We start from the raw sequence: 72,089 nt of genomic DNA, 5'->3' as shown, positions 1-72,089 counted from the left end.
GACAATCGGTCTGCCAGGCGGGGGAAGGCGTGCCTTGTGGGTTTTCGGGAGGGAGTAGAAGTAGGGTATCCTTGGAGTTTTTGTTTCTAGGAACTCTCCTTCATTTTTTAAAATCCAATTGTTGGTTGTGGCCTCCTCAACCATTAATGAGATTGTTCGTTGTAACCTAGGCGTGGGATCGACTGTTATGATTTCATAAAACTTGCGGTCCGAAAGGAGATCTTGACATTGCTTGTTGTAGCCCTCTTTGCTAAGGAGGACTACTCCGCCCCCTTTGTCTGCTTGTTTGATTATAATATTGTCATCATTTTTCAATGCATAGAGGGCCTTTTGTTCCGACTTATTATGTTCTGGAAAGATTTTGCCGTTTGATCAGTTAATTCGTCCAATTCTTTCATCACAGCTTGTTCAAAGGTGCCGATTTCCATCGGTACTTGAGAGTTCAGCAGGCAGAATTTTGATTTATGTCTTGGGTTACTACCTCCAGGCGGAGGCGGCATACCTACTAACCCTATGATTATGCAGACATGAGAGTAATATAGCGGAGAATCAAGATATACTGCTACTAGAAAAACATCTACTCACGTGCATGAGGGTTTTTTACCAAGGGACATACCACCTACCTGTAAAATTCAGGTTCGCAGGATAAGTGATCCTTCCCCCCTCATAACTGATTTATAAGATACAATGGCAATGCCATCTGGCACACATCAACAGTGCACAGTGGCCACATGGTCAATGGCACATCATTGTGCACACAATGCCAATGTTCCATTTACTACACTGGTGACTAAACATGCCATGTTTGTGTATGTGATTATGTAGATTGGCCTGTACTCCCTGACATGTCACTTATGAATTTGATGGTTGATGAGAGAGGACAGTGTTGTTCTGGACTCTACAATGTGTACACATGTCAATGTGTTGAGGTACAGTGACAATCACAGCAATGCTCATCTCAATGAATGATGTCATTTTTTGCATGGCCTCTTATGTTTGCTCATGCACACAATCGTCATTTCTGCACCAACTGTGGTCATTGTGTTGTGGATGTGTGCCAGGTTGAATTGACACATTTAGATGTGACAGGTCCAGCAGCTAGGTATGAGACAGTGGGGTTGATTTGTTACACATTTGCTGGAGGCTGTACTCCAAAGCGTGCCCATGTGTAATGTGGACATATGCCTATGTGCATTCACATTGACCAAGATGTTGTTTGAGGTACTTGTTTTGTGTAATTTGACAGATGTGCCCTTTGTGTAGATGAAGGTGTCCCTTCATGTAAGCTGGTCTATAACTCAATTTTGATGGCAGTCATTGTTGACGTTGTGTCATCCAGAATATGAGATGCTGTGCCCATCTCATGATGTACTGCAGTGACATGTGTCTACTTTCATCTTAACTAGGAGGAGGCCAAATCTGCTTCATACCTTGACAGTGCTGGAGGATATGGAGGATGTGGCGATCATCCGGAAATTCCGTCTGGATAGAGCCACCCTAAAAACCCTTTGTGATATGTTTGAGCCCCACTTGCAGCCTCGCCGGATATATGCAATAGCTTTCCCCCCAACTTATACGGTGATGACAGCCCTGCATTTTTTTGCCACTGGATCGCTCCAGCAGACAGAAGCCAGCGCTGGTGGGATGTCACAACCGATGTTCAGCACTGTGGTGCGTGATGTTCTGTCCAACATGATGATATACAAGGACAGATATATCCATTTCCCCAGGGGTGCGGAATTGCCAGCTGTGAAGGGAGACTTCTAGCACCTTGGACACATTCCCATGTTGTTGGTGCCATAGATTGCACCCATGTTGGTCTTGTGCCACCACAAGCAAGTGAGCACATTTACAGGAATCGCAAACATTACCACTCCATAAATGTACAAGTGGTGTGCCTTGCAGATATGATCATCTCCCACACGTGTGCCAGATTCCCAGGTTCAGCCCATGACTCCTACATCCTGCGTAACAGCATTGTGCTCCAGCTGATGGCTAATCTGCTTCCCATGCATGCATGGATTATGGGTGAGTATGCCTGGTCATATGGCGTGCTGGGTGTGTGACCTGCTGCCCTCTGCCTCAGGGACATTGCGATGTCTATTTGAGTTTGTCATGCCTAGGTGACTCTGCATATCCCAACCGTCCCTGGTTGCAGAGCCCACTGCGGAATCCCAGGACCCCTGCTGAAGTCCGCTACAATGATGCCCATGGGAGGACACGTCGTGTGGTGGAGCTTACTTTTGGTCTGCTCAAGTTACGTTTCCGCTGCTGGACAAGACCGGAGGTGCACTGGCATACTCACCCGGGAAGGTGTGTCAGATTGTAGTGGCATGCTGCATGCTTAACAATCTAGCCATTCGCAAGGAGATTCCCCTGCTCCTGGATGATGATGAGGACCCAAGGCCTCCTCCTGCAAACCAACCTGTGTCCAGTGATGAGGACAGTGGAGAGGAGAAAGGTGTTGACCTGCATCAACAGTTCAACAACTGCTACTTTACTTGACGGTGGGTGACAATGTACAACATACCCATTGTCTGATGATATTGCGAAGGGGTATGTGAGAATTGTAACAGCAGACAGTTGTAGACTCAGCAGTAAGCATGGGCGAATTTTGCGAATCTCGCGTTCGCGAATTTTGCGGATTTGCGAAGTCGCAATCCGCAAAATCCGCGAATTCTCGCGAATTTGCGGATTTTTTTTTGTGTTCGCGCGGGTTTCTGCCAGTTCGCGAGGCTTTTGTACATTTTCACAAACGCGAACTTACCTGTCGGGTCGCAAGTTTTGCGAACTTGTTGTTTCTACATGTCCAGCCTGTTTGGGACACTCTTCTTCATCACTGCCACTCTCTGTCACCACTGCCACTTTCTGACTACTCATGCCACCCTCTGGCCCACCCATGCCACCCTCTGTTTCATCACAGCACCCTCTGGTTGTCCAGTGTACATTATTGTGGCAAAGCAAAGCACACCTTCCCTGCCTCAAGTGACCTGAATTAATTTGGGGCTGATTAATGTGTCACAGAATATTTTTTTAGCTGGCACCTGCTTCCTTAGTGCTTCCTGATTAGTGAACTTTTGCACTTGCTAAGTGCTTTCATTGTTGCAAAATTAGTTACAACACCTGCCCTGCCCCAACTGACAATAATGAATTAGGGGCTGATTAATGTGTCACTGGATTTGAACTTCCAGCCTGGCTCCTGCTTGTCTCCCTTAGCTGTAATTCAGGACCTTAGTGGCATATGTGTAACTATTCTGAGGGTCAGAGCAGGGTCACATACTAGTTGCAAGTAGGCAAATGAACTCTGGAGGGGCCCCTCAGGAAGCACTACAGGAAATGGCTACTAATGATGAGCTTGAACTTTTGAACCTGGTAAGTAGTTTCAGTTTTGCTAAGATCGTATTTCTGCAATTTAGCGCTTATTCGCGGGGCGCGAAGTTGAACTGGGAAGCCGCGAACTCACGCGAACAGTGCGAGCAAGCCATAAAATCCGCTGCTCGCAGATTTGCGGATTTTGCGGGAAATTCACGAATCTCGCGGATTGCGAATTTACCGAAAATCCGCAAAATCCGCGAGCGGAACGGATTTTCCGCCCATGCTTACTCAGCAGTGCTTAGTAATCTTTCCTGGACAGGTTATTTGGGGACATCTATAGGACGTGTATGTTGACACTTATTGCCCATTGTGACGTGTGCATGTTGGCTTATCTTGATGGTGGGTGTTGTGAGTTGTCTGTGATGCCACACTCGACCGGCTCGTTTGTCCCTGGGCCTGTTCATAAGCACCAAGGACTCTGGTGATGTGGTCCAGGGATTGGATCCCAGCCTTCTGGTGTCTGTGGGTGACCCTTGCCCCTCCCACCTACCCTGCTGCCACGGACCTGTTGCCACACCACTGTGTGCACTGGTATCCTCTCCTTGCCATCCTCAGTTGGTGATGTGGGGTGTTCATTCTCTGGGACTGGGAGGGTGTTGCAGGCAGCACTGATGGTGGTGGTGGTAGCAGTGGACGCACCGGCTGTAACAGCAGGGGTCTGCAGTGCAGTTGTTAGTGCAGCAGATGTGGTGGGGGGACGATGGGGTCCTGGCACATCAGATGGGCTGGCTTCGAGCTCATCGTCCATGGGATCCTGGGAGTCAACATCTGAGAGTCCACGTACCCTGAGGGGACAGGAGACTGGCTCTGCAGGTTGCTGGTGTTGTCCTCTGCGGTGAGTTCTTGGTCACCTGTGGATCAGATGGGAAATGGTAATTATGCTCTTGTTAGCTCTGTGTCATTCACTGTTTGTATATTATACAATTGACTGATCACCACATTGTTTTTTATGTGCTCTACTGTGCCTCCTGAGATGAAGCAGTGGTACATGCATTACTTGTCCATGGTGTGAGGTGTCAATGCATACTATGCTACCTGTGCATGATTAATGATGAAAGAGACCTGTTGCCATCTTGGTACTGGCACAATATGTTTTTCATTGAGGACTCTTTGTTGATTTGTCTGACCTGACAGACGTTTACATCTGGGCATGGACTGGCCATTGTCATCTCCGGCATAACTTTGTCATGTCATGTGCATATCTTGATTTGTACCACCACACATGCTTTCTTATTTTTTAAATGGTCCTTGTTGCTCTGGCCCCATGAAAATGCACATGTCAATAGGTGATGTGCATGTTTGTGCCCAGACTTTATTCTACATCTGCATTGGTGTGTAACACTTTAGTAACTGTGACTGTTTCCTTTGCTTAGCTGTGTGCACACTGTGTGTGGCGATGGGCTCGGTGTGCATAGTTGTTCAGTGAGAGGGCTGGTGTGGTCATATGGCACAATTTTGTTTATGACAAATGTGTGGGTGCACGTACTGGCTACTTACCTGTTATGTGCTCACATTTGGCTTTGTAATGTGACACATCTGTCTGTGTGTGGTGGGGGCTTACATCCTGCTCAGTGGTGTAATAAAACAGAATAATGAGTCTACCTACCTGTTATTTTGCTTGAGGTGGGCCATTATATGCAACATGCATCTTGGTGGTATGAAGAGCTCCCTCCTGCTGGGCTGTGGGACAAGGGTACATGGTGGTAGTAGTAGTGCAGGCCTCCATCACACAAACACCCTCCCAGGGAAGATGGCTACCTACCTGTTAGTTTGTTTGGTGAACTGCAATGGATTCCAACATCTTCTGGATCGCGTGGGGGTGGTGCTCCTTCCTGCTCATGTGTGGGCCAGGGGGCATGGTGGGAGTGATAGTACAGGCCTCCCACCCACAAACACCCTCCAAGGGAAGATGGCTACCTACCTGTTAGTTTGTTTGGTGTACTGCAATAGCTTCCAACTGCTTCTGGATGGGGTGGGCGGAGTGCTCCATTCTGCTGTGGTTGTGGGCCAAAGGGCATGGTGGGAGTAGTGGTTCCGGCCTCCCACCTCCAAACAGCCCTCCCAGGGAAGATGGCTACCTACCAGTGAGTTTGATGTGGACATTGTAGTAGCTGACACATGCTTCAGGGATGGGTGGGGGGAGGGCTCCATCTTGCTGATGCTGTGGGACAAGGCTGCCTGGTGAGAGTTGTGTTCTTGACTGCATGTACACATGCCCCCATGGTGATGTTGCTGGCTATGTTTGGGGAGAATGGGAGTGGGATAGTGAATGTCGGATCTGTGAGAGATGTTTTTGGGAGTGTGTGGTGCAGGTGAATGGGATTTGTCCTAGGTTGTGTAGCTTTGTAGTTGTGCAAGACAGTACATATCAATGTGGTGGTAGTCATTTGTTTGTACTTACCAGCCTCCACTCCCCGGATACTCCTGTGAGACTCTCGATGCAGTATGGCAAGCACCTTCTCCTCCCCTGCTGTGAATGGTTTTGGTGGAATGGGAGGGCCACCGCCGGTCTTGTCAGCCAGCTCACGGTTCTTGCTTCTTCTCTCTTTGACAACCCTCTTCAGATCATGCCATTGCTTCATGATCTCCTTTTGGGATCGCAGGGTGGTCCCTACTGCATTGACCCTTTAGACTATCCTGGCCTACATTTGTGTCCCTGTGGCTAAAGGTGTCTGTTGGACCAGGCTACCAAACAGTTGTGGTTCCACTCTGACTATCTCATTTACCATGACTGTCAACTCTCTCTTGGTGAATTTGGGCATTTTATGTGTTGACCTGGTGTATGGTGTGCAAAGTGTTTGTAGGTGTGGGGGTTTGAGTGGTGGGTGTGGTAGTAATGTGTTTAGGTGTGTAATGTGCAGAGGGGTTGGTGGTGCAGGTATGGAAGTGGTAGTGGTTATGTATGTGGTGTGAGTAGTGCTGGTGTGTTGCTTTGCCTATCCTTTGTTGTGAGGGTTGGTGGCCTACAGTCTTGGAAAGTTGCAAAGGATTGTGGTCAGGGAAGGGGCTGGTTTTATACTCAGCTATGTGGGTGTGTCCAAATAGGGTATTGCTATCAGGTGTGTTGTGTGTGTTGTCCTGGGAATTGTATTTTTCTTTTTGCCATGTGTTAGTGTCATTGGGATGTGTTTTGTGTATTTGGGGGGCATGGCTAGTTTGCTGTGTGCACTGTTTGGCCTTATTGTGGGTTTTTTGCTTCATCCGCCATATTTTCCATGGATTGTCCTCAGTGGTGGCTATGCTGCAGCTCTTCCGCCGGCTCTCCCATTCATTCCAGTGTGCGACCGCTGTGGTCGGAAACAGCGGAACGTACCGCTGGACCATCAGGAATATCCTAATTTACTTTGCAGAGTCTCCGCTATGCTTGCGGTGGGTTGGTGTTTTCCGCAGCGTATCCGACTGCCGTGGACAGATTTTGGACATCACCGACCGCTACAGGCTTTTTTTTTTCTTGGACCTGTTTCGCCACGGTCAGTGTTTTTTGGGGGATGATCCTCATTTGTTCGCCGGTTTTTACACAGTACCTGCAGGCAGTGGTTTTTCCGCTTCCATGGCGGTGGCAGTGGTTTTCCGACCGCCATCCTAATTAGCCCCCAAGTCTTAATATACATATGTACTATCCACAACTAGATTAAAGTTCAATGAGAATTAGCATTCGAAGATCTTGGCAGATGACTGAAAAGGAGTGAACTGTTGAGATTATGGGAGATATTTACTCATATAAAAAGATGGCAGGCTGTGCTTTTTCGAGTGGCAGTCGGGAAAGAGTGTTTCTTCGGAAAAGCCGCGTGTAGTGGCGACGGGGACGGTGACGGAGGTAGCAAAGGACGCATATCGGACTTCAGGGTTATGCGCCTGGATCCTTGGAAGTGCTACACCCGAACCCTTCACTCGGCGTAGGCCCGTTTGACTCCCCCTCCGTCATCACAACCTGGGAATATCCTACGAGAGGGAGCTGGGGTAGGAAACGAGCCAAGATCAGCGCGTCGGCATCGAGCATCAAGAGAGCAGCGTGGGCGTAGAAACATTGTATCAGCTTCCCGGCTTTTCTCGGATACAATGGCTCCAAAGAACCCGACAGGAACCTTACGGCAGCAGAAGCCAAAAACAAGAGCTGACACGGCAGCAGTCCAGGATGCAAATCAGTCTGTGGCTGGGACAGTCGGTAATGCTCAGCCTGCCACGAATGTGAGTACAAACTCGAATTTAACTGCAATTAATGAAACTACATTATCTGCCTTAACTATGGCTGAGGGGGTACAGCAAGTTACTCAGCAGACAAATAACGTTAATGCAATTACACCAAACGTTAATGTTGAAACTGCAATGGCTTCTGGGAGTTGTAGGACAGGAGCAATTCCGAAAATCCCTGGCATGTTTAGGAGGAAATCTGTTAATCCTGATATAATTCAGAAGTCCTTAGATAAACAAGTAGATGCTGAGGAACCAGCCAATGCTGTGTCTAATGGTGGAAAAAAACGTGACTTAATTCAAAAGGCAGTGACCTCCGGTGACACTCGAGCTGATGATACTGAGTCCCTGGATTCAGCGGGCAATTTCTACTCTATGACTGACTTAACTCAAGCTTTGGACGCTGATAATATAGATGATCTGGCTCAAAATAATGGGTTATTGCAGGAGTGTTTAGATCAAGAAGATCTCAGTGTCTCTGAGGGCTCAGTCTCAGACCCAGAGGAGTCCCCGAATAGGCTTGAGTGGGGGAGAGAGGAAGAAGCTGAGAACCTTGGTGGTAACTTTAATCCACAGAGTCTAAATAGACCTAATTCGCCTCAAAGACATTTAATCTCTGGGTCTCATAATTCCTCTGATGACCCACCCGAAATAACGTTGGAAGTGCTCTATAGAGTAATGCTGCATCACAGAGAGGAGACTAAAACTGAAAATCTTCGAACCCAGGGAGCAGTAAAAAAGCTACAAAACAATTTGAGAAAAGTAGTGAAAATTTCGAACGACACAGTTATAAGAGTCACAGAGACGGAGAGCAGGATCTCACAAATGGAAGACTCTATGGCACAACAGAAAACACAGTTGGAGTCAATGGTGGGCTTGAAAGAGGAGATTAATTGGAAACTTGTGGATTTGGAAAATAGAGCTCGCCGTAATAATCTTCGAGTCCTGGGTATACAGGAAGGGAAAGAAAATACAAACCCACGGCAATTTATGATTGATCTTTTCTCCGCTGCTTTTCCTGAGTTAAGTCAATGGAAGTGGGAGACCGAAATTCAAAGGGCGCATAGATTTCCATTCCAAGCAAAGCATGATACAGCTTCAGCCTCACCCTCTAAACCAAGAGCTATTCTTATCTCATTGAATAATTTTCTTGCAAGAGAAGCTCTTTATGATTTAGCAAGACCAAATAAAAAGCGCAAGGTTCGGGACATTGAGTTCTTTGTTCGACCAGACTACTGTCACACTACGGTCCAAATAAGATGGCAACTAAGACAACTGATTACACCATTTCAGGCAAAGGGAGCTCAAGCATTTCTTTTAAACCCAGCCAAGCTCAAGGTGATACATAAGGATCGATCTACTTTCTTTACATCCGAGGCAGCGGCCAAAGAATTTTTGATGTCTCTTTGAGAAGCTTTCTGGAAGTTTACTTTTTGAACTTTGACTAAGACACAAGGAAAACATGAATTATGAGCAAATTTAAAAAGGAAAAAAAAAGGGGGGAAAAAAAAAAAAAAAAAAAATTCGAAGAAAAGGAAGGGGAAAAAAAAAGATAAATGACAATTGACATATTATATGAACGAGAAAATCTGTTTTGAAAGAATCAGTTATAAGTGAGCTAATTATGGCCTTAATGATTATGAATGTAGTATAATAATCATGAGTTGAGCCGCACGATGAGAATCACTTAGCACTCATCACATCATCAATATAAGGGACACTATGTCCCTTTGCCCTGACAGTACTGAGGGGTGGGGGGGGTGGGGGGGGCTCAGGGGGAGCTCAGAGTGGGGTGTGGGGTGGGTGAGGGAAAAAAATGAAGTTGCAGGCAGAGACAGATTCTATATTATGATTGTGGTTGTGTTAGCTTTTGTAGTTACATCTTTATGTTTGGATAGGTGGCCTGTCGGAGAGAAAAAATTGAAATTCTTTAAGGTCATACATCTATACTTTCTGATCAAGGTGATAGCTCATGTCTTGCCCTATGTGTTAAATTTACATTGTTATAAATACTGTTATAGATGGGAAAGTTACGAGTGTGTTCTTGGAACATATGCGGGTTAAATAATGGAAAGAAGAGGGGAATAGCGGCAGCAATTATACAATCTATGAAAATTGATTTGTTATGTGTTCAGGAATCACATATAACTTGGAAGGACAGACATTTATATAAAGATCTAGGTATGCTGCTAGCGGTTTGTACATCTCAAGGCTCTACAACAAAGGGTGTTGCCATTCTATTTAGAAAGGGTTTAGGTATACTAACTCGACATAAAGCAGACAAATATGGTAGATGGGCAATAGCAGAGTTTAAAATTAATAATGTACTATGGACTATCTGTGCTGTATACGCTCCAAATGTAGATGATCCTGGTATTATAGACAGTATAAATCTTGAACTATCTAATTGGTCTCCACTGATGATACTTTGTGGCGACTTTAATATACATCTAGAGTTGAACAGAGATATATCTGATGTATCTTGTTATCAGGGAGTTAAAAAAAAATCTTTTTTGGCATTACGTTCGTTGGTATTAGATCATGGCTTAGCTAATGTAGCTTATGAAAAAAAATCTTTACCCTCTATGTATACGTTCTTCTCCCATCCTCATAAAAAATTTGTACGCATAGATTATTTCTTTCTAAAAAAATCACTTATTTATGATACAAACTTTGAGTTATTTCCACGCATAATATCTGACCATAATCCAATATTGATTGAAACTAAAACTGATGAAATAATTACTCAACCAAGCTCCTGGACTTTTGATCGCAAATTATTACTTGACCCTGACTATATAAATACATTGGCTTTATGGATGAAAGAATTTTTTGATATTAATAGAGGTACAGCATCAATGCAGATTGTCTGGGACACGTTTAAATCAGGGATAAGGGGAGAGACTCTTTCATATACAATTAAAAAACAGAAAATTATGCGTGAAAAGAATGAGAAGCTGTTTCAGAAAATATTATTTTGGGAGAAAGAATTAATCACAGCAATAACACATCAACGACCAACCGGGGACATAGAATCAAGATTGGCAATTAGTAAATCTATCTGTTATGAATTTTTTGCAGAAAGATCAGCAAAACTGATGGCAAGTTATAGAACTCAGATATATGAGATAGGGGAAAATACAGGGAAAATCTTGGCAAATAGAATCAGACAAAAAGAAGTATATAATACTATTAATACAATTCAGGATGAAACAGGTCAAGCTTATCACAAACAAGAGGAAATTTTGGAAGTTTTTCGTAAGTTTTATTGTAAACTATATACACAAGAGGACGATAACTACTCATCTGATATGTGTCTGAATTTTGCCATGGGAAATCTTCTGCCATCCCTCTCTCATGACCAAAATTCAGTGTTAGAGGCTGCAATTACATGGGAAGAAATCGAACTCGCCATAAAGTCATTAGCAATGGGCAAAGCAACCGGCCCGGACTTTATTCCGCTTGAGTTTTATAGGTCCTTTAGTAAATATATAAAGAATGATATGCTGCTTGTATTCTTGGAGGCACAGAAAGGTTTACCTCCAGACTCGTGGGCTGAATCAATAATTATGACGTTTTTAAAAAAGGATAAGGATCCACTTAACCCAGCCTCCTACAGGCCAATATCTTTGATTAATACTGACAGTAAAGTTTATTCAAAAATACTCGCCACAAGATTGTCAAGAATTATACCAACAATTGTTTCTCGTTGGCAGCATGGTTTTATTCCCAATAGAGATACGGCGGACCATGTACGCAGAATTATAGCAATGATGGACTGGTCACAAGCCTCTAATATACCAATAGGAATCATTCTCCTAGATGCTGAAAAAGCATTTGATAGAGTAGCATGGCCCTATCTATGGGACGTGCTATCTATGAAAGGCTTTGGGCCAGGAACAATAAATGCATTTAAGACATTATATAAAAATCCAGTTTCAGTAATAAAAATAGGTCATAACAAATCTGCATCATTTCCCATCCAAAGAGGAACGCGTCAAGGATGCCCGTCTTCTCCTCTTCTTTTTGCTATATATATAGATATTTTTCTTAACCAGTTAAATAGGGAGGAAAGTATAGCTCCAGTACAGCTAGGAGGTACGATATATAGAGCCCTTGCATATGCTGATGATTTAGTAGTGGTCACTAAAGATACTGAAAGAACGTTTTTGAGGATTGAAGAATTAGCGGGCATATTTGGATTTTTTTCCGGGTATAAATTAAATTTATCTAAAACACAAATTTTGTTTACAGGATTAAACCCACCTCCTATTACAAATATAGTCACAGAAGCAGTTTATTTAGGCATTAGATTAACTATACCTATTTCTAAGATACCTAGTATTAATTACATTCCGATTCTTAAAAAGGCTAAATCAACTTTGGAAAGAATAAACCATTTACATTTATCTCTTCATGGTAGAAACAATGTTTTAAAGATGCTTATTTTGCCGAAATTTATTTACTTATTTAGAACAATCCCCTTGGAATTTCCTTTAAGTTTTTTCCAAGAAATTGAAAGAACCGCAATAAGATTCTTGTGGGGCTATAAAGGCATTAGAAGAGCATATAAGAAGTTGATTATACCGAAAGATAAGGGGGGATGGGCCGCACCGCATTTTTTATTTTATTATTTAGCTGCCGCACTTCAATATATGTTTCCCTTAATTGTGGGCAATAAAATACCTATTATTTGGGCACAATATCCAAATATCTATGAAATGGTAGTAGGTATTGATGCGAACTATCATCTGTTAAAGTTCATTGAGCCAAGCTATTATAAAAAAACAAAATTTAAGATAGTGCTGGCAGCATATAAAGCTTGGCGAATTATTAAAAAACTGGTGGGAATTAGGAAAATTACTAGATATACGCCACTAAACTCAAGTCATTGTTTTCCCACTATATTTAGAGATCAGGTGATGAAAAATTGGAACAATAAGGGGATTACTGCTCTTTCTGATCTCTATAATAATTCTGAAATTTTATTTTCTTTCAGTGAACTACAAAGTAACTTTAAAATTCCTTCTTGTGATTATTTCAAATTCTTACAGATTCATAGTTTTTTAAATTCACCTTCCAATATAGAAAGACAAGATTTATCCCCAATCTTACTTATAGATACTCTAAATAATAAAAGAAGAATTGGGTTCTACTATAATACTTTAATGACTTACTTGGAGGATGATCTTAATAAGTTGAGGGACAAATGGGAAAACAAATTAGGTACAAAGGATATATTCTTGGAAGAATCAATTAAAATGGCCACCTCTATTTTATTTTCTGGGCGTAATCGCACTCAACACTATATGATCTTGTGTGATTTATATTACACGCCGGCAAAAGTTTTGAAATGGGGGAGCATCACGGGAATTAATTGCAATCGCTGTAATTTAAGAGGGGCCGATACTTTACATATGTTTTTCTCGTGTGTAAAACTTAATGCATTAATTTGTGATGTTCAGAAATTTATAGAACACATTCTTTGTAAAAATATTGTCTTATCACCTGAACTTATATTATTTGGTGTTTCTAAAGAGTCAAAAGATTTGGAACAAACGAATTTATTATTCATTATGATGGCTGAATTCCGTGCATGTATTTCTCAGGACTGGATTAGTATAGACTCTCCATCTTTCTACACATGGAAGGGACGTCTCCTTGCTAGATATAAACTTGAATCAGCAATATATGCTACCAAGGGGAAAAATAAGAAACAACGTGGGTTAAAAATTTGGTCACCAATTCAGAAATGGATTGATGAACTAATGATATAATGAACTGTCTATACTGTCTAGTCATGTATTATCTGTTTTTTTTTGATATTCTGAATGGTTTTGCTTTATCCTCTTTTGAATTATCTGTATTATATGTATCTTGTCTTAATCTCAGGAAGGAATTATGTTATGGTCTGTTTAAGCTTGCAACTCAAATTTCAATAAAAAAAAAAAAAAAAAAAAAGAGAATTAGCATTCGATGATCTTGGCAGATGACTGAAAAGGAGTGAACTGTTGAGATTATGGGAGATATTTACTCATATAAAAAGATTTGGCTTCCTGTTTAAAAGTGGAAGCGTAAGAAATTCTCCTAATGTTTAGGGGGAAGCGTTCCAAATTCTAGGGGCTGCACCCGTGAAAGTTTAGTCATAAGTTCTTTTCTAACGGAAATGAGACAGTTTCAATACTATGCCTTCCTGACACTGGGAGGGATGGCATCCCCGTGATAGTGGGATTTTTTTGGCTAGGTACACTGGTGTGTTGTAATGTATCGCTTTGTGAGTGATACATGCTATTTTTAGATTTATTCTTGCTTTATAAGGCAGCCAGTTAGGTTATACAAACAACGCTCAAAACAGGTCATATTATAACGATCAAAAATATCTTGAAAACGTTATGACCAGTAGGGAGCTCATATATTGGCACCAACCAGGCTAACGGGGATGATAGTGTAACTTAACCGCACCCCCTTAATCAGGCTGTTTCCGATAAATTGGACAGAGTTAACAGATAATTTTATAGTCAGGAGGCCTGTTATGATATTAGGGATCGGCAAATAAATCGGGTGACCATATAATAAGAATTACAAAATATCATAATGAGGATTACTGTAAGTTTACTTTATATCGGTAATAATCAGATATGGGGTCCTATTAGAAACTATACAGTAACCTAAATCTCAGTACCATCCAGGATTAGAATGAGGCTGGAGGGGGCTTGACTAGAAAGTTTACGATAATTTGCTAGGTGAGAACTTCAGTCGCTGAAAATGCTCACACAACATTCACGCGAGTTTCGGGAAATGGTAGCGGGGCTAATCCGAACAGGTGAACACTATCAGTGATTAAGCGGGCACTATTTAAACCCCAGTGGCCTATGGGGGTTTATTCTGCCGCGACTCAGGTGACACGTTACTCTCATTTCCGCCCGTAAAAAAGGTATGTTGCAACGCTACTATAATCACGAATGTGGGAGCCGCGAAGAAGAAAGTGTTATGAGTAAAAGGGACACTTATTGTCCGGATAACACGACTACCTACATAAAACTGGGACCTGACTGGGTTCACTTTTGTATTTAAGGTTTGCCGTATCTGGAAACTGAAATACTGAGCGCAATTTGTACGGCGGCACACAGCGAGTTCCCGCATATTTAACAGCACAGTACTGTGAGACTGCATACGGGCTGAATTAATACTTATTCAGGTACAAACCATTTTCTTTGCTACTGCAGGATAGTGGTTAGATTAATAAACAAGAATTCAGGCTTTTAGAATAAGGAGTTGTTCTAAATATTAAATCTTATGTCATTTTAGACTAGCTATACAGAAAATAAGATGAATTACCTAATAATAGGATCACTAACGCGGAGAATGGGCGTTCGCAGTTGGAGGATAGCACCCAAACTGTGGGACGAACAGATTGAGGAAGCGTAAGTTACGTACAGGATTACAATCAGGTAAATACCTCCTATATGTACTAAGCTCCTAGGAATGAATAAGAATCAGGCTGGGCTGACTATACATGTTCTTATATCTAACTATATTTTAGAAGGACACAGTGTAGCTATTTGGAAGGTTCACATGCAGTATTGGGTCCTTAAGGTGAAACCTTGGAGGTATGTAGTTGATTACCCCAAAATATAATAGTATGAATGACAGGAATATTTGAAAATATATTTTCTCTCCACTAAGGAGGGTTCCTCTGTTTTGGGGGCCAATCAGTGTGGCAACCAGCTCACTGAAGTATGAAAGTTGGTCAAGCAGCCAGTAAGATATGTGTGATGTCGGGTGCCAAATGGGAGGGTTCCTGAAATGGCTGTGAATACAAATACTGTTTTTTCTTGAAAAAAGTTGTAATGGTGAGCTTTATTAAGGGGTTGTGCTTTGGATAAATATGTCTAAAAAAGGCAAATAGTAGATGACATAAAGTTGGAATTTCTGTTAATTGCAAGAAAATGTCAATGCTGTGTTGTATGATAACACACTGATATGTATTTTTGTGTTTCTCATTTAGATATAACTGAATGTTTAATATTGTGAGAGAAAAAAGAGACATTTGTCTTGAAAAAGGTGGTGCACATCAGGCAGCACACAGAAACACGTCAACGCTATTGTTTTTAATTAAATTCGAGGAACTATTGAGTTGTGAATTGCTGATACTAGCCTGACGCTGTTAATAGATTCAAACGAAATAATAACCTAGGATGATTTTGAAATGAATCACCTAATTATTTCTCTTTTTTGCAATGTGTTTTAATATTTTATAATTGCTTTGGGATTGTGAATATGATTTTTATCATTGTGTTTTTAACATTTTTTATTGATTAAGAAATACATTTAAATATATTCTTATAAATTAGGAGTTTCAATTGCAATGTGTTTGTGCTTATAACTGCGGGGATCCCTTATTTTGGCACGGGTGTGGATGAAACATTGAATGGGTAAAATTAAGTGTGATTGTCAGTCACATCAGTTTCAAGTGACATTTCTATTTTTCACTGCTAGTGTTGGCACCCTGTCCCTTGGGAAGTTGGGCCACTTCCTCTATTTTTTTAAGACTGTGAGTATAGCTTGTAAGCTGGACGGTATTGAGATGGTTAGGATTCCTAACCTCTTATCAATATTTTAGTCTGGATGAGAGTTTATTTTTTACCTACAGACAATATGGACTCCATTAAATCATATGGAGTCAGTGAGGAACAATTCAACAAAATTATTAACATGAACACTAATAAAGGTAACAAAGTGACCATATTATCAGGGAACAATAAGAAATGGGGAAAAATCTTAAATCTAAAGAAAAAACTTAATTCGGACTGAAATGTACGCCGAATTTTTAATTGAATATGTGAAATCAGGCCTGAACCCAGTGGGTTTACAGGTTATAGTGAGCCTGCCCTTTTTATCGAGAATAGGAAGTTCCTTGAGACCTGGTCCCATATTTCGAATAGGTGCAGTCGTGACTGGATCTTGCTCATTATTGAGAAGGCCCAAGAGATTATTATACTAGAGAAGGAAGAGATTGAAAAACTTGAGGCTGGATTGAAAAACAATACAGCCTTCGAGGATGCCTAGAAGAAATTAGAGGAACTTAATATAGAGGTAGATGGTTATAGAGATTACTTACAGAACAAAAAGACAAAAAAAACTACAGAAAGATGTAAGTAAATACACAATAGAATTAAATTACCCTTCTTTAAGTCAGGTATTTACCAACAACAGAGACAATAAACCAACTGGGAAAGAGTTCCCCTCCATAGACCTACTTATAAGAGGGGTGGACGTAAACGTATTACGTTTTCAGAAACTTCGGGCTCGAGTAGCAAAGATAAATGTATAGGGAGACAAAATGGGGGGACATATCTCCATAAACCTGACCATAACGGAGAGACCTCTACATCTTCCTCTGCGGCTTTTTTAGATCAATGCCCCAGAGGGACCAGGAGGCAGAACAGGAACAATGGCAGAGGACAATACACGAGGAATCCCCAAAAGGAGGGATACCTCGAAACCAGGAACCAGCGATATTGGCGGTGAGTAAAATGTCAATAATTAATCTCTCAAATAGGGCAGCAAACAAAACAGAGATAGAGGTCTTGGAGAAAGGGTTTACATTTGCACCAACACCCTACAATAATAAAATTAACCTAGAAAAAGATTTAAAATCTTTTGTTCGTAAAATCTGTTTAAATCTGTTTATTCAAAACAGAGAGTACACCCCAGAAGAGAGTGTCTCAGGTCTAAAACCAAAGTCCACTTTCACTCCCAACTTAAATATGGTTAATAAGAATGTTGAGGCCTTTGAACGCATAGTGGAATCCAAAATAAGAAACATTTGGGACAACCCTCCACTCAGTAACAACAGTATGAACAGACAGCAGAGAGAGGATATTTTGGCTCTTTAAAATGACCTCCAGATTACGATAAAACTTGCGGATAAAGTAGGAGTGGTTGTCAGTTTTTGATACGCAGAATTATGAACAGAGGGTTCCAAATCTCCTTAATGTTTCAGAACATTACACAAAGGTCCCGATGAGACATTGGACTAATTTGAAAGACAAAGTATTAAATCTCGTCACTGCAGCCAAACAAAGGGAGGTTATCACTGAGAGTGAATATAGGTTTTTATTGCAGAATAGTGCCAAAATTCCAGCATTATACAGGCTTCCTAGGATTCATAAAAGTGAGGACAACACTCCTCTGTCCCGATCGAAAGCTGTATAGGTTCCCCACTTGAACCATTGAGCAAGTATATAGACAGATGTTTAAAACCAGTGAAACAGAAACAACGATCATACATAAAGGACTCCACCCACATGATAAGCATAGTGGAGGGACTGTGTTTTAATGAAATATCACAATTATTGGTGACTATAGACCAGAGGTCTTCAAACTTTTGTAGGTTGAGCCCCCCCAGCTGAATTTTTTTAGACATTGGCCCCCTCCCACCACCTGACAGACCTCCACGCCCACATTCCGGGCATATTCAGCAAATAACATTCAATACAATAAGTGTTTAGTAAACTGCAGGTTTGTGAGTGGGTGTGGTGAAATGACTTGTGTACAGGGGTGAGTAAGGCGACAATATGAATTTTGGGTGCGCTTGTTAGTGCAGAGTGGAACGAATGAATGTATGGTTAGTGGTGGGCTTATTGGAGTGAGATTGAAAAGTGAGGGAGACAGGCGATTGAAGTGTCACAAGTGCAGGTTGATTAGTGTGCTAGTGTGACTGCAGGGTTAGGTACAGGGTGAACAGCGCAAATGCATTGTGAGTACAGAGTAATCACTGTGAGTGGAGGGTAAGTGGGTAAAAGGTGTGAGAATATGGTGATCAGTGTGAGTGCAGGGTGAGCAGGTGAATGGTGTGAGTGCATGGTGATCAGTGTGAGCGCATTGTGATCGCTGTGAGTGCCAATTGCTGGATTACAGAGCACATTACAATTAAGGATATTAACTCGTAACTCTCCTTTCTTCGGTTTTGACAAGCTGGTAGATATTTCCATGATCTGATATTCAAAGAGGTGTTCACCTCGAAGGCTAAGAAAGAGAAACAAAGCAGGAATGTCTGGAAGCACTTGGTAAGGTCTCACTGATAGAAGCTGGTTAGATAGTTGGGAATCTCCTGAGAGTTGTCACTGATGGCCTTCAATGTGGAAAGGAAGAAGGATGAACTCAAGGTCAAGCCCTAATGGCTCATTATCAATATTTTGATCCAAAACTTCCTGCTGCATCTCAGACAGAAGGGTAAACATTTCTATTAGATTCTGGTACAGATTTATAATTGAACTGTGTTTAGTGGTGAAAAGGAAGTTATAAAACTGAATGAGTCTGAAATTCAAAGTCAGCTAGTGTTTAAGCATGCAGCAGCGTGTTACACTCCTTTGGTATCACATGTCAACATTGGGACATGATATATAATTTGAATTTATATCTATTGGCAGAATATACATAGACTAAAACATGATAATTCAGGCTGACATGAGTTCATCTGCTTCATTATTACATTGTTCCTCTTCACAAGATAAGACTCTGTATTTCAGGGGCTTTTAAAGCTTTAGGAATGTTTCTATAGACTATCACTAAGCTAGGGTGTGATTGCATCAGAGGTTTCAATAATGGTCTCGGCAGGTGAGCACTGTAAATCATAACTGTAGACTTGGGTCGCTGGTAGGTCAAATAATTCACAGTAATCCTGAGTAGCACATCCTGCCATGCTGTACTGTATCGCAGCTTCACCGGGTATGGAGCCTGATCCAGAGAAGCTGACACAGGTGGTATGCTCCCCGGTGCACTGAACTTCTCCAGGTGATGTGCAGGCGTCCAAGGACTGGTCAGTGAAGCAATCTTTACATTTTTATCCATTGGGGTCTCGTCTAGAGCAGGCACTTCCATATCTTCTGTGTTGCAGAAGACGGAGTCACAGCATATTCTACTGACCCAGTACAACATCAACGAGTTTCGAAGGTAGAACTCTCTTCCACAGACGGCTTGTTCAAGAGCATCCACACAGTCCTTGAATGCAGTTAGAACAATATTACTCTCAACTGTGATGCTCCAGCCCTTAGACGCAGTGACTGACATCAGGAGAGCATTGTTTGAAGATACCTGAGCATTAAGCTGGTGCTTGTAGCAAAACACAGCTCGCACAGAAGGCAATCGGGCACCGAGCAGCAGCACACAGACTCCTTTGACTCTCCCAGGAGGGGGTTAATTCACAGAGCTGACAGCTTCAGCTGCAGTGGGAGGCAAGGAATCTCCTCTGCTAAAACCGAAAGCGTGTCTGTTTGTTTGCTTTCGGTTTTAGCATAGGAGATTCCTTGCCTCGCACTGCTGTGAAAGCAGTCAGCTCTGTGAATTAACCCCCTCCTGGGAGAGTTAACAATACAAAAGAACGGGCACCTCGCGCCCCGTCGATCTCCCCTCCCCAAAGAAGACTTGCACGGACAGAGGGAACAAAGGTCAGATTCGAGTGGAGTGCGCACCCCTCCTGGAATGGTGTCGCGCCCCCCAGTGGGGCGCGCACCACAGATTGAAGAACACTGCTATAGACATTGCGGCACTTTACACCAACATCCCCCAGGATGACACGATTGCTATGATTAAACTCATCCTGGAGGATGTTAGTGTAATGAAAGGAGCCAGTGCAGAATTTATAACTGAATGCACGAATTTACTTTTAAAAGTGAATTTATTCTTGTTACAACGTAAGGGGACCAGCATGGGTGCAACTTGTGCCCCATGTCTGGCCTGTGCATATGTGGGTTACTTTGAGTCAAAATTATTAACATGAACACTAATAAAGGTAATAAAGTGACCATGATATCAGGGAACAATGAGAAATGGGGAAAAATCTTAAATCTAAAGAAAAAATTAATTCGGACTGAAATGCATGCCGACTTTTTAATTGAATGTGTGAAATCAGGTGTGATCCCAGTGGGTTTACAGGTTATAATGAGCCTGGCCTTTTTATCGAGAATAGGAAGTTCCTTAAGACCTGGTCCCATATTTCTAATAGGTGCTGTCGGGACTGGATCTTGCTCGGTATTGAGACCGCTCAAGAGATTATTATACTAGAGAAGGAAGAGATTGAAAAACTTGAGGCTGAATTGAAAAACAATACAGCTTTCGAGGATGCCTAGAAGAAATTATACAAATTTAATATAGAGGTAGATGGTTATAGAGATTACTTACAGAATAAAAAGACAAAAAAACTACAGAAAGATGTAAGTAAATACACAGTAGAATTAAATTACCCTTTTTTAAGTCAGGATTATTACCAACAACAGAGACAATACCCCAAATGGGGTAGAGTTCCCCTCCATAGACCTACTTATATGAGGGGTGGACGTAAAAGTATTACGTTTTCAGAAACTACGAGCTCGAGTAGCGAAGATGAAGGTTTAATGAGACAGAATGGTGGGACATATATACAGAAACCTGACCATAACGGAGGGCCCTCTACATCTTTCTCTGCGGCTTTTTTAGATCAACGCCCCAGAGGGATGAGGAGACAGAACAGGAACTATGGCAGAGGACAATACATGAGGACAGGTACACAATGAAGTGGAAGTTTGGTAGTTTCCCAGTGTTTATCAGAGAGTAAACACGTCTGACAATTGTCAGTCCATTAAGAAACATCTGTATCTAATGCAGGCCACCAGAATTGTTCTTTCAATTTTCTTGAGGCAACACCTACACCTAAGTGTCCTTCATGTGCATTTTGAAAAACCTTGACACGAAGAGCAGTGGGAAGAACACATTGATCACCTTGCATAATAATGTTGCTGACAATGGAAAGATCATCAGAAACTTGAACATAAGATTTGTGTGAGGCAAGAAGAGAACACTCTTTTTGCCAGCCAGCAATAATAATATTTTTGACAGCCTGAAGAGTGGGATCATCTCTGGATGCCTGAATCCAATCTGAATGCGTACATGTGAAAGATGTGAAGAAAGAGTCTTTAATGGATGCAAAAACACATTCAATATCATCAAATCTCGAGTCAGAGTGACTATCTTCCAATGGTAATCTAGAGAGACAATCAACTCTAACATTGTGTCCCCCAGAAGTATTCTGTACGGTAAAATTATACTCATGTAGTCTTGACAGGATGCGAACAAGTCTGGCGGATGCCTTGCTAGTGCCATTACCATTAAGGAAGTGTAAGAGGGGTTTGTGATCACTGTAAAGATTAAAATGAGTGCTCCAGATAAAACAGCCCAAGAACATGCAAGGGCTTCTCTTTCTATTGTGCTGTAATTAAATTCAGCATTAGAAAGATCTCTGGAGGCAAAACCTATTGTGTGTTCTTTGATATCAATTCACTGACAATGTACCACACCTAAACCATGTTGACTTTCAACAACAGAAATTGTACATTTGAGTCTTCGTGTGAAAGAGGAGAGAGCAGGAGCTTCTGTGATCACCTTTTTAACAAGATCAAAAGCATCAATAATCTCTTGAGACCGAACAAATTTGGAATTCTTTTTTAAAAGAACATGTAATAGTTGGACAATTTGAGCATACCATTGAATAAAGCTTGAGTAGTAGTCAGTCATCCCTAAAAAAAAAAAATCAAAGAATCTTTTTACTTGGGAATGGCAACATTAGAAATGGCCTGGGTTAAAGAAAATGTTGGTTTGATACCCCTAGATGAAATGGAGTGTCCTAAGTAATCAATTTCACTGGCAAAACATTTGCACTTGTCTCTGCTTCTTTAAATCTAGAAAGAACCTTTTTTAAAGTGTGAATATGTTTGTTCTTATTTTTTGAGTAAACGAGAACATCATCTTGGTAAGCTTGAACAAAATTAATATATTTAAACAAACAATCCATACATTTTTTAAATACGCTAGCCGCAGAGGCCAACCCAAATGGCATTCTGAGATTGTTAAATGCTCCAAAAGGTGTAATGAATGTAGTAAGATCAGTTGACTGAGATGAGAGGAGAATTTGATGATAAGCACTGCGTAGGTCTAGTAATGTGAAAAATGTGGAACCACTAATGCCGGTTAACAGACCTTGTATCTTCGGGAAAGGGTGACAATCAATAATGATGTTTTTGTTGAGAGAGCATAGATCAGCACACACATGGATACTGGAGTCCTTTTTTCTGACAATTACAATTGGACTGATCCATTGAGAGGAGTCAGGAGGTTCAATAATTCCCTCAGAATCCATGGTATCGAGTAATTTTCAAAGATCTTCTGTGACACTTAATGGAATTGATCTTAGTTTGTGTGCAACAGGTATTGCACCAGGCTTAAGAGTTTGATAAAAATTTGTAATTTTTCCTATGGAAGTACTGAAAAATTCAGGAAATTCTGAAAATATATCTTGAATTATTGGGTTAAAATTCTCCGAAACCATTGAAAATGAGACTTCATTGAGTTGTACAGGATGTTTTGCACCAGGAACTAATTATAGGACCATTCTGGCAAGATTCTGCCACCTAACAATATTTTTCCCTTGATGGCAACATACATTTTTGTATTAATACATTTACCTAGACAAGTTAGATTTTCAAAAAAGAAACCCAACATATCTATATCATTAGCACCATATGATTTAGGAACTATGTCTAAATATTGTAAGGAAATAGAGGAAGCCCAATGCTTCTTAAAAACAGAGTCAGGAATGATGGCAACAGGTGCGCCTGAATCTGCCATCATATTGAGACTGAGATCACCAATTATGAATTCACAGGTAGGATCTTTTGACTGTTCATTGGAATCAATGGAGAAAACAATTTTTGGAGGAAGCCTTTGAGGAATTAAATCCACAGCATTAATATTGAGAATTTGTAAGGGTGTATCAAGAGAAGTAACATTAAAATCGAGAAGTTCTTGAGAGATAACTGAACTGACTTGAACTACCTGTTTGCTATTGCAAACTAATTGAAAGTGTCCAATTTTATGACAATTTGTACATTTTTATCAAGAGCAGAACAAATGGAACTATTTCAAAGAGGAGTTTTAGAACCACACCTATAACTGATGGTGTTTGTTGTTCTCTGAAAAGTTTTGGTAAACTTGTTTTTGATAGCAATGGCATTAATAACAGAATAATTTTGTACTAAATTAACCGAAGAAACAATTTCATTAGAAATACATCTTGAAGAAATAATAGATCTTTCAATACTCTTGGCCATATCAACTACTTCTGCTAGTGTGGGATCTCTACAACTCAAAATATGCTCTTGTATCTTTTTGTGAAAACAACTGTAAACACATTGATCTCTGATGTCCATGTCAAGAGATGCACCAAAATTGGAGTCTGCTGCCAAATTCCTTAAAACAGAAATACATTCTTCCACTGTCTCATTAGGATCTTGCTTCCTTTAAATAAAATTAAATCTGTCCAGCATAACATTGAGTTGTTCCAAAAACTTCGTAAAAAGTCTCAGAATGGCATCCGTACAGACATGACAACCATCACCATCACCAGGAGGTGGAATAGAAGAAAGAAGATTATCAAATACTTGACGATCAGCACTGCCTAAGTGACTATAAAGTATTGCTAATATGCGTTTTGGAGAACATTCATCAGCATCAATGGCAATAAGATAACTTTCAAAACTAAGGAACCAAATTTTCCAGGACTCTTTTGGTTTACCAGGTAGAGGAGGAAGATGATTTAAATGTACAATTTGTTGGTTTGAAGACATGACTAAAACATTTCCAAGTCAAAGTTATTAATTTTATCTTGAAGATGTCTTTAAGGAAATGCTTTTCTCTCTTTTAATATAAATGTAGACAAGGAGATCAAAGTAGTACAAAAGTGACAGTACATAGTAGACACTTAATTGAGTGATGGAATAGTCACAAAGATGATAAAACTGTTTGGAAGATATAAAGTTTGTTTAACATAGTGGAAATGTATCCTTAAATCGATGAATCACCTTGTAAATGATGAAATTCAATGAAAAGGTGAAGGCAAACACAAACCAAATATCCATGCTGAAAGGATTTGAAATTAGAACTCCAAATGTGGTAAATAGTGAATCCAAATGGCTGCCGGAGCGTGGCTGCGTGATGATGTAAGAGAAGAGCTTGAAGGTCAACTCCAAACGCGATAAACAGTGAAACCAAAATGGCTGCCAGAGCGTGGCTGCATGATGTTGTAAGAGAAGAGCTAGAAGGTTGTGTACATGTTCCAAGTACACTCAAGATGGCTGATATTGTTGCGTGATGATGTTTCAAGTAGACGTCAATTCCTATGAGGTGTTGTGTAGGAAATGCCCAGAAATTTCAACATTTTGTAGAAAGTGGTGCAGGGATCGGATTGAAGTCGGAAAAGCAAGAAGAATGAAGGCATCAGCTGATTAGCACTGTGGGAGGCTGCCAATGCATAAGATGATCAGAGCAGAACCAATTGCACAAAAAATGTTGAAAAGCTGCTTCAAATCGTCACCAAATGTAAAGTACCACTTGAAGGTAAATCTAAGAGAAAGACCAGACAACGAAGAGTCAAATCCAAGGATGTTTATTCAGGCACAGCACCTGCACACAGGAGTGCCTCTGTCTCCAACGGAGCATGAACTATCATGACTGTTCAACAGTTAACATGCTACGTTGAGAAACAGCATCTCGAGTGACGCACCTTCAAACAAAAACTTGTATGGGAGTGCGCATGCCAGGAACTTGGTACAGGTGAGTTAAGAATACAGAATATTTCGCAACAAGGAGAAACAAAAAGAAAAGACTACTCAATACTAAGTACAGGTAATATGTGAAAAATACAACTCTTTACACCTGGTGGAATTTATTTTGTTAGACAAAACTAGACCCCCAGCTACAACCTAGCATATGGAATTGCTTTGCGAGGTAGTTGGCCATTCCTAAAAAATAAGAAGATTCTCCAAGCGTCACCAGGAAATCTAACTCTTGACAACTTTAACTGTAACCTGTTTCCCTATTTATTGTGAAGTGAAAGTATCTTGGAGCTGATTAGAAGTCAAAATGCTGAGAGGAGGAAATGCCAGTCACTGGAGTCCAAAAATATTTTAAAAATCAGAGAAACACATGAAAAGAATAATTTCTTAAAGTGAAATTGCAAACTTCAGAATTTTTTACATGTTTTACTGATAGACCCTAAACTACCAATCAAAAGGACATGAAATATCAGACTACTCTTATACTTTTCTGGATGCCTGGTTTTATTTTTTTTATTTTTTTTTACTTTTATTGAACATATGCAGCAGTGCAGTACATAATCACAATAGTATGCATCATCAAACATACACATAATACATGTCTCATAGAGATTGTTTAACATTGGGTATAGCATCCATCTAAGTACATCGATATTGGAAAGGGGCGACCACTCGGTCCCCCCGAACGTATGGTAGGGGGCCCGGATCCCCCCGGGAAACCATTTTGGGCGGGGGGCGTGTCACGGCTGGTATGCCCAAAGTGGCGTAGCCGGGGCGCGCCTTTTCCCGCCCAGGAGGGGTTGTCCTAGACACCTACACCGTTGGCCACGCCCAGTAGGCATACCGGAGGAGGGTACACGCCCTCCCGAAGCAATTTTGAGAACTTGTAATTTTGTGTGTTTCTCTTTCAGCGACTTCAAGCCTAAGGGTCCAGGATCGTGTTGAGCAACGAGGATCGAATATCCGTTAACAATGCCTGGCAAAAAGGCGGGAAAGAAGTCCGGGACTGATCAGATGCTTCGCATGCTGATAAAGGATATGGCGAGTATGAAAAAGCAGATGGCAGTGATGAACAATACGGGTAAACCGAAAAAGGTTATAGGCCCGGCATTGCCGGGAGTTGTCCCCACGGGGAGGGGTAAAAGGGCCAGGAATAGGACGGCGGGGGAGGAGGTCCCGTTTACCGAGTTACCCCCGGCAAGCCTGGTCATTCCAGTCGAGGCCCCGGTACCGATCCCAGACGCGGGTCAACCGATTCCGGTTGTTGTTACGCCCGCCAGCGAGGAGGACATGCCTCCGGAATTAGCCGCCCAGTTGGCCGCATGGCTTGGCAGAAAGGGGGGTGCTACGGCACCGGGAGATATGGCGGAAGAGGCCAAGTTACTAATGCAGCAGTTGCGGCAGTCGCGAGATGCCGCGAAGGCGAATATCCCTCTTGTCCCCCCACAGGTGACCTCGGAAGGACCGGCAGCTGGTGTCGAAAAAACAGCGGGAACAGCAACGGAGCCGGGTAAGCAGGCATTGCCAATGGCAAGGGAGGGGTCTTTGCCCTCAAGACGGGAGAAGGTGGTCCAACATATACCGTTGGCCACGAAAGAATTGATATGGGCTGATAAGTATGTGAATATGTTTTCTCTGCTGACTGACCATCGCGAGATGGAGTATGTTAAGACACAGAAGGATTTGTGGCACCCGAGTGTATGGCGAGCCAAAATGGCGGGATTCAGGGTTGATGAGACAATCTCAAATTGGGCCAAGGCCTTTGCGATGTTTTCTGCAATTATTGGGGAACGTAAGCCCGAGGTTTTGCCCGAATTGTCCTGCTATCAGGCACGAATAATGGATTTTTATGAAACGTATGAGGGCAATGAGTGGATGGGTTACGATATGAAGTTTCGTAAGGCCAAGGAGTACGATTCATCTCTGACGTGGGATTGTCTCGACTCGATCTCTTGGCAGAAGCAGCTCCTGCCGGGCGCGACGAAGTCGTCCTCGCTTGGCGGAAATGGGTCGGGGCCTTCCCGCCATCAGCCTGCGGCGCCCTTTCGAGCGGGCCCCGCTGGCGACCACCAACCAAGGAATGGTGGGAATGGGGGTAAGAAAGGGGTCTGTTGGAATTTTAACAGGGGCAATTGCACAAGGCCACAAGGGAAATGTAAGTTCAGACATGTGTGTGCAGGTTGCGGAAATTCTTCACACCCCAAGAGTTCGTGCAGAGCCAAGAATGGTGATACGGGGGGTAGAGGAGGGGCCAAACAGGTCTGAGGGGGACCATTGTGTACCGCTACCTACCCCCGTTGATATCATGGCAATGATCCCCTGGCTAAACGAATACCCTGATCATGTCTCCGCTGGGGTGTTGAGGAACGGCTTCTTATATGGTTTCCACATCCCGGCGGGGGATTTTCGTGGGGAACCACTTTGTAGAAACCAACTGTCGGCTCAGCATAATCCAGCGGTGGTTGAGAGGAAGATAGCAAAGGAGGTTGCCCTTGGCCGGGTTGCTGGCCCATACAGGCACCCGCCAGTAACTGATTTCATCTGTTCCCCGTTGGGAGTAGTCCCCAAGAAGGACCCGGGGGAATTTAGGCTGATCCATAACTTGTCAGCTCCAAGGGGTCTTTCAGTGAACGATGCGATTGACACAGGAGTTTGTTCGGTGCGGTACGCATCCTTCGATGATGCCGTCGCCATGTTGAATCGCCTGGGGCCCGGAGCGCTGATGGCAAAGTCAGATATCGAGTCAGCGTTCCGGTTGCTCCCGGTACACCCACGGGATCAGCGTCGGTTAGGCTTTGTGTTCCAGGGCCATTACTACATGGATAGATGTATGCCAATGGGTTGCTCCATCTCTTGTGTTTATTTTGAGAAATTCAGCTGTTTTCTGGAATGGGCATTTACCAAAGCCACTGGCCATAGCCATGTTATGCATTACCTGGATGATTTTTTGTTCTTGGGGGCAGCCAGCGACACAAAATGTGCGCAGGCCTTACATGAATTTTGCACTCTCATGAAGAGGTTCGGGGTGCCATTGGCACCAGGTAAGACGATTGGGCCGTCTACTTCACTCGAGTTTCTTGGAATTGAGCTCGATTCTGTGGAGGGATGTTTCCGTTTGCCAGTAGGGAAAGTGGCGAAATTCAGGGCTTCCCTGGAACTGTGCATTAGCAAAGAGAAAGTTACTCTTCATCAGTTACAACAAGCAGTGGGCCAGCTTAACTTTGCCCTAATAGTTATACCAATGGCCCTCCCCTTTTCCCGCTCTATTGCACAAGCCATGGTTGGTCTCATGGAAGGACACCACCGCACGAGACTGTCGGCAGAGGTTCGCCAGGATATGCGCATCTGGTTGGCGTTCCTGGCGGACTTCAACGGTCGAGTGGTGTGGAACAAGCCGCCAGCGTCTTCGGACGAGCTGGGTTTGTGGACCGACTCGGCGGGGAGCGTGGAATTTGGCACCATCTTTGGTAATTGATGGTCGGCACAGACATGGCCGACGTGGTGGCACACCAGCGGTCTCACAGGTAACATTGGGTTTCTCGAGTTGTTCCCCATTTTTGTGGCTCTGAAGGCATGGCCGGATGAGTTCGGAAATCGCTCTGTGGTGTTTTGGTCCGATAATATGACTGTAGTTGAATGTATAAATAATCAGGCAGCACGCTGCAAGTGGATATTGAGATTACTGAAGGAAATTGTACTACTTTGCATGAGACTGAACGTACAATTCAGGGCGAAGCATGTGCCAGGTGTACTGAACCAGGCGGCTGATGCACTCTCTCGTTCACACATGCAGGCTTTCAGGGGTTATCTACCTTCCGCGGACCTAGCGGCGGCACCATTCCCCGAAGCACTCTGGCTACTTGGTGCCCCGGATTACAAGACCTCGTGGCAGCAAGCTTAGCCCCCAGGACACGGAAGGCATACGAAGGAGCGTTTCGTTCCTATTGTGCATTTTTGGGTCCGGCAGTGGGGGACAATTGGGGTCAGGAGGATTATGTCCTGAAGTTTCTAGTAGCACTCCACAGTGAAGGCCGATCAGCGGCAACAGCCAATAGGCACCGGGCCGCCATTTCATTCATGGCACAGGCGCATGGCATCAAGGACCCGACATCGTCCTTTTTGGTAAAGAGAGCCCTTCGTGGTTGGCAACGCCTTGAGGGTCGTAGAGTGGACGAGAGGCGCCCGATTGGGTTAGAAAGGTTGTCCCTGCTAATGGCGATACTCCCTACGACATGTTCCTCCCAGTTCGAGTCAGTGCTGTTCCGGGCCGCTTTTGCATTAGCGTTGCATGGGGCTATGCGGGTGAGCGAGCTGGTTGCAAGAAATAAGAAAGATGTGGAGGGAGGTCTGTGTCGGGATCACATTCTGATTAAGGGTGATTCAGTGGTGGTCACAATAACCAGGTCCAAGACCGACCAGTGTGCTATGGGAGACAGTGTTATTGTCCAGCGCATGCGAGGGTCCCCCATGTGCCCGGTGAAGTGCGTTGAGGAATATTTGGCGTGAAGGGCGGATACATGGGGGGGAAGCCTGCTGAGACACATCGATGCCACCCCACTGACGAGGTTTCAGTTTCAGAGGGTGCTAACAATGGCAATCGCAGCAGCGGGCTTGGACCCGGGCGATTTCGGGACCCATTCCTTTAGGATAGGGGCTGCTACAGAGGCTACAGCCGGGGGTCAGAGTGTTGAGAAGGTGAAACAACTGGGACGGTGGTCCTCGAACTGTTATAAAAGGTATGTGCGGTTGCACATGTTGTGAAGTCAATGTCATGCACTCACGCTTCTTGTCTTCTGTTTGGTTTACAGTTTCGCGAGCATGCTATGCGGGGCGGACTGTGCAGTCGACCCGGCACCTGGGGATCAGCGGTCAGAGATCACCGGCTGAGGAGAGAGTGGTGTGGGTCGTGGGCCACTCATACGTGAGGCGGGCCGGGGACGTATTCAAAGCAGGTGACGTGACTCACGCAGCTGGGGAATACGGTACAGGGTGACCTTCCACGGAAGGGGCGGGCTCTGTATTGACCAGTTTCAATGTTTTATTGAGGAACTGTTAGGGCGGCAGAGGTCACCGCCATCTGTAATCATAGTACATCTGGGGGGCAATGACTTGGTGACACTCGGTCGGCGAGTACTACTCGAGCGAGTTCTATCTACTGTTAGCTGGCTGGCGAGAAGGATCCCGGGGTGCACGATAGCATGGTCCCACATGATTCCCAGGAAGGTGTGGCGGGGGGGCCTCTCTGTGTCAGCTCTGAACCATTCAGTGAAAAAGGTCAATAACAAACTTGGTAGGTTGTTTCGCTCGGCGCAGTTGCACTGTATTCCGCATGGATGTATTCGGGGGGATCTCATGTATCTCGATGATGGGGTCCATTTGTCCCGGGAGGGGAATGTCTTACTCATAGGAGACTTCATAGCATGGTTAAGGGGTTTGTAAAAGCATGACCTTTAGTAGGAGTTGTGGGGGGGCCGGATAGCCGGTCAACTATCCGGCCTGTGGCGGTAAGGTCATGATCGGTGAGCAGTAATTTCAAGGTCCCTAGAGGGGGGGCGCCACCCACTATGGATGGGAGCGCCCGGGGGGAGGCGGCCATTGGCCCCTCACACGGGGAGGCGGCACCCACTAAGTATGGGTCGCCTAAGGGAAGACGGCCATAGGCCCCTTCCAGGGGAGGAGGCGGCTAAGATGCCCCTCCTACGAATTTCCCGGGGCCCGGATATCCGCGACGGCGGATGTGATAGACAGTGTGGGGTGGGAGGGGGGTCCACGCTACCTTCTTACAGACACCTCACACGATTCCTCGGACGACCCTTAAGATGGCGTCGAGTTAAAATAGGGGGCCCCCGCAAGACAAGGGAAATTGGAGTTGGCACAGAGGTACAGTCCTCTGCGCGCCCGCCCTCACATCGTGAGGGGGAGAGTTCTGGTAGTAGGGATCTGACACCGGTTGCGACCTTGCCGTTGGCCCGTAATGCTAGGATGTACAATTTTAATTTCGAAAGTATGCATTTGCAGGATGTTAGACTCGGCTAGGAAAACCTTTGTACTAGAGATTTGTTAAGGTTAGCCAAAGAACATGTATTCATCGAAATGTAATAAATGAAAATTGTACATGATATGAAACTGTTATTTTAATGTTTTAATTTTGTTTCATATTTTAATAAATACGGCCGGGAGGGTGACTCCCTCCCGCCTTCCAAAAGTTCAGAACTGCGTCCGTCTTCCCATCCTTGGGGATTGTGTTGGGAGGGGGTGACAGGCATCCCAGCCATATGGAAAGGGGCGACCACTCGGTCCCCCCGAACGTATGGTAGGGGGCCCAGATCCCCCCGGGAAACCATTTTGGGCGGGGGGCGTGTCACGGCTGGTATGCCCGAAGTGGCGTAGCCGGGGCGCGCCTTTTCCCGCCCAGGAGGGGTTGTCCTAGACACCTACACCGTTGGCCACGCCCAGTAGGCGTACCGGAGGAGGGTACACGCCCTCCCGAAGAGGAATAAAGAGAGCAGGAATCTGAAGAAGCGTCCTCTTGTTCCTGTGCTTGGAAGCTGCACCCACTCCTTGCACGTGAGCCCTCGACGGAACAAGGAGCAATTTTGACCCACCCACCAGCCCCTTATGGCAACGTTAGTACTGCAATAAAGTGATTTGCTTTGATAACATCTTTTTCCGTTGTATAGCGGTTAATAACAGGACAATGTTAGTACTGCAATAAAGTGATTTGCTTGATAACATCTTCGTACTTGGTTTAGCGAATGATAACGGTCTAAGTTTAATGATGTGATAAAATGTCTAGTAGTAGAGACAAATATTGCAAGGTACAGTATAATTTTCTCCCTTAGTAGGTAAACAAATGTCGTATTTATTTTGGTCGGGCGGTAAGGTCATGATCGGTGAGCAGTAATTTCAAGGTCCCTAGAGGGGGGGCTCCACCCACTATGGATGGGAGCGCCCGGGGGGAGGCGGCCATTGGCCCCTCACACGGGGAGGCGGCACCCACTAAGTATGGGTCGCCTAAGGGAAGACGGCCATAAGGCCCCTTCCAGGGGAGGAGGCGGCTAAGATGCCCCTCCTACGAATTTCCCGGGGCCCGAATATCCGCGACGGCAGATGTGATAGACAGTATGGGGTGGGAGGGGGGTCCACGCTACCTTCTTACAGACACCTCACACGAGTCCTCGGACGACCCTTAAGATGGCGTCGAGTTAAAATAGGGGGCCCCCGCAAGACAAGGGAAATTGGAGTTGGCACAGAGGTACAGTCCTCTGCGCGCCCGCCCTCACATCGTGAGGGGGAGAGTTCTGGTAGTAGGGATCTGACACCGGTTGCGACCTTGCCGTTGGCCCGTAATGCTAGGATGTACAATTTTCATTTCGAAAGTATGCATTTGCAGGATGTTAGACTCGGCTAGGAAAACCTTTGTACTAGAGATTTGTTAAGGTTAGCCAAAGAACATGTCTTCATCGAAATGTAATAAATGAAAATTGTACATGATATGAAACTGTTATTTTAATGTTTTAATTTTGTTTCATATTTTAATAAATACGGCCGGGAGGGTGACTCCCTCCCGCCTTCCAAAAGTCCAGAACTGCGTGCCGGGCGCGACTAAGTCGTCCTCGCTTGGCGGAAATGGGTCGGGGCCTTCCCGCCATCAGCCTGCGGCGCCCTTTCGAGCGGGCCCCGCTGGCGACCACCAACCAAGGAATGGTGGGAATGGGGGTAAGAAAGGGGTCTGTTGGAATTTTAACAGGGGCAATTGCACAAGGCCACAAGGGAAATGTAAGTTCAGACATGTGTGTGCAGGTTGCGGAAATTCTTCACACCCCAAGAGTTCGTGCAGAGCCAAGAATGGTGATACGGGGGGTAGAGGAGGGGCCAAACAGGTCTGAGGGGGACCATTGTGTACCGCTACCTACCCCCGTTGATATCATGGCAATGATCCCCTGGCTAAACGAATACCCTGATCATGTCTCCGCTGGGGTGTTGAGGAACAGCTTCTTATATGGTTTCCACATCCCGGCGGGGGATTTTCGTGGGGAACCACTTTGTAGAAACCAACTGTCGGCTCAGCATAATCCAGCGGTGGTTGAGAGGAAGATAGCAAAGGAGGTTGCCCTTGGCCGGGTTGCTGGCCCATACAGGCACCCTCCAGTAACTGATTTCATCTGTTCCCCGTTGGGAGTAGTCCCCAAGAAGGACCCGGGGGAATTTAGGCTGATCCATAACTTGTCAGCTCCAAGGGGTCTTTCAGTGAACGATGCGATTGACACAGGAGTTTGTTCGGTGCGGTACGCATCCTTCGATGATGCCGTCGCCATGTTGAATCGCCTGGGGCCCGGAGCGCTGATGGCAAAGTCAGATATCGAGTCAGCGTTCCGGTTGCTCCCGGTACACCCACGGGATCAGCGTCGGTTAGGCTTTGTGTTCCAGGGCCATTACTACATGGATAGATGTATGCCAATGGGTTGCTCCATCTCTTGTGTTTATTTTGAGAAATTCAGCTGTTTTCTGGAATGGGCATTTACCAAAGCCACTGGCCATAGCCATGTTATGCATTACCTGGATGATTTTTTGTTCTTGGGGGCAGCCAGCGACACAAAATGTGCGCAGGCCTTACATGAATTTTGCACTCTCATGAAGAGGTTCGGGGTGCCATTGGCACCAGGTAAGACGATTGGGCCGTCTACTTCACTCGAGTTTCTTGGAATTGAGCTCGATTCTGTGGAGGGATGTTTCCGTTTGCCAGTAGGGAAAGTGGCGAAATTCAGGGCTTCCCTGGAACTGTGCATTAGCAAAGAGAAAGTTACTCTTCATCAGTTACAACAAGCAGTGGGCCAGCTTAACTTTGCCCTAATAGTTATACCAATGGCCCGCCCCTTTTCCCGCTCTATTGCACAAGCCATGGTTGGTCTCAAGGAAGGACACCACCGCACGAGACTGTCGGCAGAGGTTCGCCAGGATATGCGCATCTGGTTGGCGTTCCTGGCGGACTTCAACGGTCGAGTGGTGTGGAACAAGCCGCCAGCGTCTTCGGACGAGCTGGGTTTGTGGACCGACTCGGCGGGGAGCGTGGGATTTGGCGCCATCTTTGGTAATCGATGGTCGGCACAGACATGGCCGACGTGGTGGCACACCAGCGGTCTCACAGGTAACATTGGGTTTCTCGAGTTGTTCCCCATTTTTGTGGCTCTGAAGGCATGGCCGGATGAGTTCGGAAATCGCTCTGTGGTGTTTTGGTCCGATAATATGACTGTAGTTGAATGTATAAATAATCAGGCAGCACGCTGCAAGTGGATATTGAGATTACTGAAGGAAATTGTACTACTTTGCATGAGACTGAACGTACAATTCAGGGCGAAGCATGTGCCAGGTGTACTGAACCAGGCGGCTGATGCACTCTCTCGTTCACACATGCAGGCTTTCAGGGGTTATCTACCTTCCGCGGACCTAGCGGCGGCACCATTCCCCGAAGCACTCTGGCTACTTGGTGCCCCGGATTACAAGACCTCGTGGCAGCAAGCTTAGCCCCCAGGACAAGGAAGGCATACGAAGGAGCGTTTCGTTCCTATTGTGCATTTTTGGGTCCGGCAGTGGGGGACAATTGGGGTCAGGAGGATTATGTCCTGAAGTTTCTAGTAGCACTCCACAGTGAAGGCCGATCAGCGGCAACAGCCAATAGGCACCGGGCTGCCATTTCATTCATGGCACAGGCGCATGGCATCAAGGACCCGACATCGTCCTTTTTGGTAAAGAGAGCCCTTCGTGGTTGGCAACGCCTTGAGGGTCGTAGAGTGGACGAGAGGCGCCCGATTGGGTTAGAAAGGTTGTCCCTGCTAATGGCGATACTCCCTACGACATGTTCCTCCCAATTTGAGTCAGTGCTGTTCCGGGCCGCTTTTGCATTAGCGTTGCATGGGGCTATGCGGGTGAGCGAGCTGGTTGCAAGAAATAAGAAAGATGTGGAGGGAGGTCTGTGTCGGGATCACATTCTGATTAAGGGTGATTCAATGGTGGTCACAATAACCAGGTCCAAGACCGACCAGTGTGCTATGGGAGACAGTGTTATTGTCCAGCGCATGCGAGGGTCCCCCATGTGCCCGGTGAAGTGCGTTGAGGAATATTTGGCGTGAAGGGCGGATACATGGGGGGGAAGCCTGCTGAGATACATCGACGCCACCCCACTGACGAGGTTTCAGTTTCAAAGGGTGCTAACAATGGCAATCGCAGCAGCGGGCTTGGACCCGGGCGATTTCGGGACCCATTCCTTTAGGATAGGGGCTGCTACAGAGGCTACAGCCGGGGGTCAGAGTGTTGAGAAGGTGAAACAACTGGGACGGTGGTCCTCGAACTGTTATAAAAGGTATGTGCGGTTGCACATGTTGTGAAGTCAATGTCATGCACTCACGCTTCTTGTCTTCTGTTTGGTTTACAGTTTCGCGAGCATGCTATGCGGGGCGGACTGTGCAGTCGACCCGGCACCTGGGGATCAGCGGTCAGAGATCACCGGCTGAGGAGAGAGTGGTGTGGGTCGTGGGCCACTCATACGTGAGGCGGGCCGGGGACGTATTCAAAGCAGGTGACGTGACTCACGCAGCTGGGGAATACGGTACAGGGTGACCTTCCACGGAAGGGGCGGGCTCTGTATTGACCAGTTTCAATGTTTTATTGAGGAACTGTTAGGGCGGCAGAGGTCACCGCCATCTGTAATCATAGTACATCTGGGGGGCAATGACTTGGTGACACTCGGTCGGCGAGTACTACTCGAGCGAGTTCTATCTACTGTTAGCTGGCTGGCGAGAAGGATCCCGGGGTGCACGATAGCATGGTCCCACATGATTCCCAGGAAGGTGTGGCGGGGGGGCCTCTCTGTGTCAGCTCTGAACCATTCAGTGAAAAAGGTCAATAACAAACTTGGTAGGTTGTTTCGCTCGGCGCAGTTGCACTGTATTCCGCATGGATGTATTCGGGGAGATCTCATGTATCTCGATGATGGGGTCCATTTGTCCCGGGAGGGGAATGTCTTACTCATAGAGACTTCATAGCATGGTTAAGGGGTTTGTAAAAGCATGACCTTTAGTAGGAGTTGTGGGGGGGCCGGATAGCCGGTCAACTATCCGGCCTGTGGCGGTAAGGTCATGATCGGTGAGCAGTAATTTCAAGGTCCCTAGAGGGGGGGCGCCACCCACTATGGATGGGAGCGCCCGGGGGGAGGCGGCCATTGGCCCCTCACACGGGGAGGCGGCACCCACTAAGTATGGGTCGCCTAAGGGAAGACGGCCATAGGCCCCTTCCAGGGGAGGAGGCGGCTAAGATGACCCTCCTACGAATTTCCCGGGGCCCGGATATCCGCGACGGCGGATGTGATAGACAGTGTGGGGTGGGAGGGGGGTCCACGCTACCTTCTTACAGACACCTCACACAATTCCTCGGACGACCCTTAAGATGGCGTCGAGTTAAAATAGGGGGCCCCCGCAAGACAAGGGAAATTGGAGTTGGCACAGAGGTACAGTCCTCTGCGCGCCCGCCCTCACATCGTGAGGGGGAGAGTTCTGGTAGTAGGGATCTGACACCGGTTGCGACCTTGCCGTTGGCCCGTAATGCTAGGATGTACAATTTTAATTTCGAAAGTATGCATTTGCAGGATGTTAGACTCGGCTAGGAAAACCTTTGTACTAGAGATTTGTTAAGGTTAGCCAAAGAACATGTATTCATCGAAATGTAATAAATGAAAATTGTACATGATATGAAACTGTTATTTTAATGTTTTAATTTTGTTTCATATTTTAATAAATACGGCCGGGAGGGTGACTCCCTCCCGCCTTCCAAAAGTTCAGAACTGCGTCCGTCTTCCCATCCTTGGGGATTGTGTTGGGAGGGGGTGACAGGCATCCCAGCCATATGGAAAGGGGCGACCACTCGGTCCCCCCGAACGAATGGTAGGGGGCCCAGATCCCCCCGGGAAACCATTTTGGGCGGGGGGCGTGTCACGGCTGGTATGCCCGAAGTGGCGTAGCCGGGGCGTGCCTTTTCCCGCCCAGGAGGGGTTGTCCTAGACACCTACACCGTTGGCCACGCCCAGTAGGCGTACCGGAGGAGGGTACACGCCCTCCCGAAGAGGAATAAAGAGAGCAGGAATCCGAAGAAGCGTCCTCTTGTTCCTGTGCTTGGAAGCTGCACCCACTCGTTGCACGTGAGCCCTCGACGGAACAAGGAGCAATTTTGACCGACCCACCAGCCCCTTATGGCAACGTTAGTACTGCAATAAAGTGATTTGCTTTGATAACATCTTTTTCCGTTGTATAGCGGTTAATAACAGGACAATGTTAGTACTGCAATAAAGTGATTTGCTTGATAACATCTTCGTACTTGGTTTAGCGAATGATAACGGTCTAAGTTTAATGATGTGATAAAATGTCTAGTAGTAGAGACAAATATTGCAAGGTACAGTATAATTTTCTCCCTTAGTAGGTAAACAAATGTCGTATTTATTTTGGTCGGGCGGTAAGGTCATGATCGGTGAGCAGTAATTTCAAGGTCCCTAGAGGGGGGGCTCCACCCACTATGGATGGGAGCGCCCGGGGGGAGGCGGCCATTGGCCCCTCACACGGGGAGGCGGCACCCACTAAGTATGGGTCGCCTAAGGGAAGACGGCCATAAGGCCCCTTCCAGGGGAGGAGGCGGCTAAGATGCCCCTCCTACGAATTTCCCGGGGCCCGAATATCCGCGACGGCAGATGTGATAGACAGTATGGGGTGGGAGGGGGGTCCACGCTACCTTCTTACAGACACCTCACACGAGTCCTCGGACGACCCTTAAGATGGCGTCGAGTTAAAATAGGGGGCCCCCGCAAGACAAGGGAAATTGGAGTTGGCACAGAGGTACAGTCCTCTGCGCGCCCGCCCTCACATCGTGAGGGGGAGAGTTCTGGTAGTAGGGATCTGACACCGGTTGCGACCTTGCCGTTGGCCCGTAATGCTAGGATGTACAATTTTCATTTCGAAAGTATGCATTTGCAGGATGTTAGACTCGGCTAGGAAAACCTTTGTACTAGAGATTTGTTAAGCTTAGCCAAAGAACATGTCTTCATCGAAATGTAATAAATGAAAATTGTACATGATATGAAACTGTTATTTTAATGTTTTAATCTTGTTTCATATTTTAATAAATACGGCCGGGAGGGTGACTCCCTCCCGCCTTCCAAAAGTCCAGAACTGCGTCCGTCTTCCCATCCTTGGGGATTGTGTTGGGAGGGGGTGACAGGCATCCCGGCCATATAACAACATGTTGCATTTTACTGTCATTAAATTATCTTATCACTTTCTGGCTTTGACTACCACAGAGCATGGGGGGGGGGGTTCTCTAGTCACTATGCGACTGGCTCCACACTCGTAGTTAGATATGTTGAAACTTTGGTTGGTGAGCGGGTGGTCAGATCTATAACACAGATATGTTATTAATGGGTCCCATATATCTTTCGGGCGTAAGGAAACCGACAGCAGCTTTTCATATGTGGTAGGTTGATCCCTGCAATATACAAAATCATTGAGCTATTCCTTAAATTTGGGAGCCCTTCCCTGGACCCATCTACATGCCACCCGCCGTTTAGCCAATATCATATATAGGGCACAGAATCTTATATGTATTGGTGGTAATTCTTCTGTGTATCCCAGTAATGAGGTTATTGGTGACATTGTAATGTGATATTGAGTCATCTGGGAAACCGCACATAGTACCTCCCGCCAGTACGGCTAAATTGCTTCACACTGCCATGCCAGGTGTAGAAAACTTTCCCCTTGCATCCTGCACCTGTCACAGCGATTATTGTCTCGTAGTTGGTAACCATGTAATCTTGCAGACATTTAGTGCGCTCGATGTATATATTTAAAGTGTATGATACATAACCGGCTGCTTGCCGTGATAGCCTCTGTCTGCCTACAGTAATACTCCCACTGTTTGTCTGTAAATATGGTGTCTAATTTCAACTCCCATCATGTTTTAGCCTCCTGTGGTGTGTACGGACATTCAAGTGAGGCCGACCGTATAGTCTACACACCACATGTGCTGTCCCAGTCATTTGGAGAAGAGTGTGTAACGTGTCACATTTACTAGGCTCTTGTGGAAATGTAGGGGTGGAGCGTCCAGGGGCTATAGACAGGGCACGGAGAAAGATGAATAGGGAAATGAAGGAGTTTTGTGCGAAGGAACGGGTAGGGCGCATGGAGCATCCAGAACTGAGATACGGGGCAGTATATTTTTTCAGGGAGGACGAGGTCTACCTGTCTCGGTATGGGATGGAGCTGTACATTGTCCAGTTGAAGGAGGCCCTAGATGTAGCACTGGGGGTGCGCAGATATCCGAGGGGGCAGGATTCCTATGGGGGGTCAAAAGTCACTAAGTGGCTTTTCGAGTGGAGTTTTCCTAGTACAAAAAGGGGGGTCAAGTGTAGGAGTGTAGGAGGCCTGAAATGTTTGCCAGAGGGTGGGGATATACAGATGTCAAGGTATGTTTAGTTGGGTACTGATGCAGGTTGTAAGGAGGGATGTTGTAGTTATGGTGTGCTTATGTTGTGCTTATGTTTACAATGTGGGGAACCATTTAGGGGAGGGGGTTGGGGGCTGTCAGGGACTTCATATATAGTGAGGGGTAGTCTTGTTTTACACAGGCCAACATTTTGCTCTTTAGGGTGCACCTGCTTCCAATAAAGCGGCCTTTGTCACACTTTATTACTGTGTGTCTGTGGTCGGTGTCTCCCCACCACTCCTCTGGTGGGCCCCAATGGGGTTTTGGGGGGATGGCCACCCCCGGGGGTTTTTGGGGCTGTGGAGGGGGGGTGGTGGACGACCGGAGTGGAGGATTGGGCTCCTTTTGGGCTGCCAGCTTTCGGTTGGGCTTGCTTTGGGCTCTGCCTTGGGCTTCTTGGGCTGGTCCCTATAAGACTTGACATTTTGTGTCACTGACCACCATTTGGTGGCAGTGACACAGCAGCCGGCAGGGGTTGTTAGCACGATCTTTTTTCCCGCCCTCCCGCCCTGTTTTTTCGCTGCGTCCAAGTGAGATTTGTTTTCCGGGGTCTGAGTGATCCTTCTTTTGTCCCTGGGGTGCTCTGAGGGGGTGGGGGGGGGTTGCCCTGGTTCTTGTGGGGGGTGGGGGTTTCTCAGAGGGGTTTTCTTGGGAGCCGGTGCATCAGGTATTGAGGTTGGTGGAGTTTTGCTTTCGTGTCGCTGGAACAGGTATTGGGGTGCAATACAGGAGAATGTCGTTTTCCTAGTACAAAAAGGTGGGTCAGTGTGGGAGGCCTGAAATGTTTGCCAGGGGGTGGGGATATACAGATGTCAAGGTATGTTTAGTTGGGTACTAATGCAGGTTGTAAGGAGGGAAGTTGTAGTTATGGTGTGCTTATGTTGTGCTTATGTTAACAATGTGGGGAACCATTTAGGGGAGGGGGTTGGGGGCTGTCAGGGACTTCATATGTAGTGAGGGGTAGTTTTGTTCAGCACAGGCCAAGGTTTTGCTCTTTAGGGTGCACCTGCTACCAATAAAGCGGCATTATTACTGTGTCTGTGGTCGGTTTCTCCCCCCCCCTCTGGGGGGCCCTAATCCAGCTTTTGACTCTCCATTGGCTGCATGGACAGGGACTGACACCAGCAGCATGTCCTTCGAGCTCAACCTGGGGCCTCCCGCCAGCCTATACAACAGCCGAAGTGTGTCCCCGAGCCCGGGAAGCAGCCACGGCACCCTTCACATACAGTTTGCCTTGAGGGCAATCAGGTGAAGTCCCTCGCACTGCTGCAGTCAGGGAACTGTGCCAGTCGAGCCCAGGGCCCCACAACGCTCATCGGCCTGATCCCCCACACAGCAGGCCCTCAGTAGCTGTGACCGCTTCAGCCGGGCTAGCTTAGGGTCTTCCACCTCACTATTCCTTTAGCGAAGGTATGTCTTTCTGTACGTTCAATCCCAGCAGCATGCAGTGACCGGGCGCCACGCCGCACACAGCTGCAGCACAATAGTGTGTAATCACTGTTGTTGTGCCTTCACTGCAGTATTTCACCAGGCCCAGCTCCGCTCTTATGTTTTGCTGGCTGCACGGTCAAGGACCTTGATCAGCAGTGCACCCATTGAGCCCCCACGGCTCCGGCAGAGGGCCCCTGCCGGCCTATACAGCGCCCGGAGTGCATCCACACCTCTCACCTTCAGTCTGTCATCAGGGTAATGAGGGGGGAGGCTCTCTTGTTGCCATAGGCAATAAGAGACGCCATCGGCACCCAGGGCCCCGCGATGCCCACCAGTGCCGGTCCTCCACGCAGCTGGCCCTCAGTAGCGGTGGTGGCCTCAGCAGGGCTGGTTTCGGGCCTCTCGCCTCATAATGCTTCCAGTGGGGGTATGTCTTACTTCAAATGCAATCGCAGCAGTTTGCGGCAGCGGGTTTCATGCCACTCGCAGCAGCACACTGGTAGAGGGTAGTCACAGTCTTGTTGTCTTCACTGCTGCATTAGCCGGGCCCAGCTCCGATCTTTCTTTTAGCTGGCTGATGCCATTTTGTCTCAGCCTTGCGGCTCAATTAGGATCAATATGTCTATCGACCCCGGCAGCAGTTACTTTCTCCTCTGCATGAGTAGTGCAGGGTATCCCATTGCCAGGGGTACACTTTCTCCTCGTCCCAGCAGCCTTTGGTGGCAGGATTATGATGGATTGTTTCCCCGAGCAGCAGGACCCTCACCGAAGCTCGGCTATCTTGATAACTGGCTCTCTAGAGCATCCCCTGGCTGTATGTTTTGAAACTTGCGCTAACATAGATGAGAGATACCCAAGTGAAAATTAAAAAGTATGTATGTTTAGACATATCAAGCATCAACTAGTGTTGCAGGGATTCGGTTCAGAAACAGTACTCTGCCACGGATCATGGGATGGCAGCTCGCAGTGACTCAGTCTCCATACCACACCAGTACCTACTGCCCAATATCCAGACTAACTCATCATGCTTACCTGCCCTCCTAACTTTCCACAGGGACAGATAAATTAACACACCAGAACACTACACTCTGAACTCTTGCAGGAGTTGCAGGGCATCACCTTTCGTTCTCTCACTCACACATATTCACAATAAAAGTAAAAAGTCACAAAGAAAGCTTACAATTTTTATTGAAACTAGTGTGCTCTATCATGAAGAAGCTGTGCTGCAATTAAGAGACATATGCAAGTCAATAATGTGATTAGCACAATTAATAAACTCTACACAAAAGTCATGTCATAGCAAATGACAAATCATCCTAAGCCAACCCTTTCTTTGAAAGTACAGTGTTATAATAAAGATCTCTGTGATTAGTGCCAAACCCCATACCTGCCGGTCATAATCAGTTTGTCTACATCTCAGGCACAAAGCTCTTTTGTCTCAGGGCCTCTTCTCTGAAACTCATTTCGCTATGTTTTTAGAATGGCAAGTCTCGGCTTATATGATAAGACTTATTCTATTCGAAAAACAGCAGCTTCATCTCTCTATTATGTGTATGTGTTAGTGTTCGGCCAGAGAGAAAAACAAGGCACAATGTTGTTTGGCCTTGAATGATGTACAGACAGAATCCCAGAAGAAAAGCTAAATAATAAAACATTTGCAGCGTATTTTGAAAATAACAGTGTGGCACAAAAACAAGCATGGTACTGCACACTGTGTACAAAGCAAAAGCAGCCTATTGCATGTGTAGTTAGGCTAGCATAAAGGTAAACTACAGTGGGACCTATAGGGGATTATAAAACTAGAGAACAGCATAAGTCTTAGTTTGCAGGTTAAACTCTATGGGAAGAATGCCGAAATGGTAGAAATAAATTAAACACAGCTGGCTATTTAACTTTAATTGTGGACTGTTTTGTCAGCCTTGCATAAAACAGTCAAATTGCCAAATGTTATGTAGAAATGCATTTTTTGCATATATTATTAAATGTTGTACTTGAATACATGTTTAATTGACAGACCTACTGTGACGAGTTTTCTGAACATCATAAGGTACAAGTGGAATAACACCCTTGAACTGTGGAGACTTTGAGGCGCATTTATAAGCGTTTAATTGCTGTCGCTAAGTGAGCCACAATAAACTGCAAATCCATCTTAATGTTGAGATCCATTAGTGACGTGATTCTAAGTGGAATTGAATTGGGACCATCTGTAACATTTGTTGGAATGCTGCTGTTTATATATTTAATTTATGACTGTAAAATCCTGGGAATGCATAACATATTTGTAATGGCAAAATAAGTAATTACTACTGATAGCCTTCAGTCTGTAAACTAGAATATTTTGCAAAACTGCAACTGACCTAGTGAGTGCTAACATTCAAGGTAGGGAGATGACATTTGCAAAAATCAGCACGGAACGATAGTTTGCTCTTGAATGTTCAGTATGAAGCACCTTCGCGATGTCTTTTGTTTTATCTTTATATTGGTTTAATTATTACATTTTCAGCATATTTTAGGTTACATTTCCAAATTTAAGACATCAGTGTTGGCATGCAGGACCTTAGTGGTTCAGTCATTCGTACATTTTTCGCTTTGTCTTTGAATCCTATGTTTGATTTTCCCATTTTAATAAATAGATTTGTCTTAAATAAAGCATGCCCTCAACTTGGTTTATTAGCAAGTATTTTGAAATGCTCTCAATACAGTTATATCTGTCAAATTATTTAAAATGCCACACGAACTTAGGACACTGCTTGAGTTTGCCTTCTAGGACTTGTAATCTTGAATTGTTCAAATAAACGTCTTGCACTAACACACCTGAAAATGACTATTAACAAGCATTTGCAAAGCCAATACTTCTGGCTATTGTTGCCGAAAGCGTTTGGTAATAGATGGTTATTTTGTATGTTTTGCAGCTGCAATCAAAGAAAGATAATACCTTAAAGAAGCAACATCTTGGGCTAAAACAATAAGGAAGACATTTGCTGAACACACTGCACTAGGAGAGCTTAGCTGCATTCTCAAATGAAGGTGTTAGGAAAAGTTGTTCAAAGATGAAAATATTGTGTACTAATTACCTTCAACTAAGTGCCAGAATGTTCAATTGACCCTTAAGAAATCTTATGGGCACACATCTTCACTTTGTGATCTAAAAAATTAAATCCAACACCATGTTATAGTGAGTAAATTAGTTAACATCACTGTTTATAGTGCACTAAGGCATCCAAACAGCAAGCAATCCATGAACATAAAAAACATAGAACACACATTAAAATGTTGTGTCAGCACAGTAGCTTTAACCTAAAAAAGGACTACTCGAGCCCATTCATCAAAACCTAATGGATACACACATTGGAAAATATAACAATTCACAAAATTCAATTACCTACATGGGCAACTAATATAAGCAATCACAACCCATTAAAAAACATGAAATCCAAATGCTGACCCTGAGACCACTTTCTCTGTACTAGTCCTCTATGGAGGAACTGATGACGAGACAGCTAAAGGTGTCTTTGGTCAGATATAAAATGGAGAAACAGAGGCCATGTTTTTTTTAAAAAACGGAAACAATAAAGGTATTTACACAGATAATTTTGTGAAACATTGTAAAACAATTTTAGAATCAGATTAGAAGATTAGACAGGAGGAAAATAGCAAAAACTAAATTCACCAGTCAGGGGAAAAACAGAGTAGCAACAATTAATAACAAAGGCCAATTGCGGGAAAACAACTCAGTGACAACGTGGAATTCACAACACGGTGGTAGCATGCGATAGTTTGCCGACACCGCGGCCAATGCCCGCAACACAACCACCTCGACGGAGATAAAAAAACAAACCCCAATGCAAAAAAAACCTGCGATGGGCAAAAGCAGATAGGAAAACAGTGACAACCAGCACGAGGGCACCAATACGCACACGCAATGCGGGGTTAAACATAGAACAGCATACATAAAAATGCCACAGAAAAAAATCCAACAACAGCGGAGTACCATGGATGCACCCTGGCCAACTGCAGAGGACTACATGTACACCACAACTACCCAGTACTGTGGAAGAACAGAACCGACAGGCACACCGCATGAGAGAGACCAGTGGCAGACAAATCAGAGCTGCACGAGTGACACACCCACCGTGCAGCATATGCACATAGGCAGGAGTGCACCTCGACATTGACAATATCCCGGTACAAATAGCACCCTCACCACATTTGAACACAGGACAAAACTGATTCCACAAATGCGCACGACCTGGAAAATCACATCTGAAATCACTGGGAAAAGTACCATTGAAATGTACAAGTACAAACTTAAACCTGCAAATGTAAGTGCATTTGGACATTTAATACATTCGCTTGATTGCCATGAATGGTCACAATGTGACGTGATCATGAGAAGTAAGTGTCAGTGATGGTATTCCTATGGGCCATTCCTGCCGCTGCTGCAGTGGGATGTGGCCCACCTGTCCCATCACCACCATTATTGGCTGGTACCTCTGGGATCCACGGGGTCCTGTTGCAAACACAGATGTTGTGTAACACACAACATGCAACGATCAGCTTGCACATGATGTCTGGGCTGTACAGGAGCTTCCCACCTGTGCCATCCAAGCAACTGAAACGTGACTTCAACATGCCAAATGTGTGTTCAACGATGTCCCTGTTGAGTATGTGGGCCGCATTGTACTGCCTCTGTGCGGCTGTGTTCGGATCTCAGAGGGGTGTCATCATCCAAAGGCAGAGTATATTTTTTTTCATTTATTTATTGCCATTTATAAAGCGCGAACGAATACCCGCAGGCGTACATATCCTTGATCACCTGTGATAGTGCAGGGAGAAAAGAGTCAATACTAGGTTTGTCAGAATGTGATGGCAGGTCCACCAATTCAGTGAGGCCTGTGCTGGTTGTGTGTGGGGTGAGTGTAAGCCAGCTCGCAGGGAGTAGCTTATGCTGGCAACTACACCGACAGTCATCAGGCACCCTAAAAAGCACTGTTAGAACTACAAGGGGGGATGACACGAGTTGCACAGGGCTAGTGGCCCAGGATCCACAGCGGGCGACACGGACCCACCAAAACAGGATGCTGACCTGCAGGAGACTGGGATAGGGTCATGTGGGCAGAGCAGTGTTTCAAATGTGTAATGGCTACATTCCACAACTCCACACCTACAACTGTTGTGTGGATGTGGTGCCATGAAATGTTTGTATTGGTTGCAGGGGTAGGCCAGTATGACCATGGAGTGGTGTGGTTGTGTCTGGTAGGTGGTCATATAGTTTGACATGTTGATTGTGGTTTGGTCACGTGTGCATCCTCACAGTTGTGCATTGTGCTTTGGAGGCATTGGTAGGTGTGGTGTGCTGACTTGGTACTTACCAACGAGCAGTCCCTCTCCATATGTCACATCCTGGAAGCGCTGGTTGATGATGGACTGTCAGAAGAAGAAGGATTCATGCCGGGTTAGTTGGTGACAACATTGGTGAAGAGTCCCCGGTGGTCCACTATTGCGCGCACATTGATGGAATGCATGTGCTTTCTGTTGCGGTAGTGGGGTGCAGTATCCGCAGGGGGCACAAGTGGGACATGTGTACAGTCAATTACCCCCAACACAGCCAGGAATCCGGCTATGGTGTAAAAGCCTTGCTTAGTCCCCAGTTGCTCCTGTGCAGTGTTGGGGAAGTGAAGGTACGATACGGGGTATGAAGCTGAGGATGGCATCCGGGACAGGTGTGATGAATTTTGATAGGGCTGGCTGTGAGACCCCTCGGGCTCTGGCAGTTGTTGGTTGGAAGTTACCAGAGGCCAACAGGTGCAGCACAGCCAGCAGCTTTGTCTGCGGAGGGATGTTGGTTCTCTGCTGTGTTGGGACGGTCAGCCTGTGAGCGATGTGGGTCATGATGTGATGAATGGTTATCCTTTTGAGCCTGTAGTGGGCAATGACTTCCTTGGGCTTCAGGTCTGTGAGAGTTGTGTGTTTTTGGTAGGTCTGCTGTCTTACACTGCGCTGCCTCTGTGTTGGTCTGGGGGGTGTGGGTCCAGGTCCTGGGGGTGGTGGCGGTTTCAGGGGTGGTGGTGGTGGGTGTTGTGGCCCTGTTGGGGCTCCGAGCTACATGAAGAGTAGCTCCATGGCGTAGTTACTTCTTCGGTGTGGCTGTATGCGGGGCTCTGTTGCCTACTGCAGGTAGTCATCCGTCTTTACACCTGCTTGAGGCAGGTGTTAAATACCTGTGTCAACTGCGGCTTATCGCCTGTTCTCAGTTCGCTTCGCGGACCTGTCAGTTTGTTGTGGAAGTGGTGTTGTTGTTTTTTCATGTGTTTCTGCACAGGAACCCCTACTCTGCAACTTATTAGCGTTAGTTGGTGGTGTCTGCAGTGGTGTTAGGTTTTGGGACTCTTATCGCGGGAATTCTGGTGATGTCTGCTGTTAGCACCAGCTTGTGAATGGTGGGGTAAATTTATCACGACTTTGGCTGCGCTAAAGTGCTGTTAGTTCGGCAATAGCTTCCCTTGAATATTCCCCTATGTTTATAAGAACAAATGTATATGGACTGAAGTTAACAGCCATTACATTCCTTTGCATACATGTGTATAGAGTGGGATTCGTGATTCAAGAAATACATTTTACTGCATCTGTATTTAGGGACCCTGTGTGGATATGAACACATTCTAAATCCAGATGTCTTAGATTTGTTTCTAAAAAAAAACCTGTACCCACATTAAAATAAGCATCCACTTGTCCTCATTGAAGGCAGTCTTGAAATGAGAGTGCCAGAGACGATGGGCACAGAGTGTTGCCTAAAAAGGTATTGTACCACAAGACTGGACACAACACCAAAGAAAAAAGGGAAACTTGTGATGGAGTGTAATTATCTTAGTATGATTTGTCTCAGTCAATTCCTGCTCATTAGATAATAGGATACTAATACATTTTTAAAAACCATGACTACAAGTGTGATTTGTAAAACACTTGAGAGTTCAATCTGCATCGTAAAATCATGCAGTATGATCACAAACCAGTTTGAGATGAAAATGGTTCATAAGAGAGAAAAAAATGTCATAATGTTAAGGGATTCACAATACATATGTGCTATGAAAGCCTATAAATGATAAAAATGTGTGATGTAATGATGGAGGTTTTTAACTAAATGATTATAAAAAGACAGAAAAGGTGCTAATTTAGTAGCAAAGGTGGATTAACATAAATTGTGGAAAATGAAACGAGAAAGGACTTTTGTTCACATTGGAGTACTATTATGGAAACCTGCAATTTTAAAATGTCGAGAGAAAATGTGTTTGCTCACTTATGAATGATTTTGCAAATGAGTTAATGCTTGATGGGATACAAAATGGTGTTTAATTATTAATTTTTATGAAGAACATTAATCACAAATGAAACAGCTTCATCTATATTCAATTACATTATTGAAAGATTAGTATATTTTCAGTAAATAATAATGTTTTAGTTGTGTTTCTGTGTAGGCCTTAACATGCATTTTCATTTTTTCCTTAAAAAAAAAATAGAATGAGCTGATATGACTTCACTACCAGTTGTTGCCTTTTGTGCTCAAGTTTCTTTCTCTAGTTTTGAATAAAGGACACTCTTTCTGTTAGTACAAAACTGTGTCAATTTTGTTGCAAGATCAGAAGAGAGTGCTTGGGAATGGACATGATAAGATACAAATGAAAATCCTAGTCCCAAAGAGGAATGAAATTGAACTTTTTATAAAAGGCTGACAAGGGACAATGGTATTACGTATAATTTCCGGATCAATTTGGTAATGAAATGATTACCCCATGGACAGACCATAGACTTTGACCAATGTAAATTGTGCAAAACTGCATAAAGGATACTTTTGTGGGAAGGAACTATGCATGATCGGAAGTATACCTGCCCTGTGGGAAGAAGGACGAAAAGCTGGCTATCTTTGAAATGTCCTATCTGCCTGGACTGAACTTTGATTCTCCATGAACTGAACTTTCCTGATTTCCTGCACTTCGCCAGCTGGTGAAGTCTAAGAATGGGCGGAAAATTTGTTCCACTCGCAGTATTTGTGAATTTTTGGCAATTTTGCGATCCGTGAATTGCGCGAAGTTCCTCAAAAATCCGCAATTCGCGAGTTGGCTGATTTTTTTTTCTTGTTCGCGCTTCAAAAATACAATCTCGCACGCGCGGCATTGACTTACCTTGATTCTGTGTTCGCTGATGAGTTTTCCTCCCTGTTTGCGTGCGCTGCGAGATTTTGGTAGCTGGCCGAGCGACGCCGCGATCGCGAACATGTCATTGCGACCCAAAACAGGAAATGGCGAATGCCAACACGTCATTGCGACCCAAAACAGGAAATTGCGAACATGTCATTGCGACCCAAAACAGGAAAAAGGCATCGTGAGCAGGCTGGTTAAGTGGAAACAACATGTTTGCGACCGCATGCACAAGTTCTGGTTCCCGAACTGGTAAAAAAATCTCACGAACTTGCCCAAAAAAAAAAAATCACAAGCTCGTGGACTTTGGCGAATTTTTGCGAATCGCGATTACGAATTTGCGCAAATTCGCGTATTGCGAATTTGCAAATTCCACCTATGCTTAGTGAAGTCGCACAGGCAAGCCTTTCAGTTGAAGGGTTAAATGACTCCAGCTATTGCACGCTATGCTCTAGCATTTTTTGGGCTCTCCTTGAGTCTCCGTATCCCTCACAATCTGCAACTGATCTTTTGCTTTGTATGAGTCATAATCTGTATTATTATGTCACATTTATACTCTCTCTCTCTCTCAGTCTCACCAGGTATTTTAATAGAAATGTATTTGACTCTGAACTTTGATGTGTTGCAATTCTACATGTACTAAAATGAAAATCGATATTAAATGATTCTCAGTGTATTTTTGTGCTTTGACCTTTTGAAATTTGGAGATTAGATAAAGATTTGTTGATTATAACCTTTATGAGTATGTCGTTCCTTGGTGTATAGTCTTTGAATATTTTATATTTGACAGATAGGCACTTCTTTGTTCCATGTCCTCATGAAGCAGTTGCTATTTGTCTCTAAGTTATCCTTGTTCCTATCAGCTCGATTCATGATCCATTGGAGGACCTTGATGATTAGTGACCTTATAGATACTGTTGATGATGGTAGCTGAGGTGAGTATGATGTGGTTTTTGATAAGTATGTAAAAACCCCTTTGTTCACACTGCAGCAGTTTTCTGTTAGCATTAATGGATTGTTTGACTGAATATACTCGTTAATGAAGAGATAAAGTTAAAGTTAAAAGTTATTAACGTTTTCACTGAAGAGTTAAAAATAATGATAAGGGTTGATTAATGGAGATGTTTAAAAATGGACTTGTGACTGACTATGGAAAAAATTGTTATGTTTGTGTCTCACATTAATGTTTGTTGTTGACCTTAATGGAAGTAAAAGGGTCCGTCGAGGTCTAAGATCCCGGTATAAAGCCTAAGGGCGGTCTTAGTGTGGCCTACACTAAGCGTGTTTTGTCTGCTATGGATGTAAGTACTGTGCAAAAGGCCTTGCCGGTGCTAACATAGGGAAACTTGAAGTGAGACCAGTGAAAATTGTTGAGGTTTCTTCAAAAAGCGCATTTGGGAAAATTTCAAGGATTTTAGATGTAGTGAGGGCAAAATCACACTGGTCGAGAAAATTCTTGGAGTGTATGGTTCTATCGTTTTCATTTAGTGGAGCAGACAAAGTTGTTTTATGTTGTTTGACTTGCTTCGATAAAAGACTTTAGAAAAGACGACAAAATACATTTTAAAGGGAGGGTCAGTCACAGTGAGAGGTTAGACTGACGTCACTAGGTGCCGTGCTGGTATTGATCAGTTGGTGATAAGCTGCGCTGGCCTCTCTTGGACGAGGACAACTTTTAATTGGTAGTAGAGGACCACAACACGGAAAACAAATTATTGAAGATTTTGTAGTAAAGGTTTTGATTTAGTGTACTGTTGAAAACTTTGTTTCGTAAAGATGAACCAATATCAATTAGGTATGGAGTTCCAGTGGCTCCAGAGGGAATCCTTGCTTTGTTTTCTGTCATTAGAAAAGTGATATCATACTTGTACTTGGTTGGAGAACTGGATGAAATATACTGAATGAGATGGTGAATTAGCATTCTCAGAATTTGGAATTTTTAATACCCGTCTTTTGGTAAATGTAAGAAACCAAATTAATTATCTGAGACCAAATCCTAGACCTATGCAGTATAAAGCTCTCAAGGAATGGGAAAATGAAGCCTACAAGAGAGAAAAAGCAAAAAAACAGAGTAGGTACAGGAATACTTAAGCAGGTATGCGGAAGTGAAATGGGATGCATGGAAAAAGAGATGAAGAAAGAAAGTATCTGAGGGGGAACAAATGTATCCTGTAATGGTAGCCTAGACTAAAGTAGTAGGGAAATGCCAAGAAAAGAAGAAACGTGTTGAGGACTTGAAGTCTAGAGATACTGATTTAAATGACAAAGGAGTTGACGATGTAGATGATGAATTCCTAAATGAATTATTACTGAATAGACCTACATCTTATCATGAAGAACAGAATAATGTAGATACAAATCCCTTTCTAGGATTACATCCATAGTTCCACTAGTAAATTTAGGTCAGGCTAAAAAAAAGCATCTTGGAATTAGAATCAGCCCTCAGATTGAGAAGGGTTGCCGGAAATAATAACGGCATATCATCCAGATGCCTTATCTATTCCAGTGACTATAGGACCTATTGTTCCATTATATAATGATGGACAAGGAGTTTCACAAGTTCATGCTATAACAGTTCCCAATAGAAATATGGGAGAAACTCGTACCGTATCAGAAAGAAATGTGACTGAGCAAGATCAGGAAAACGTCAAAAGAATTGGAAATATTAAATAGTGGGATGAAAGGGAATCATTTAAGGAATTTAAATACAGAAGGAAAGGTTGAGCCATTAGTTCAAATTTCAGACAGAATGATTGAAACACCAAAAAGAGGTTCACAAATGGATTCAAGAAGGATGTTAAAGATGGAAAGACTGTTGTCACCATCATCAGGAGGGTCAAACATGGGTAGAACAGTTGAGGTATTGCAGAGAACAGGAGAGGATATGTCCATAGAACCCTACCCAGAAGAACTTGATGAACCGATAAAGGAAATTGCACCCGGTTGTAGCATGCAGAGTAATTCTTCTCGAGATTTGGGCATAGGTGTGAGCAGACTAAAAATGGAAATAGAAGAAATGATATTAGGAACCATAAGTCCTGGAAGATTAGGCAAACATCAGAATGAAGAACTACTTTTTATGTGTAAGGATATCACAGAGAAAGCACACACACAAGAAGAAATTTGCCGAGATTGCACAAGGGTATGGAGCCGACATAGAGAAGTCCAAAGCATTACAAAAGACATATAGATTGGATTTTAGTGACAAGGATTTAGAAAGTTTAAATGTTTCAGGAAAATACTTACAGATTAAAGAGTTGATTAACACTCTAAGGAGATGAGGTGAAGTGGATAGATGAGAAGGTATGTGAGCTAAAAAGAAGGATGCAGGCGCACCTTTACCTCTGTATCCTGTGAAGGAGGTGGAAAAGGGAGAAGCAAACACAATGGTATATCCTATGAGAGAAATACCAGGAGGAGGGTTTGTTTATGTGCCATGGTCAAGAAAGGAAACATTGTCATCTTCAAATGATTTTCCCAAGTTGAGAGAAAAACCTGTTAAGTGGTACAAGCAAGTGGAACGATTTGTTAAGGTTTCAAACGTTTTGTGGAAAGATGTAGAAGTTTTGTTTAACATTGTAATTCCAAGTTGCTTCTGGATCGAGTGTAAAATTGCAATAGATTGGCTAAAAGAGGAGTATCCAGGAGATCCAAAAACTGGAGCATTGTCAGATGAAGTCATAAAAACATAAATACAGGTCATTACTTATTTGAAGGGAAAAAGGTTGCTGCAAGAGACAGATTGGATAAAAATAGATAAAACTACTAGATAGAAAGAGTCAGTTCATGTATGATATATGCATGCATTTAAACAGTATAGTGGGATTGAGAATGTCTCTGAGAAAGATGTGGGACATTTTATATATGATGGTTTATACACGGTTTGAGACCAGAAATAAGGAATAGGACACGTTATAATGCAAACATTTACAATGCATGCCTTTACAACGTGGTTTTTACATCCATTACAACGCATGATTTTACAATGCATACCATCACAACGCATTTTTAGAAACTACACTTACAACGCATTCCATTACAATGCATACAATTACAATGCATACCATTAAAACGAATAATACTTTTAGGGCAACAGTAGTGTAAGTGTTGGATAGTGTAGGGGTAAAAATTACTATTCACACTCAAGTGAGTGCAACAGTGGGGTAAATGTTGGATAGTGTAGAGGTAAAACGTACTCTTTCCTATTACTTGCCTTATAATGCATTGTAATGGCATGTTTTGTAGTGGCATGCATTGTAACGGCATGCGTTGTAGTGACATGCATTGCAATGCCTGCATTGTAATGGTATGCCATGTTAAGAATGTTGCGTTGTAATGACTGCATTGTAAATGTAGTGCGTTGTAATGACTGTGCTGTAATGGTTGTTTCGCGAAATAGGTGCCATGATTCTGCAGCATTTGATTTTTTGGGCAGAGTAAGTCAATGGATGAGATACTTTGTTATGCAAAACAATGTGGCGTTGACATTGATTCATGTCTCAAAATGTTGAAAAAGAAATTGAGGTTAGCCCAGATGAAAGCAGCAAAGAAAGGTGGTTATATGAATATGGATACAGATTTTTCAGGGAAAGAATTAGACTACGACTAGAATGAGTGTTGAGGTGGTGAATCCTCAGCCAAATTGGATGCCACAAGGTATTGTGTAGCATTTAAGAATCCAAGTGTAATTTACCGATTCATGCCCTTATATAGCTATAATTCACATTGCCCTCATATAGGCATAGAAATCATACCCATATTTAGACATAATCCATCCAGTCCAAATACAGGCATGGCTACTTCCACTAAATCCAAAAAGCCACGATTTCTTGGAAAACTCGGCTTCAGCAGTGAGGGACATCCCCGCGCTTTAATATTGATTTGTCCTAGAAATCATGGAGTTTTCAAAGAACTACCATTCCCTTGGGGTTCTTTGATGACGTTATTATGTCCGACTTTACGACAAACTAGGTACCTTCAAGGTATAAATATGCCTACACTTGCCCTAGCAAACACACAGTGGTTCGGAGCAGCTCGACTATCTACTTGCCCGACGAAGCTCGCTACAGCAAGTGCTGAAAGAAGCCGACCCTCCAGCTGACGCACTGACCAAGAGGCTGCATATCTCCTGGTGAGAATCTAGCTCCAATGTTTCCAAGCTCCCCTTGTCACATGTCTTCGGAAATCGAATCCCGAGACAGAGATACCAGACCTCCAACATTCTAAAACCAAGGTACGGAGCTGATTAGACCCTAAGAGAAATCTTGGTTAGATTCTTGGCAACAAAAACTAAACCTATGATACACCTCACTTACTTCTTTCCCTCGTACTAGACTTAGGTTAGGAACATTGGGGTAGGCGTATTTTAGAAGCACCAGTTGATTCCTTTTTAGCCTTTGTTATTTATGTATGTATTTATCTATGGTCTAGGAACCATACAATGCTTTTACAGTAATATTTTATAATACTCTTCTTACTGTACGAATTATACTTTGCAACCAGTATTACGATTGTAGCAGTTCACTTTACTTGGTTGAGAAAGAAGACTGTTCAATAAAACCCTTTTATTGAAAACGCCCGTCTCTCTATTTCTTTGCACCTCTTATGAAACGAAGCACGCACAATTAACTGGGTAAAATATATATCTATTATTTTCACGACTCGGAAGATCAGTTTTATTCTTGGGGAAACAAAGTTGTCATGTTTATGTGGTTGTCAGAAACTAATCCCTTATTGTTTATTTGAGAAAGTTTCTAGTGACCTCTGAGCTTGCTGGCACTCACAATTAAGTCTAATTTATTTGCTAGAGACCTAGTCGACATAAGTCCTACATCAAATCTATAGGATATATTATTCCAATGCGCAGAGCCTATTGGGAATATAGGAACTACACTACATGGCGCCCAACGTTTGGTAAGGCACTAATTTAAAGCTAGATACTAGAGTAACTCAGTCGTGCTTTTCAGAGAGACCCCTTTTTTGCCGTAAAATATTCCAATCGACATCTGGAGTGGGTAAAAGGATGAAATATCCGCCATAACTAAGTAGGACGAAAATCCTATGTATTCGTTTTTGGTTTGTTTAACGTTGAAGGATACAGTGTTCCAAAATATTGGGCACCTTATCTTTATTTCCTTGAAACTTGCTCTGCAAACTTTCATTAAACAATGTTGAATAACGGCAACAGTAAAGCAACAGGTGGAGCTGCAGCAACTGCAAACCAACCGGGTTTAGACGTTACAGGTTTCCAAGAAAATGATGCGGATAATCACCCCGGAAAACTTAAGGAAAACCATAACAAATGGCCTATCATCAAGAGGTGGTAGGGTAATTTTTGTCCTAGAGGCACACGAATATCGGCAGAGAGAGGTATTCTATTCATGGATAATCTTCCCTGAAGCAAATGCAGTATCGCATGTGTTTCACTTCTACATAATAGAGGATAATCCAACAGAATACGTTCCTTTTGAGGACATTGAAATTCCACTAACATACCAAGAGCACCAGCTCTGGTTTAAAGGAGCCCTACAACATCAAAATCACATTACCATGCTGGGTCCACTAGGTAGACCAGGAGCAACATGGCCGGTACTAGTCAGCTATACACCACATCCTGGCATTGAAGAAATGTCAAGTGAAGAACTATTATTTCAACTAAAACATTTAATTAAGATACATAGACAATTGGTTCAATATGTCATGCGGACTCTAACAGTCCCACCTCCTATAAGGATTCCACAACAAACCCCTCACCAGGAGAACACAAAAAAATCACACTACAGACTATACAATCAGTCATTGGTAAATTACCTGCAAAAAGGGAACAAATTCCATTCTGGATAGCTAAAAAATTACTCAAATCGAGGCAGGATTTCCTGACAGTACACCTCATGAGAAACACAGAATTTTAACAATCTGTTTACCAATAGGGATCGCACCACACCTGGAGGACTGCAACACTTGGGGTACAGTCTTTGCTGAACTCTACACAAAAACACATGGTGTTCAGTCTATGGCGGTAATACCAGATGTTCTGAAACAGATTCAAAATGAATACGGAGCAGAGCCTGCCTTAATCTGGGTATGAAATTACTGAAAGATTTCAAACAGGTCTCATCCCACTGTGCACCTCTCCCCCTGCACTCACCTGTGTCACTGGAACAGCCGATTTGAACACTGTGTGACACAGGACCCACTTGCACGCCGCCATTACCGGCCGCGAGGAGACCAGGACACGCCCCCTCCGGGTGGACACGCCCACCTCCTACCAAAACAGATAAAAGTGCGCTCTGAATACGAGAGCTGCACTTCACCCTAAACTCCTGAGGCGGAAGCCGGGAGCAACGCATAGCACAAAAATCGAAAGATCATTTTAAAATTGTCTGAATCTGTGTTTTTAAACCCACTGTGCACCTCTCCCCCTACACTCACCTGTGTCACTGGAACAGCCGATTTGAACGCTGTGTGACACAGGACCCACTTGCACGCCGCCATTACCGGCCGCGAGGAGACCAGGACACGCCCCCTCCGGGTGGCCACGCCCACCTCCTGCCCACACCCTTTCCGCCCATAAATAATGTGTCAGTTCAGGGAGCGCAGCGGACGGGCGCAGCGGGCGCGCCGTCAGTGCGCCGAAGGCGCGCCAAAGGCAAGCCAGTCTGGGCCCGTCCGGGCCCAGACAGACCCAGGCCCAGTGACTCTACCAGGTAGCCCTCGTGACCGTGTGATATATACTGGAGAGGCACTTTGCGCACCACAACCTAAGAAAATTCTTGCCTGTTACCACACGCATACTGAAGGTTATACCTTCTCCAACTGTATGCGCTGCAATCCGACTCCCCCAAACTCGACAAAACCCGCACTGAAGATGGGACTCCTTAACTGTCGCTCCCTCTCTAAACATTCGATCGAAACCGATCTGCTAATTCAAGATCAGGATCTCGACCTCCTGTTTTTAACGGAAACATGGCTATCAGATAGCACCGACTCGGACATCGTTACGGCCCTTCCCCCAGGGTATCCTTGCAAAGCCTTACACAGACCCAAAGGGAGGGGAGGGGGGGTAGCTATAATCTTCAGGGAACAATTCACTTGTAGAACCTCCAACGCTCATATTGAGGACTGTGAGAGCTGTCAATTCTCCATCCAAACCTCCCCAGCTCACTCGCTGTCAGGGCTACTGATCTACCGCCCCCCAGGTGCTCCTGGTAATTTTATTAATGCCGTCATCGAACCAGTGTCACAGCTAGCTTCGTCCACCTCCAACTTCCTTATGCTAGGTGACCTAAACCTCCACTTCATGGACCCTACGGATCGGTTAGCCTCTGACCTTCGGCAAGACCTAACATCTCTAAACATCCGACTGGTCAACAACGAGCCTACCCAAGAGAAGGGACATTTGTTGGATCCCATTCTCACTAATATAGCAACCATCACCACCAGACCTCCCGTGACCCTTCCATGGACAGACCATTTTTTGGTCCCCATCTTATGGGAAATTCCCACCATGAACCCCCTAACCTCTAAAATTCAGGTTACCGACCGACGGTGGCGCAAACTCGCACCTGAGGAATGGGCCGCCGCCCTTACAGACTCCATCCCCGAGCCTTCAATCGACCCTGCCATGGCTGACAAACAGTTTAATGAGTGGATCACCTCTTCCCTATATACACTTCTCCCAAAAACTGCGACTCTTAAACATCCTAAAAGACTATCCTCTGCTCTCTGGTACACCCCAGAGCTCAAAGCTCTGCGTCAAGAGTGCAAGAGAACGGAACGCTCTTGGAGAAGATATAAATCGGAAATTAACAAAGACATCTATTCCACCTCTCTTTCTACCTATAAAACCGCTATCCGAAAAACCAAAAGCATTTTCTTCCAGGGGAGAATAGAGAAAGCTGGATGCTCCAGTAAGGAATCCTATGCCATCCTTAAAGAGCTTCTGAAAACCCCAGAACCGGGACCGAGACACCCTACTGATCCTAAAGCTGATCAGGAGAAATGCCAACAATTGGCTAATTTCTTCCATGACAAAATTCAAACAATTCTTGTTTCAATTCCCCCCGCAAATCCGTGTGAAGAGATTGACCCCTCGCACCCTCCATCATCTACCTGTCTCTCTTCCTGGGGCCAAGTTACCACCGAAGAAGTAGGAAACACGCTCAAATCCATGAAGAGCGGATCCCCCAGGGACCCCGCCCCACTCTGGATCCTTAAGGAGGTAGCCCACACGATCATTCCCCCTTTGACCCATTTGATCAATACCTCACTCCAACAGGGAGTTGTACCCCCAAGCTGGAAGACGGCGGTCGTAAAAGCCCTATTAAAGAAACCATCCCTCGACCCCGAAAATCTGGCTAATTACAGGCCCATCTCCCTACTCCCAGGAGTCAGCAAGATCGCTGAAAAATTGGTCAATAGGAAACTCTCGCAGTTTCTTGAGGTCAATAATAAACTAAAAAGTTCCCAGACGGGCTTTCGACCAGGACAGGGCACTGACATCGCCCTCCTGGCAGTGGTTGAGGAGGCCAGAACACTATTGGACGGAGGAGGATCAGTGGCAGTGATCCTCCTCGACCTAAGTGCGGCATTCGATACCGTTACCCACCAACTCCTTATCAAAAGACTTAAAAGAGTTGGTGTGGAAGGCTCGGCCCTATACTGGCTTTCATCCTTTCTAGCTCAACGGACCTACCAGATCTGGGAGAAGAACGCCTGCTCCTCCGAAATGCCCCTCCAATGTGGTGTGCCTCAGTGCTCCTCCCTGAGCCCCACATTATTTAATATCTATATGTCCACATTGGAGGAGGTCATCACCCCATTCGGAGTGAGCGTCGTCAGCTATGCTGACGACACACAATTAGTGGTGTCCTTGTCCCACCCCCGACAACAATCAGCAGACCTATTCAACTGCCTTACACAGGTCCATTGTTGGATGAATGAGTCAGCTCTAAAACTAAACGGGACAAAAACTGAAGTCCTGCTCCTCGGCCCGAAAGGTCTCTCACTCTCCCCTAACATCTGGCCAGCCTGCCTGGCCCCCCCCCCCGACCCAAAAGAAGAGGTAAAAAGTCTGGGGGTGTGGATTGACACTGACCTCTCATTCACAGTACAGGCAAAGAAAGTAGCCGGGACCTGTTTCGGCTCCTGAAATCCCTGAGGAAAGTCCTGCCCCTCTTACCCTTCAACTCCCAAAAATTGCTAATTCAAGGCCTTATACTATCGAGGCTTGACTATAGCAATGTGATTTATCTGGGTGCTCCTGAAGCGACCCTCAACAAGCTTCAGAGAATCCAGAATACCGCAGCCCGGATTATCACAAATACCCCTGCCAGAACTTCCGCTAAACCTGCTCTAAAACTCCTCCATTGGCTTCCCATAAGGAGCGAGTCAAATTCAAGGCTTTATGCCTAGCCCACAAACTGCTGCAAAATCAAGGCCCCCCAGTTCTCAGTAAACTCATCACTCCCTATAAAGCCACAAGATACCTCCGGTCTGACACAGAAAATTTCATCACCACCCCCAGATTCAAGAAAGCCCGAGCAGGAGGAAGACGCTTCTCAGTTCAAACCGCACGTCTTTGGAACTCGCTCCCTCGCGACCTGCGACTCGAACCACAATACCTTCGCTTCAGGAAGCAGCTAAAGACTCATCTTTTTCCGCAATGACTCACCCTTCCCTTACACTGATTCTCTGTCCCCTCCCCCCTCTTCACCTCTTGTCTGCCCCCGGCCCGCTGAACTGAAGAGTTAGGGTTTTTAGCGCTGGGATACCTCAGGGTCACTATGCGCTCTACAAAAATAAATAATAATAATAATAATAATAATAAATAATAATAATCAATAATATTAGCTAATATTAAAGGTGATGCAGCATCCGTGGCGATCCGCCAAAAAATAAGAGAAATTGATATACCGGAGCAACCATATGAACTGGCCAGAATAATTGAAAAACCCTATGAAGAACTAGGTAGAGATAGTTTGGGTGGGAAACCAGTAAAGCCCCAACTAACAGAGTCCTGAAAAGGTCTTTATTAAAAACACTCTCACTACTCCTAAAAAGAAGTGGGAAAATACTAAACAAACTTCTAATGAGAAGCGTTCTCAGTCCCGAGGAAGGTCTCCTCAAAAGGAGCCCTCTGAAAAGTGGTATAACCTCAGGAACAGGGATAGTTTGAGAAAACCTGATAGATATCAAGATACTGATACACGTTCCTCTCGTACCTTTCAGACTTCCTCTCAGAAATCGGAAAGAAGAGGATGGTCAGAACGCCTGAAGTCCAAAGATGATCAACACGTTCCAAAAAATAAGAAAACCCAATTCACCAAAAAGAAGGTAGCAGGTCTAAAAATCAGACATGCAGAGGATCTTAAGGACACAACTCAAGAACGGGGAGTGGGCCCAGACAATGCTGGACGGCGCAGCAGAAGTCACCATAGCTGGCAAGATCTTGAAGGATCATCTGGAGACAGTGGACTTGAATGAATACATTCAAGTTGAAACTGCCTATACCGGTTAGTGTACTCCATAAGTTAAATGAAGTACGACTCCGGATGGAGGGGGACATACTAGGAAAATAAGAGCACTCTTTTGGGAGAAGCTCTCTAAGGGTTATGCCATTCTTCTAGTTGAAAAAGACTGACCACCAAAATTTGTCAGGGAGTGCCCACACAGCGAAGACATCATTATGCCAGCCTTCTCAAATCATATTCCAATTCACCTAAAATACACCTATGCAAGAAAATGGGCTGTAGCCCAGGCACCAGCATTATATAAAAATCATGTGGGATGGGATGAGGATTCTCCTCACCACAAAATCCAGTTATAATCACAACCAACTGCACAAAGGCAGTATCCAGTTAAGCTAGAAGCTACAAAACAGGTCAAGGAGATCTTAGATCAACTTGAATACCAAGGGGTGATTGAAACATGCACCTCGTCAATGAACAATCCTTTGTTTCCTGTCTCCAAAACAGAAAATACATATCGACTAGTTTTGGACTAGAGACATTTAAATTCTTGTTGCAAAACCTTTGCAGTACAAAATGCACACAGTTAAATATTTCTAACGGTTTCTTCTGTCAAAACCACATTAGATATTTCCACATTAGATATTTCTAACGGTTTCTTCTATCAAAACATTGCACCTGAAAGCAGAAACTTGACCTCTTTCTCAATTATGGGGACACAACGTCACTTCTGTCGTCTCCCCCAGGGATTCATGAATAGTTCAGGGTTATTTTTAGCCGGAGTAACAAAGTTACTTCAAACGTATGATGATGAGGCATTATCTTATGTCGATGACATCTATCTAACAGACGATGACTTGGACAGGCACTTGATCAGAATGAATACAATTATACTCGGATTCGCCGCTAAAGGATACAAATTCAACTTTAAAAAATCAAGAATTGCCTACCTCAATGTTCTTTTTCCAGGATACAAGTTATCAAGTGAAGGCAAAAGCCCGGCAGCCTACTTTTTAGAAAAGTGTGCGGTGCTCCAACCTCCAAAAACGCTGAAAAACTTAGAGTCAATTCTAGGTTTCCTGAATTTCAGAAGAACATACATTCTAAACTATGCAGAGAGGGTTAAACCTCTCTACGAATTAATTAAACCTGATTTCAAAACTACTAATTGGACTCAAAAACACACAGAAATTTTGCGTTCAGTGCAAACAGACATGTTTGCAACATCACATTTACAAACACGCGTACGCAACCTTGTAATCAGAATAATCCCAGAAAAATGCAGATTTACGTACTTAACCTTTAACCCCTTGTATGCTTGTGACGGAACCGCTCCATCACAAGCCACGGGTGAGCTGTGCTTGTGAAGGAACGGTTCCGACACGGCCCGCTCGGCGCGCCTGCGCGGCGCTGATTTTGCACCTGCGCGGCGCGTTCCATTTGGCGGGCGCATTCGTGATGGAACCGTTTCGTCACAATCACAGCTCGCCCACGAGCCGTGACGGAGCGGTTCCGTCACAAGCATGTGACCACTGCGCGGCCGCACTACCCCCTTAGTGCTGCGGCGGAATAGCCGCCGCAGCGAAGGGGTTAATGAAGGTGAAAAACTACCAATTGCTTACAAATCACACTTGTACACAAAAGCTGAAATGAAATTCACTTCAACAGAAAAAATTCTGACAGAGGTTCAAACTGCAGTAGCAAAAGAGAGAGCTCTCGCACAGGGTAAACGCATAATGGTTGTTACTCCTGTACCTGCTTTAGAGGCAGCGACAAAATCAAGCATTCCAAATGCAAAGGCTTTACATCCATGATGGATACAATGGGTTAACTCTCTTGCTGCAACAGACGTTGAATTCGTTTTTGACCCCTACTTGAAAACACAAGAATTTCTACAATCCGGACAAGAATGTCCTCTGCCCACTGAAATTCTGCCTCTAGAAAAATACGAATGTATAATTTATACAGACGGATTTAGCACAGCCTGCACTTGGGGGTACACAAGCTTCTAGTGCTGCCTGCACGATTGTTAAAGGTCGCTGGCGTGATGATAAATTCTGACCTATGGACACAAAAACACAATCTCTCGGACACTGTACAGCTCAGTGAACTTCTGGCTTCTGGCTTTCCAGATGGCGCTTGAAAATACCGATTGTGAATTTCCCAACCTCATAGTGTGCGATTCGTATGGAAAGGGGCGACCACTCGGTCCCCCCGAACGTATGGTAGGGGGCCTAGATCCTCCCGGGAAACCATTTTGGGTGGGGGGCGTGTCACGGCTGGTATGCCCAAAGCGGCGTAGCCGGGTCGCGCCTTTTCCCGCCCAAGAGGGGTTGTCCTAGACACCTACACCGATGGCCACGCCCAGAAGGCGTACCAGTGGAGGGTTCACGCTAAGCATGAGCGAATTTTGCGGATCTCGCGTTCGCGAATTTTGCGGATTTGCGGATTCGCAATCCGCAAAATCCACGAATTCCCGCGAATTTGCGGATTTTTTTTTTTTTGTGTTCGCCCGTGTTTCTGCCAGTTCGCGAGGGTTTTGTACACTTTCGCAAATTGCGAACTTACCTGTCGGGTCGCAAGTTTCGCGAACTTGTTGTTTCTACGTGTCCAGCCTGTTTGGGACACTCTTCTTCATCACTGCCACTCTCTGTCACCACTGCCACTCTCTGACTACTCATGCCACCCTCTGGCCCACCCATGCCACCCTCTGTTTCATCACCACACCCTCTGGTTGTCCAGTGTACATTATTTTCGGCAAAGCAAAGCACACCTTCCCTGCCTCAAGTGACCTGAATTAATTTGGGGCTGATTCATGTGTCACAGAATATTTTTTTAGCTGGCACCTGCTTCCTTAGTGCGCCCTGATTAGTGATCTTTTGCACTTGCTAAGTGCTTTCATTGTTGCAAAATTAGTTACAACACCTGCCCTGCCCCAACTGACAATAATGAATTAGGGGCTGATTAATGGATTTTAACTTCCAGCCTGGCTCCTGCTTGTCTCCCTTAGCTGTAATTCAGGACCTTTGTGGCATATGTGTAACTATTCTGAGGTTCAGAGCAGGGTCACATAATAGTTTCAACTGGCAACTGAACTCTGGAGGGGCCCCTCAGGAAGCACTCCAGGAAATGGCTACTAATGATGAGCCTGAACTTTTGAACCTGGTAAGTAGTTACTTTCAGTTTTGCTAAAATCGTATTTCTGCAATTTTGCACTTATTCGCGGGGCGCGAACTCACGCGAACAGTGCGAGCAGTGCGAGCAAAATCCGCTGCTCGCGGATTTGCGGATTTTGCGGGAAATTCGCAAATCTCGCGGATTGCGGATTTCCCGAAAATCTGCAAAATCCGCGAGCGGAACGGATTTTCCGCCCATGCCTAGTTCACGCCCTCCCGACGAGGAATAAAGAGAGCGGGAATCCGAAGAAGCATCCTCTTGTTCCTGTGCTTGGAAGCTGCACCCACTCGTTGCACGTGAGCCCTCGACGGAACAAGGAGCAATTTTGAGAATTTGTAATTCTTGTGTTTTTCTTTCAGCGCCTTCAAGGCTAAAAGACCTAGGACCGTTTCTGTTCGTCTTGGAGTGAATAATCGAAAGGAATGTCTGGCAAAAAGGCAGGAAAGAAGCCTGAGACTGACCAGATGCTCCGGATGTTGATTAGCAGAATGACGAAGATGGAACGAAACGTGGGGCGAGATATGGCGAACATGAAGAAGCAGATGGCTGGGATGAACAACCCGGGTAAACCGAAGAAGGTAATAGGCCCGGCATTGCCGGATGTTGCCCCGGAGGGCAGGGGAAAGCGGGTCAGGAATAGGGCCCCAAGGGGGGAGGTCCCTGTCCCCGAAGTACCCCCGGTTAGCCCTCCTATTCCAGTCGAGGCCCCGGTACTCCCAGACGCGGGTCAGCCGATACCGGTTGTGATTACGCCCGCTAGCGAGGAGGACATGCCACCTGAATTGGCCACCCAGTTGGCCGCATGGCTCGGCAAGAACACAAGGGGTGCTACGGCACCTGGAGACACGGCCGCAGAGGCCAGGCTACTAATACAGCAGTTGCGGCAGTCGCGAGATGCCGCAAAGGCGAATCTCCCTCTTGTCCCCCCACAGGTAACCCCGGAAGGACCGGCAGCTATCGTGGAAAAATCAGCAGGACCTTCAACTGAACCCGGTAAGCAGGCATTGCCAATGACGGGGGGGATTCATTGCCCTCAAGACGGGAGAAAGTGGTTCAACATATCCCGTTGGCCACAAAAGAGTTAATTTGGGCAGACAAGTACGTTAACATGTTTTCTCTCTTAACTGACCATCGCGAGATGGAGTATGCTCAAACGCAGAAAGATTTGTGGCACCCGAGTGTCTGGCGAGCCAAGATGGCGGGCTTCAGGGTGGATGAGACAATAACAAATTGGGCTAAGGCCTTTGCGATGTTTACTGCTATTATTGGGGAACGTAAGCCCGAGGTTTTGTCTGAATTGTCTTGCTACCAGGCACGAATAATGGATTTTTATGAAACATATGAAGGTAATGAATGGATGGGTTACGATATGAAGTTCCGTAAGGCCAAAGAGTTCGATTCATCTCTGACGTGGTATTGTCTCGACTCGATTTCTTGGCAGAAGCAGCTCCTGCCGGGCGCGACGAAGACGTCCTCGTCAGGTGGGATTGGATCGGGGTTTTCCCGCCAACAGCCCGCGGTGCCCTTTCGAGCGGGCGCCGGTGGCGATCACCAGCCAAGGGCCGGTGGGAATGGGGGAAAACGGGGGGTCTGTTGGAGCTTTAATAGAGGCAACTGCTCCAGACCGCAGGGGGCATGTAAGTTCAAGCATGCATGTGCGGGATGTGGGAATTCCTCGCACCCGGAAAGTTCGTGCAGAGCCAAAAATGGCGGATCAGGAGGTAAGGGAGGGTCCAAACAAGACTGAGGAGGGTCACCATGTACCGTTACCTACCCCTGTTGATATCATGGCAATAACCCCCTGGCTAAACAAATTCCCTGATCATGTCTCCGCTGAGGTGTTGAGGAATGAATTTTTATATGGTTTTCGATGGTGTCGTCTTGTGGGATACTAGTGTAGAGACTTTCCACGTCTAGTGTCACAAGAGTGATTGAGTTTTCTTGGAATGTGATCTCCGCTAGCAGTCTTAACAGGCTTTTGGTATCTTTCAGGTAAGTGGGTGTAGACTGTACCAGTGGCTTTAGATAGTAATCACAGAATTGTGATAAGGGCTCTAAAAGTGAACCAATTCCTGAAACGATGGGACGTCCAGGTGGCGGTAGTCTATTCTTGTGCATTTTAGGCAAAGTATAGAAGTAGGGTATAGTACTACTTGTGTTGTTCACTTTTAATGCACAAGTAGTACTATACCCTACTTCTATAAAAGAAAACTCAATCACTCTTGTGACACTAGACGTGGAAAGTCTCTACACTACTCACAATCTGAGGTTCACTAACACCACCAGCAAACCAGATATTGTGTTCTTAGATGTGGTCATATCAATTAGTGGAACGACACTTACCACAAAAACCCATAACAAACCAACCGCAAAGAACAACCTCCTGGAATTCAGCAGTTTCCATCCTCGTCCTTTGAAGGAAAACCTCCCTTACGGACAATACCTTAGACTACGAAGGAACTGTAGTACTACCACAGACTTCAAAGACCAATCAGTCAACCTCACGGAAAAACTAAAAGATAGAGGCTACCCGTCATCTACCCTTAACAAGGGATTCAAAAGAGCCAAAAACCAACCCAGGGAGGTCCTCCTGGAAGAAAAAACCAACAACACAGAACAGATCCCACTCACCTGTGTTACCACATATAGCAGTCTCTCAAACATTATGAAAAAAAGCATAAACAAACACTGGAACATTGTTAAAACATCGAAAAAAGATTGGGAAAAACCTCTCTTTTCTTTTAAAAAAGGACGCAGTTTGAGAGATGCACTGGTCCACACCCGTCCAAAAAAAAACCAGCAAACATATTACCGTCAGTGACGACATCTTGGGGCCTTCCTAAAATCACCGGGCACTACCCCTGCTCGGACTGTAGTGTGTGTCACCTAACACAGGCTACCAAAACATTGTCACTGGAAGAAGGAAAAGTGTGGACCCAACGTGAACACACTAACTGTAACTCAATAAACGTTATCTTCCTCATCACCTGTCCTTGCCAGCTACGGTACGTAGGTATGACCACAAGAAAGGTAAAACAACGCATCTGCGAGCACCGGAGCAACATAAGGTGCAAAAAAGCAACAACTAAATTGAGTCGCCATTTTCTGGACAGCAATCACACTACCAACGATATGAGGTGGACCGTCATTGAAGCGATTGATGGCACAAGGAATGTACAAAACAGACTGTTCGAAAAGGAACAGCGTTGGGTATATCGTCTGGGGACCAATATCAATGGCCTTAATGACGATATCCCTTGGAACAGCGTCCTGTCATGAGAATAAATGTGGTCTAAATTAACCTACTCCCACCAATACAAACAATCTTGTACACCCATCTACCAAGACCATGCTTATGGATCGTTTATGACAAAAAGAAACATCAAAGTCCTCTGATATGCACTGTTTTCCCTGATTGTTAATTATCTGTGCATTTACACAATCTATGCCTCATAATTATCCCACAATCTATATCACAAGAATACTGGGATCATCCCACCACTTTTTCATAGCCAAAATAGTCTGTGTATCTAAAAAAACCCCGTGTTTATTGCCATCATTTGAGCAATGTAAACATAGCTCTGTTGCCACTGTAAAGACGAAAGCCTGCCAGTATGACATTTAATTCGGCAGGAACCGGCGAACATACGAGCGATAGGCTGTAACATTCAAGCCTCGCTCTGAGAACCTTTGCGCACTCCGCCCACGAGGTCGTGTGCGTTCCAAGCCTCGTCCTGAGCGGGCCACGCCCACCCGGAACCGCGCGGTGAAACTGAATACACAGCGCATTTAAACGCTCTCGCCGGCCCCGCTCCCCATCGTCGGGGTCCGGTCTAGAGGAATCTTGCAGGTTAAGAAGCGGGTTGAGAGCGCTGAGGGCGTGAGTCTTCGTTTTCAGAAGGACGACTATTACGATCGCCATAAGCTAAGTACCTGAACACTTTGGTGGCAATGTCATGTAACTCTTTCTCCTTTCAGGATGTGCCAGGCGCGCTCCAATCCTCCTCCCGAGACCCATGGTGCTAGTAGCGCCCTATTTTAAAGTGAGATACCACCCATATTTACCATCTAAGGGGGGTCACCGACCCTTTGGTCAAATTGATCCCTCCTCATGGAGAATGCATACCGTGTTTTTACCCCTCTACAAACAGTAGTTTTAAATCACCTCTAGCACTTCACCTCCTAGTGTATATCGCTACAAGATCCCCAAGGGCTACTTGGATGGTGCATAAAATATTGATTATTGTGTGCACACTACTGTTTGCCACCATCTTTGGAGCACTATGATGATTTACCACAGCATATACTAATTGTATGTATGTCCATATATGTTTGTCTGTATATTTTCTCTCCACAGGTGCTGAGACATCCCTAAATTTGGGGTTTTTTGGAATGAGCAAAATGCTCTTCTGATTTTTAAGCACTTTTTTCACTTTTCTTTTTTCACTTTCACGTCCCCAGGTTAGGGTGGACTATTAGAGTGTCCATACCGCCGGGGTATAGTCCTGAAGAATGCCTTGGTGAATTTATACCACTAGTACGGCTGAAACATGTTGACTGATTAATATAACCACGTGGTATTTAGCTGAATTTAAACCAAACCCTAAACCTTGGCGTGTAAATTCAGACACATATACCACATTACCGTGTCTTAGGGATCACTCATTAAAAATTTTTGTTGATACCCTTTTAGGCACTTTTAATCATTATTCCTTCACAACACGTCCTCCCCACACGACCAGCTCCGCAGTCTTTCTGGCGTCGTAGCACACCGAAGAGGCACTCGGTCTCTTCGGTGGGGCCCGATGATGAAGCATGACACTGACCAGGTCGGTGTGTGAGGGCCTTCCTACTCAACTTGAGTGATTGTGTGAAAACCCTCTGATCATTTTCTCCTTAGTCCTAGCAGTCCTATGACTGACTAGACCTCTCTTCTTCGGTCTCAAAGAAGGACATCACCGCACAAGACTGTCTTCAGAGGTTCGCCAGGACATGCGTATTTGGTTAGCATTCCTGGCGGAATGCTAACCAAATTACACCAGTAGTGTGGAACAAACCGCCAGCGTCTTCGGACGAGCTAGGTTTGTGGACCGATTCTGCGGGGAGCGTGGGATTTGGCGCCATTTTCGGCAATCGTTGGTCGGCGCAAACATGGCCGACATGGTGGCACACCAGCGGTCTCACCAGTAACATTGGTTTCCTGGAGCTATTCCCTATATTTGTGGCTCTGAAGGCATGGCCGGACGAGTTCAGAGATCGCTCGGTGGTATTTTGGTCTGACAATATGACTGTTGTTGAATGTATAAATAATCAGGCAGCACGCTGCAAGTGGATATTGAGATTGCTGAAAGAAATTGTACTAATTTGCATGAGACTAAATGTACAATTCAGGGCGAAGCATGTGCCGGGGGTACTGAATCATGCTGCTGATGCACTCTCTCGTTCACATATGCAGGCGTTCAGGGGTTATCTACCTACTGCGGACCTAGCGGCGGCACCATTCCCCGAAGTACTCTGGCTACTCGGTGCCCCGGATTACAAGACCTCGTGGCAGCAAGCCTAGCTCCCAGGACAAGGAAGGCATACGAAGGAGCGTTTCGTTCCTATTGTGCATTTTTGGGTCCAATAGGGGAGCAGACATGGGGTCAGGAGGATTGCTTCCTGAGGTTTCTGGTAGCTTTACATAGGGAAGGCCGATCAGTGGCAACGGCCAATAGGCCCCGGGCGGCCATTTCATGCATGGCGCAGGTGCATGGCGTCAAGGACCCGACATCTTCCTTTTTGGCAAAGAAAGCCCTCCGTGGCTGGCAGCGCCTTGAGGGTCGGAGAGTAGACGAGAGACGCCCGATTGGGTTAGAGAGGTTGTCCCTGCTCATAGCGATACTACCCACGACATGTTCCTCCCAATTCGAGGCAGTGCTGTTCCGGGCCGCTTTTTCTTTAGCATTCCATGGGGCTATGCGAGTGAGCGAACTGGTAGCAAGGAATAAGAACGATGTGGGGGGAGGTCTGTGTAGGAATCACATCCTGATTAGGGGTGATTCAATGGTGGTTACAATAGCTAAGTCCAAGACTGACCAGACAGCTATGGGAGAAAGTGTTGTGGTCCAGCGCATGCAAGGGTCCCCCATGTGCCCGGTAAAGTACGTTGAGGAATATCTGGCGCTGAGGGCGGATACATGGGGTGGGAGTCTGCTGAGACATATCGATGCCACCACACTGACGAGGTTTCAGTTTCAGAGTGTGTTAACATTGGCAATCGCAGCGGCGGGCTTGGACCCGGGTGATTTTGGGACCCACTCCTTCAGGATAGGGGCTGCTACTGAGGCTACAGCCAGGGGTCAGAGTGCTGATGAGGTGAAACTGTTGGGACGATGGTCCTCGAATTGTTTCAAAAGGTATGTGCGGTTGCACATGTTGTGAAGTCAAGTTACATGCACTCACGCTTCTTGTCTTCTGTTTGATTTACAGTTTCGCGAGCATGTTTTGCGGGGCGGAATTTGCAGTCGACCCGGCACCTGGGGACCAGCGGTCAGAGATCACCGGCTGTGGAGAGAATGGTGTGGGTCATGGGCCACTCATACGTGAAGCGGGCCGGGGACGTATTCAAAGCAGGTGACGCGACTCACGCAGCTGGGGAATATGGGTACAGAGTGACCTTCCACGGAAGGGGCGGGCTCTGTATTGACCAGTTCGAATCTTTTATCGAAGGACTGTTAGGGCGGCAGAGGTCACCGCCATCTGTAATCATAGTACACCTGGGGGGCAACGACATGGTGACACTCGGTAGGCGAGTATTACTCGAGCAAGTTTTGTCCACTGTTAGCTGGTTAGCGAAAAGGATCCCGGGGTGCACGATTGCATGGTCCCATATGATTCCCAGGAAAGTATGGCGGGGGGCCTTTCGGTGTCAGCACTTAACCATTCAGTAAAGAAGGTCAACAACAAAATTGGTAGGTTGTTTCGCTCAGCACAGTTGCACAGTATTCCGCATGGGTGTATTCGGGGTGATCACATGTATCTCGAGGATGGGGTTCACTTGTCCCGGGAGGGGAATGTCTTACTCATAGGAGACTTCATAGCATGGCTAAGGGGTTTAGGAAAGCATGACCTTTAGGAGGAGTTTGTGGGGGGGCCGGATACCCGGTCAACTATCCGGCCTGTGGCAGTAAGGTCATGATCGGTGAGCAGTAATTTCAAGGTCCCTAGAGGGGGCGCCACCCACTATGGATGGGAGCGCCTGGGGGGAGGTGGCCATTGGCCCCTCCCACAGAGAGGCGGCACCCACTAAGTATGGGTCGCCTAGGGGAAGACAGCCATAGACCCCTTCCAGGGGAGGAGGCGGTTATATGCCCCTCCTACGAATTTCCCGGGGCCCGGATATCCGCGACGGCGGATGTGGTAGACAGTGTGGGGTGGGAGGGGGAGTCCACGCTGCCTTCTTACAGACACCTCACACGGGTCCTCGGACGGCCTTTAAGATGGCGTCGAGTAATGGGGGGCCCCCAACAAGACAAGGGAAATTGGAGTTGGCACAGAGGGAAGAGTCCTCTGCGCATGCGCCACTCACACCGTGAGGGCGAGAGTTTCGGTAGTAGGGATCTGACACCGGTTGCGACCTTGCCGTTGGCCCGTAATGCTAGGATGTACAATTTTTAGTTAGAAAGTATGCATTTGCAGGATGTTAGACTCGGCTAGGAAAACCTCTGTATTAGAGATTTGTTAAGGTTAGCCAATGAACATGTCTTCATCGAAATGTAATAAGTAAAAATTGTACATGATATGAAACTTTTTATTTAATGTTTTACTTTTGTTTCATATTTTAATAAATACGGCCGGGAGGGTAACTCCCTCCCGCCTTCCAAAAGTTCAGAACTGCATCCGTCTCCCATCATTGGGGATTGTGTTGGGAGGGGGTCACAGGCATCCCGGCCATATGGAAAGGGGCGACCACTCGGTCCCCCCGAACGTATGGTAGGGGGCCTAGATCCTCCCGGGAAACCATTTTGGGCGGGGGGCGTGTCACGGCTGGTATGCCCAAAGCGGCGTAGCCGGGGCGCGCCTTTTCCCGCCCAAGAGGGGTT

General features: G+C 45.2%; 1 pseudogene; it reads right to left on the bottom strand.

The window, feature by feature from the left end:
* Positions 1-19,144: 19,144 nt before the first annotated feature.
* Positions 19,145-56,854, bottom strand: LOC147702032 (phospholipase A2 inhibitor and Ly6/PLAUR domain-containing protein-like; annotated as a pseudogene).
* Between the last annotated feature and the right edge of the window lie 15,235 nt (positions 56,855-72,089).

Source organism: Lissotriton vulgaris, chromosome 7 (assembly GCF_964263255.1).
Source record: "Lissotriton vulgaris chromosome 7, aLisVul1.2, whole genome shotgun sequence".
Classification (NCBI taxonomy): domain Eukaryota; kingdom Metazoa; phylum Chordata; class Amphibia; order Caudata; family Salamandridae; genus Lissotriton; species Lissotriton vulgaris.
Note: the sequence above shows the minus strand (reverse complement) of the source record. Positions and strands in the feature narration are given on the sequence as shown.